This window comes from Triticum aestivum, chromosome 5A, assembly GCF_018294505.1.
Source record: "Triticum aestivum cultivar Chinese Spring chromosome 5A, IWGSC CS RefSeq v2.1, whole genome shotgun sequence".
NCBI lineage: Eukaryota > Viridiplantae > Streptophyta > Magnoliopsida > Poales > Poaceae > Triticum > Triticum aestivum.
The window spans coordinates 657597307-657669395 of record NC_057806.1 but is presented as its reverse complement, the minus strand read 5'-3'; the positions used below and the strand labels follow the sequence as shown (position 1 = coordinate 657669395).

General features: G+C 47.0%; 1 protein-coding gene, 1 non-coding gene and 1 pseudogene across 2 annotated transcripts; 2 read left to right on the top strand and 1 right to left on the bottom strand.

Annotated features, from left to right (window-relative positions):
* The first annotated feature begins 32962 nt into the window (after positions 1-32962).
* On the top strand, positions 32963-33123 carry LOC123109099 (U1 spliceosomal RNA). The gene has a single exon (XR_006452390.1). It is a non-coding gene; the product is annotated as a U1 spliceosomal RNA (small nuclear RNA).
* A 143-nt stretch (positions 33124-33266) lies between these two features.
* On the top strand, positions 33267-37796 carry LOC123105708 (D-xylose-proton symporter-like 3, chloroplastic). The gene is made up of 14 exons (XM_044527828.1): positions 33267-33550; positions 33667-33764; positions 34319-34397; positions 34475-34534; positions 34670-34736; positions 34828-34952; positions 35151-35252; positions 35358-35732; positions 36265-36312; positions 36439-36501; positions 36573-36653; positions 36959-37057; positions 37138-37275; positions 37435-37796. The coding sequence occupies exons 1-14, from the start codon at positions 33320-33322 to the stop codon at positions 37570-37572; spliced, it is 1704 nt and encodes a 567-aa protein (XP_044383763.1). The 5' UTR covers positions 33267-33319; the 3' UTR covers positions 37573-37796.
* Positions 37797-37846: 50 nt separating this feature from the next.
* On the bottom strand, positions 37847-40006 carry LOC123105707 (L-type lectin-domain containing receptor kinase SIT2-like; annotated as a pseudogene).
* Between the last annotated feature and the right edge of the window lie 32083 nt (positions 40007-72089).

The following is a 72089-nucleotide window of genomic DNA, read 5'->3' as shown; positions in this document are numbered from 1 at the left end:
CATCATGAGCTAGGTCTATGCGTAGTTCTCTTTGCACGAGTAGAACACAATTTGTTGTGGGCGTAGATGTTGTCAACTTTCTTGCCGCTACTAGTCTTATTTTGCTTCAGCAGTATTGTGGGATGAAGCGGCCCGGACCGACCTTACACGTACGCTTACGTGAGACTGGTTCCACCGACTGACATGCACTAGTTGCATAAGGTGGCTAGCGGGTGTCTGTCTCTCCCACTTTAGTCGGATCGGATGAGATGAAAAGGGTCCTTATGAAGGGTAAATAGAAATTGGCATATCACGTTGTGGTTAAGGTGTAGGTAAGAAACGTTCTTGCTAGAAACCTATAGCAGCCACGTAAAAACTTGCAACAACAATTAGAGGACGTCTAACTTGTTTTTGCAGCATATGCCTTGTGATGTGATATGGCCAAAAGGATGTGATGAATGATATATGTGATGTATGAGATTGATCATGTTCTTGTAATAGGAATCACGAGTTTCATGTCGATGAGTATGACAACCGGCAGGAGCCATAGGAGTTGTCTTAATTTATTTATGACCTGCGTGTCAACATAAACGTCATGTAATTATTTTACTTTATTGCTAAAGCGTTAGCCATAGTAGCAGAAGTAATAGATGACGAGACAACTTCAAGAAGACACAGTGATGGAGATCATGATGATGGAGATCATGATGATGGAGATCATGGTGTCATGCCGGTGACAACGATGATCATGGAGCCCTGAAGATGGAGATCAAAAGGAGCAAAATGATATTGGCCATATCATGTCATTATTTGATTGCATGTGATGTTTATCATGTTTTACATCTTATTTGCTTAGAACAACGGTAGCTTAAATAAGATGATCCCTCACTAAAATTTCAAGAAAAGTGTTCCCCCTAACTGTGCACCATTGCGAAGGTTCGTTGTTTCGAAGCACCACATGATGATCGGGTGTGATAGATTCTAACGTTCGAATACAACGGGTGTTGACGAGCCTAGCATGTACAGACATGGCCTCAGAACACATGCGAAACACTTAGGTTGACTTGACGACCTAGCATGTACAGACATGTCCTCGGAACACGGAAGACCGAAAGGTCGAACATGAGTCGTATAGAAGATACGATCAACATGAGATGTTCACCGTTGATGACTAGTCCGTCTCATGTGATGATCGGACACGGTCTAGTCGATTCGGATCATGTATCACTTAGATGACTAGAGGGATGTCTATCTAAGTGGGAGTTCATTGAATAATTTGATTAGATGAACCTAATTATCATGAACATAGTCTAAATTGTCTTTGCAAATATGTTGTAGATAAATAGCTCACGTTGTAGCTCCCTGTTTCAATACGTTCCTAGAGAAATATTAAGTTGAAAGATATTGTAAGCAATGATGCGGACTAGGTCCGTAGTCCGAGGAGTGTCCTCACTGCTACACAGAAGGCTTACGTCTTTGATGCACCGCTTGATGTGCAAACCCCTACAACGTCGTCTGTGGATGTTGTGAACACCTGACAGACACATCCTGATGACTACTTGATAGTTTAGTGCACCATACTTTACGGCTTAGAATCGGGATTCCAATGACGTTTTGAACGCCATAAGACATATGAGATGTTCCAAGAGCTGAAATTGGGATTTCAGGCTCATGCCCGTGTTGAGAGGTATGAGACCTCTAACAAGTTCTTTTGCCAACAAGATGGAGGAGAATAGCTCAGCTAGTGAGCATGTGCTCAGAATGTCTGGGTGCTACAATCACTTAAATCAAGTGGGAGTTAAACTTCCAGATAAGATAGTGATTGATAGAGTTCTCTAGCCACTATCACTAAGCTACTAGATCTTCGTGATGAACTATGACATGCAAGGGATGAAGTTGATCCCGGAGCTGTTCGCGGTGCTTAAGACCGCAAAAGATAGAAACCAAGAAGGAGCATCAAGTGTTGATGGTTTAACAAGACCACTGGTTTCAAGAAGGGCAAGGGCTAGAAGGGAGACTTCATGAATGGCAAACCAGTTGCCGCTCCAATGAAGGAACCCAAGGTTGAACCCAAACCCGAGACTAAGTGCTTCTATTGTAAGGGGAACAGTCACTGGTAGCGGAACTACCCCAAATACATGGTAGATAAGAAGGCTGGCAACTTCAACAAAGTATATACGTGTTATTAATGTGTACCTCACTAGTACTCCTGGTAGCACCTGGGTATTGGATACCGGTTCAGTTACTATTATTGGTGACTTGAAGCAAAAGCTACGGACTGAACGGAGACTGGCTAAGGGCGAGGTGACGATGTGTGTTGGAAGTGTTTCCAAAGTTGATGAGATCACCAGCGCATGCTCTGTCGGTGTCAAAACCGGTGGATCTAGGGTAGGGGGTCCCGAACTGTGCGTCTAGGCCGGATGGTAACAGGAGGCAAGGGACACGAAGTTTTACCCAGGTTTGGGCCCTCTCGATGGAGGTAAAACCCTACGTCCTGCTTGATTAATATTGATGATATGGGTAGTACAAGAGTAGATCTACCACGAGATCGAAGAGGCTAAACCCTAGAAGCTAGCCTATGGTATGATTGTTGATGTGTATGTTGTCCTACGGACTAAAACCCTCCGGTTTATAGACACCAGATAGGGTTAGGGTTACATAGAGTCGGTTACAATGGTAGGATATCTACATATCCGTATCGCCAAGCTTGCCTTCCACGCCAAGGAAAGTCCCTCCCGGACACGGGACAAAGTCTTCAATCTTGTATCTTCATAGTCTAGGATTCCGGCTGAAGGTATAGTCCGGCTATCCGAACACCCCCTAATCCAGGACTCCCTCAGTAGCCCCTGAACCAGGCTTCAATGACGACGGGTCCGGTGCGCGGATTGTCTTCGGCATTGCAAGGCGGGTTCCTCCTCCAAGTACTTCGTAGAAGATTTTGAACACAAAGATAGTGTCCGGCTCTGCAAAATAAGTTTCCACATATTTCCATAGAGAGAATAATATTTACACCAATCTAATCTACTGACGTATTCCATAGCGTGACACACCACGGCCAAGCCTTTATCCGAGTCGTTTCATTATCCCACCTCAGCGCGTTATGCGAGGCAGTTTCCTTGGCACGTCTTGTTAAAGCAGAGATCGTGTCCCCTTATCCCGGGATTCTCATCAATATGGGTGTGGGTAACCCAACCGCGCCATTGATTACGGCGCTTGGAGATAAGCGAGTTTTACCAGGCTGGTGGGGACATGAAGTTGCGTCCACCCATATAAGGGGATAAGGATCCACCTTTTCACCTACGCCTTCTTCCTCCTTCGCCTATCCATTCTTGCACACTCAAGCTCCAGCGCCCAAGTCCGCACTCCCCACCTCAACCTTCTCCAGCCATGTCCGGAGCGGGAGGCAAGTGGATGGTCTCCTCCGTCACGGAGGGACATATCAAAAAGCTGAGGAAGGCCGGATACATGTCTAACGACATCGCGTACCGGCTCCCCGAAAAGGGGAAGCTCATCCCCACCCCTAGGCCCCATGAGAGGGTGGTGTTCCTCCCCCATTTCCTCCGCGGACTGGGCTTCCCTCTCCACCCATTTGTCCGGGGGATCATGTTCTACTACGGCCTAGATTTCCACGATCTGGCCCCGAACTTCGTCCTCAACATCTCGGTGTTTATCGTCGTGTGCGAGGCCTTCCTCCGCATCCGCCCCCATTTCGGCCTATGGCTCAAGACTTTCAACGTCAAACCAAAGGTGGTGCGCGGTAACCAGGCGGAGTGCGGAGGCACCATGGTGGGCAAGATGGCCAACGTCCTATGGCTCGAGGGCTCCTTTGTGGAGACCCTGAAGGGGTGGCAATCGGGGTGGTTTTACATCACCGAGCCGCGCGATGCCGAATGGGTCGCACCCCCTGTGTTTCGATCCGGACCCCCTACGCGGCTCACCTCCTGTAAGGAGACGGGCCTATCATGGGGCAAGAAGGGAGAGCTGACCGGACTCCAAACATGCGTCCAAACCCTGGTGGACAAGAAGCTGAAACTTGTCAACGTAGTCCAGGTTATGCTCATCCGCTTGATCCTCTCGTGTCAACAACGGGCTTTCAACCTGTGGGAGTTTGACCCGGCACGGCACCAAACTCTGAGCAGGCTCTTGGACACGACGTACGAAGATGCCTGGAAGGTGCTTTTCAAGGGCGCCGAGGCTCCCGCATCCGCTACCGAGGATCATGGATTCAGTGCGCAGCGTCACGCTCTCACGGTAAGCTGTTTTTTCCTTTTACAGGGTATCGGTTTTTCATAGTTTGACTCCATGTGGGATCTAAACTCCCTTACCTTCGACAGGATTGGCAGGTGACATCCGGACAGATCAACTGTCCGGCTCCTTTGCCCGAAGGCCCAGCGGACGCTCGCTTGGCGAAGCTGCTGGTTCCGGCACCCTATGTGGTGCCGGAGAAGAAGGCCGCAAAAAAGGCCGCGGGGACTCGAAAGAGTTCCCGGCGCCAGGAGGTGTCGGATCCATCATCTGATGGTTCCAAGGCGCATTCCTCCCATGAAGACGAGGAGGAAGAAGAAGAGACCTCTCCCCCTCCAGCGGGAGGAGAGAAGAAAAGGAAGGCCGCCCTCTCTGGGGAGGCCAGAGGGTCCAAGAAGGGGAAAACCCTTCCTCCAGACTACTCCACCGACGCCGATGACGGCGGAGAGGAGTGGCAGCCCAGGGCCAAGCCCCTGGCAAAATCGTAAGTATCCGGATACCAGAGTAATTCATAGTATTCGTTTATTGCACAGCTTTCCCTTACGTCGAATATGTTTATGCAGCCCACCCAAAGACCAGCTCGACGCATCGTCGAGCGGCTCACTGGACTTGTCGGATGTAAACTCGCTTCCGACGGCTTCCTCCCCCCGCCCTACGGACGACACCGAAGTGTTGTCCCAACAAGTTCCAAGCCAAGAGGAGGTGGTCCTGGAGGCGCCGCAAGGCGACCTCCCGGACTCCAGGAGTAAAGGGGATGAAACCCCCCAGGGCTCCAAGTCTGGCTCTAGGCCGAACACCGCTCCGGAACCTTCAAAGGTTCCAGAGTCCGGCGGGGGACCTCCTTCCAAGAGGAGTAAGTCCACCGTGCCGGTGGCCCCCGTCCAACCGGAGGCGCCGGACAATATGTTGGAGGCGCTCCAAGGCGCCTCCATCGACGAGGAGCACCGCACTATTATGAGTGCGGTGGTCCAGAAGGTTCAGTCCGCCAAGAGCAGACTGACTGAAGCTTGTACTAGCCTTTTGACAGGCTTTGAGGTAAGTAAAGAATGTGTAAACAATAGTACCGCATAGACAGTAGCCCCTGATGCTCTGTTTGGCGTTCACGAAGAAAAGCCGAATATAGGATCAAATAGAATTCGCAGGAGTCTAACAAAAATGAGTCAATATGCATATGCAGGCTTCCCTGCTTGCGTCCGCCACACTGACTGCGGAAGTGGACACGCTGAAGCAGAGCCTCGAGCGGTCCAAGCAAGAGCTCGGGCGTGCCAAGAAGCAGCTCGAGGACAATGAAGGTAAGAAATACCTTGTTTTTAATATATAAAAAAAGGTGCAATTGCAAAGAATGACAGGATTATCGTGGCTATTGTAGGGGCCACGTCTGAAGTGGCGACCCTTAAGCAAGCGCTGGTCGAGGCCGAGAGGAGGGCGGCCTCGGAGCGCACCGAGCGGGAGAAGTATGAGGCCGAGGTTGGCAAGGTGCGGCAAGAGCTCCAGGCTCTCATGGAGAAACATGAGAGTTTGGAGCTTGACTCAAAGACGCGAGCGTCCGAGCTCGCGTTGGCTATTGAAAATGCCAAGTCTGCCAAGGCCAAATCCCAGAAGACCCACCAGGAGTTGGATGAGGTGAAGAAGATAACGGCGGGTAAGGCATTCTTTATGCAAAGCAAACACATAAACGTGAGTTACTTGTTACTTACCCGAATCCGGAGCTCTCTAGGAGTGTTAGTAGATCTTCCCCGGAGTGGGTCCGATGCCACCGCATTCTATCGAGCCGAGGAGGGCAGCTCGACAGAGAAGGTGTTCTTGGTCTCAGTATGCTGAGGCCGGACACCCCGTGCCCCTGAGCGACCAGCTTAAGCAACTGGTCGAGCTCCACAAGGCGGCCGAACAGGCCATGAAGGGCCTCATTGTTCGGCTGTGGCCTGGAGGGGCTCTGCCTGGGAGCTATTTTGGGCTGGTGCAGCGGCTGGTGGAGGCCTGTCCAAGGCTCGAAGTCATCAAGCGCTCCGTCTGCATTGAAGGTGCCCGTAGGGCCCTTGCCCATGCTAAGGTGCACTGGGGCAAGCTGGATGCTGAGAAGCTTGTGAAGGACAGGCCACCGCCGGGGAAAGAGCATCGCAAGCCCGAGAATTACTATAAGGATGTTCTAAAGGGTGCCCGCCTTGTGGCGGATGAATGTTCTAGGGATGTAATTTTTGAGTGAAACTTGCTTGTTTTGTCCTGTGCGCTGAAAACTTGTTCATATGCGCTAAGCAATTCTATTGGAATTTAAAATATTACCTTCTGTGCGGCTGTTTATCAATTCTGAGAGATGGCGAGTCGTCGGCTTCTGCCCCCGTGCCGCTAGTGCTGGGGTGTTCGGGGATAAACCTGAGCGCTCTTTTTCCCATGTTTGGGTCCTTCGAGGGAGGCGCTCAGCCCAACGAACAAGGCAATCGGACTATAATGCGTGAACACTCTCACTTAGCCATAGAATTCTATAATTTTAAATTTCGGCGAAGCCCCTGGTATTCGGAAGACCGAGTTCGGGGCGCTATCCACGCCTTGGCCGGACAGAGCCGGCTCCTCGCCCTAAGCGGCATAAGTCTTTAGGGACTCGAAAAACCTCTCGAATAGCGACCAGCTCTCGCTTCATCATGACAGTCAGTTTTAGCTTTCTCCACTGAGGTGCTCGACCCAGCTCAACTGGGGCACAATCGCAGTGGTTCTCCTAGTGCTACCTTAGCCGATATAGCGGAACGTAAGGCACCAAAACATAGGAGCCGGGCAAACCCAACTATTGACCCAAGACATGATTCGGAGCCGATGCATATAATGCTATAAGTTCGGGGTGCCGCACTTGTTAAAGTGTTCGGACTTCTCACACCATATTGAGGGGTACTAAAGCCCCTGGCGTATTTTGGCCGTACCAACGTGTACGGGTGCAACATGTCGTTAAGGAACATATATAAAGAAAAAAAGGTAATGCAAAATAGACGAAAGCTATGCATTGTTTATTAAAAAGGGCTGCGATCAAAGCAGAACGATACAAATAATGTGATAAGTGGAAGGTTGGACTAGTTAACATGTCCGTTCCAGGGGCAAGCTGCGGAATAGTATGCGGAGCAGGTATACTGCTCGTGATAGAGACCACCTGGGAGTTCCGTACTGCGGCGTGGCTTGTCTGCTTCCCTGGTTCTTGCATCGTTTGTGCGGCAATTGAACTGCCGAATAGGCCTTCCAAAGGATGGAGTCCTGAAAGTAAGAGAAAATATAAAAAATTGGCAGCCCCTGGTACGGTTTAAGCCGTATTTTGGGGCGTGCCATGATGGTGCCCCTACCCCTGTACCCATGGTATCTCTAGAGCATAGTTATGTACGTGAAGTACTGGCGTCGCCTTTTTGCGAGGGTTGGGGTTGGGGCCGCATTGCTATGCCTGCTCGGATCGTGCCAGGCGGTCTTGTTGTAGGTTACTCCGGGCGCGCTTGACGGTGTCCGGTCGTTTAGTGGCCGGACTGGAGAACTGCCTGGAGAGGCTGCTTTGTACTTCCACTGCAAGGGCCGCCGTGTGCTCCTCCGTTCGGAGGGAGCGTTCGGTGTTTCCATTGACTGTAATTACTCCTCGAGGGCCTGGCATCTTGAGCTTAAGGTATGCGTAGTGCGGTACCGCATTGAACTTAGCGAATGCGGTTCGCCCGAGCAGTGCGTGATAACCACTGCGAAACGGGACTATGTCAAAGATTAACTCCTCGCTTCGGAAATTATCCGGAGATCCGAAGACCACTTCAAGTGTGACTGAGCCTGTACAGTTGGCCTCTACACCTGGTATTACGCCTTTAAAGGTCGTTTTGGTGGGCTTAATCCTCGAGGGATCTATGCCCATTTTCCGCACTGTATCCTGGTAAAGCAGGTTCAGGCTGCTGCCGCCGTCCATAAGGACTCTAGTGAGATGAAATCCGTCAATAATTGGGTCTAGAACCAATGCGGCGAATCCGCCATGACGGATGCTAGTGGGATGGTCCCTTCGATCAAAGGTGATCGGGCAGGAGGACCATGGGTTGAACTTTGGGGCGACTGGCTCTACCGCGTATACGTCCCTTAACGCGCGCTTCCGCTCCCTTTTGGGGACGTGGGTTGCGTATATCATGTTCACCGTCCGCACTTGTGGGGGAAAACCCTTCTGTCCACTGTTGTTCGGCGGCCGGGGCTCCTCGTCGTCATTGCTATGCAGCCCCTTGTCTTCATTTTCGGTGTTTAACTTGCCTGCCTGCTTGAACACCCAACAATCCCTGTTGGTGTGATTGGCCGGCTTTTCGGGGGTGCCATGTATCTGGCACAAGCGGTCGAGTATTCGGTCCAAACTGGACGGGCCCCTAGGATTCCTTTTGAATGGCTTTTTCCGCTGACCGGATTTAGAGCCTCTGAATCCGGCATTAACTGCCGTATCCTCAGCATTGTCGCCGTTAATGCGGCGCTTCTGCTTGTTGCGACGCGACCTGCCACTACTGTCCCTGGTGTCCGAATTACCAGGGTTCTTGGTCATATTGTTGCTACGAGCAAGCCAGCTGTCTTCTCCCACGCAAAAGCGGGTCATGAGTGTCGTGAGTGCTGCCATAGATTTCGGCTTTTCCTGTCCAAGGTGTCGGGCCAGCCACTCGTCACGGATATTGTGCTTGAAGGCTGCTAGGGCCTCAGCGTCCAGACAGTCGACTATTTGATTTTGCTTTGTTAGGAACCGTGTCCAGAATTGCCTGGCCGATTCCTCTGGCTGCTGAATTACGTGACTTAGGTCGTCGGCGTCTGGGGGTCGCACATAAGTGCCCTAGAAATTGTCGAGGAATGCGGCTTCCAGGTCCTCCCAACAACTGATTGATCCTGTTGGCAAGCTGTTAAGCCAATGCCGAGCTGATCCTTTAAGCTTGAGTGGGAGGTATTTGATGGCGAGGAAATCGTCGTCGCGGGCCATGTGGATATGAAGGAGATAATCCTCGATCATACCGCAGGATCTGTTATGCCATCATATGATTCGATGTTCATGGGTTTGAAACCCTCGGGGATTTGATGATCCATTATTTCGTCTGTAAAGCATAGTGGGTGTGTGGCGCCTCTATACTGGGCGATATCATGACGTAGCTCCAATGAGCTTTGTCTACTATATTTGGCCCTGCCGAATTTGTGGCCGGCGTGACGGTTACCGTCTCGAGCCATGGGGCGCCCACGCGATCCGTAGATCGATCGTGTTTGCCTTGCCTTGTCCTCCAACATGTCTCGTAACTCCGGCGCATATTCCCGTGCCTTGGTACGGGGTGCGGCTTGAGTGGAGGGCCAGGAGGCCTCTTTGTCGCGGCCACAAGGTGGCCGGTCGGCCGCATCAAGTGCTTCCTCCTCTAATCGGGGTAGCAACCTACGCTTTGGGTAGCTCTTGGAGGGGCGTTTGAGTTTATGCTCTTCGGCCGCAAGGACTTCAGTCCATCTGTCGACTAGCAAATCTTGATCAGCTCTAAGATGTTGCTGTTTTTTCTTGAGGCTTCTTGCCGTGGCCATAAGCCTGCGTTGAAAATGCTCTTGCTCAACGGGATCCTCTGGCACGACGAATTCGTCGTCGTTGAGGCTTGCCTCGTCTTCGGAGGGAGGCATATAATTATCGTCCTCGACCTCTTTGTCTGCCGCTCTCTCATGAGGGCTGGTTTCTCCATCCTCCTGTGCTAAGTCTTGCTGGAGGGGGTTTTCTTTGGCACTTTCCAGAGTATTATTATCTCCCGTGCTGGAATCACCGTATTTGTTTTGGCGGGATTTTGAGCGGCGCCGCTGACGCCGGCGCTTAGGTTGTTTCTTGGAGGGGTCATCCTCCGCTGTTCTATCTCCATCTCCCTCTTTTGGTGCGTCCACCATATATATGTCATATGACGAGGTGGCTTTCCAGGGCCTAGTAGGCGCTGGTTCTTTATCATCTCCTTCATCGGCGTCCATACCGTCGATGTCTTCGGAGTTGAAGTCGAGCATGTCGGTTAAGTCATCGACAGTGGCTACAAAGTGGGTGGTGGGTGGTCTTTGAATTTCTTCATCGTCCATACCCCAACCTTGCTGACCGTAGTCCGGCCAGGGCTCTCCTGATAAAGAGAGAGACTTCAGTGACTTCATGATATCGCCGAAAGGCGAGTGCTGAAAGATGTCCGCGGCAGTGAACTCCATGATTGGTGCCCAATCGGATTCGATCGGCAGGGGCGCGGAGGGTTCGGAGTCCGGAGAAGAGTTCGGCTCCTTGGAGTCACGAGTCTCGCCAAGTACAGGGCTGGTGTTCGGCTCAATCGCCATTGGGGTCGCAGCCCCCGAGGTGGCGTCCAACCGCCCATCCTCGATCGGCGCAGTTGGCCCCGAATTGAGGGTCGGAGCCGATGCGGGTGCGGCCTCCAGGGCACTGTTCAGCGGCAGAGCTAGATCATGCTCGTCGTGACAGTGCGGCGCGCTCGGCAGTGGCTCGAATCCGTCGAAGATCAAGTCCCCGCGGATGTCAGCCGTGTAGTTTAAACTTCCAAATCTGACCTGACGGCCAGGGGCGTAGCTTTCGATCTGCTCCAGACGGCCAAGCGAATTGGCCCGCAGTGCGAAGCCGCCGAAGACGAAGATCTGTCCGGGGAGGAAGGTCTCACCCTGGACTGCATCGCTATTGATGATCGTAGGAGCCATCGAGCCTGACGGCGACGACACAGAGGAACTCTCAATGAAAGCACCAATGTCGGTGTCAAAACCGGCGGATCTCGGGTAGGGGGTCCCGAACTGTGCGTCTAGGCCGGATGGTAACAGGAGGCAAGGGACACGAAGTTTTACCCAGGTTCGGGCCCTCTCGATGGAGGTAAAACCCTACGTCCTGCTTGATTAATATTGATGATATGGGTAGTACAAGAGTAGATCTACCATGAGATCGAAGAGGCTAAACCCTAGAAGCTAGCCTATGGTATGATTGTTGATGTGTATGTTGTCCTACGGACTAAAACCCTCCGGTTTATATAGACACCGGATAGGGTTAGGGTTACATAGTGTCGGTTACAATGGTAGGAGATCTACATATCCGTATCGCCAAGCTTGCCTTCCACGCCAAGGAAAGTCCCTCCCGGACACGGGACGAAGTCTTGAATCTTGTATCTTCATAGTCCAGGAGTCCGGCTGAAGGTATAGTCCGGCTATCCGAACACCCCCTAATCCAGGACTCCCTCACGCTCCATCTGCCTTCAGGATTAGTATTGAACCTAGATAAATGTTATCAGGTGTCTACGTTGAGCATGAATATGATTAGATCATGTTATTGCAATACGGTTATTCATTTAAGTTAGAGAATAATGGTTATTCTGTTTACATGAATAATACCTTTCATGGTCATGCACCCTATGTGAATGGTTCATTGAATCTCGGTCGTGGTAATACACATGTTCACGCCAAAAGATGTAGATTTAATAATGATAGTACCACTTTCTTGTGGCACTGCCGCTTAGGTCATATTGGCGTAAGATGCATGAAGAAACTCCATGTCGATGGATGTTTGGAGTCACTTGATTTTGAATCACTTGACACATGCGAGCCATGCCTCATGGGCAGGATGACTAAGACCCCGTTTTCAGGTACAATGGAACGGGCAAGTGACTTGTTGGAAATCATACATGCTGATGCATGTGATCCAATGAGAATTTAAGCGTGTGGTGGATATCGCTATTTTCTCATCTTCACTAACGATTTGAGTAGATATAGGTATATTTACTTAATGAAGCACAAGTCTGAAACGTTTGAAAAGTTCAAGCGATTTCAGAGTGAAGTTAAGAACCATCATAACAAGAAGATCAAATTCCTACGATCCGATCGATGAGAATTTTTGAGTTATGAGTTTGGCAATCACTTAAGACATTGTGGAGTTGTTTCACAGTTGAAGCCACCTGGAACACCACAGGGTAATGGTGTGTCCGGACGTCGTAATCGAACCCTATGAGATATGGTGTGATCTATGATGTCTCTTACCGATCTACCGTTTTCATTTTGAGGTTATGCGTTAGAAACAGTTGCATTCACTTTAGATAGGACACCATCTAAAGTCCGTTGAGATGACGTCATATGAACATTGGTTTGGCAAGAAACCAAAGTTGTCGTTTCTTAATGTTTGGGGCTGCGATGCTTAAGGCTTCAGCCGGAGAAGCTCGAACCCAAAAGCGGACAAACACATCTTCATAGGATACCCAAAGGTGACACTTGGGTATACCTTCTATCTCAGATCCGAGGGCAAATTGTTTGTCGCTAAGAACGGGTCCTTTCTCGAGAAGGAGTTTCTCTTGAAAGAATTGAGTGGGAGGAAGATAGAACTTGATGAGGTTGTTGAACCTTTATTTCAACCAGAGAGTGATGCAACACAGAAAGATGTTTTCTGTGGAGCCTACGTCTGTTGAAGAGGAAGTTAATGATATTGATCATGAAGCTTCGGATCAAGTTGCTATCGAACCTCATAGGTCGACAAGGATATGTACTACTCCTGAGTGGTACGGTAATCCTGTCTTAGATATCATGTTGTTAGACAATAATGAACCTACGAGCTATGGAGAAGTGATGGTGGGCCCGTATTCCGACAAATGGTTAGAAGCCATGAAATCCGAGATAGGATCCATGTATCAGAACAAAGTATGGACTTTGGTGGACTTGCCCAATGATCGGCAAGCCATTGAGATAAATGGATCTTTAAGAAGAAGAAGACGTGGGCGGTGATGTTACCGTTTATGAAGCTCGACTTGTGGGAAAGGGTCTTTTCACAAGTTCAAGGAGTTGACTACGATGAGAATTTCTCACCCGTAGCGATGCTTAAGTCCGTTGGAATCATGTTAGCATTAGTTGTATTTTTCGATTATGAAATCTGACAGATGGATGTCAAAACAAGTTTTCTTACCAGTTTTCGTAAGAAAAAGTTGTATGTGATACAATAAAAGGTTTTGTCGATCCTAAGGATGCTAAAAGGTATGCTGGCTCCAGCAATCCTTCTATGGACTAGAGCAAGCATCTCGGAGTCGGAATATATACTTTGATGGAGTGATCAAAGCTTTTAGGTTTATACAATGTTTGCTAGAAACTTGTATTTACAAGAAAGTGAGTGGGAGCACTACAACATTTCTGATAAGTATATGTGGATGACATATTGTTGATCCGAAATAATGTAGAATTTCTGGAAAGCATAAACGGTTGTTTGAAGAGTGTTTTTCAAAGGAAGACCTGGATAAAGCTGCTTACATATTGGGCATCAAGATCTATAGAGATAGATCAAGACGCCTGATGGTACTTTTGTAAGTGCATCTAGTGCCACCCCTAGTTGGTTTTGGAGTATTGACGACAAACCTAGTTGAGGGACTAATGTGTTTGTGAGAATTGCAGGAAAACACAGATAGAAGTCCCTCATTGATTCGGTTTTACTACCAGAGATGACCCCTAAAAATGTATGAAGACATTGAAGACAAAGGTGGTATATGAAGATATTCACATTGAAGACTATGACAAAAGAAGACACGTTATGAAGCCTATGGAGCTCGAAGACTTAGATCTTTCGTAGTTCTTTTTATTTTTGTTGAGTCATAGGAACCACCGTACTGTTAAGTGGGGTCCAGGAGAACTAGTCAGAATGACTGAAGTGATGCCTAAATCAAAAACCTATGTCTTCGAGTGAAGACAATGAGAGCGAATCTTGTCCAGAGCCGGACAAGTCAGCTTTGCTTGTAGCCCAAGCAAAGTTGCCATGAGAGTTTGAAATCTAACCGTTGAGACACGTGTCAGTTCCTTAGTGACCCAGGGTCATTTCGGACAAATCAGGTCGGGTTGCCAAGTGGCTATAAATAGCCCACCCCCACAACCATAAACGGTTGGCTGCTCAGATTTCAGTGCACGACTTTTGTCGTTTGAGAGCAACTCACCTTGAAGCCTTTGAGAGAAAATTTCTAGTGAGGAGAAAAGCCCTAACCACCCAGAGCCAGAGCAAATTGGGCATCACCTAAGTCTTCTTGTCTATGTGATCTGAAGACTTATTACACTTGAGGATTGTGAATCCTCCAGACGGTTAGGCGTCACGTTCAGAGCATCCAAGAGACATTGTGGATTGCCAGTGAACGAAGTTTGTGAAGGTTTGGGAGTCTACCTTGAAGACATACCAGAGTGATTGGGCGAGGACTAAGTGACCTTAGCTCAAGGAGAATACGGTGAGGACTTGGTGTCCTGAACTGTGTGTTCAGGACTGGTGTCCGGGACTGTGTGTCCTAAGGTTTAAATACCTAGCCGCTCCAACCAGACGTACAGTTGTCACAGCAACTGGAACTGGTCCAACATATCATTGTCTTCAACGAGTCACTGGTTTCATCTTCACTTCCTTTTCATACTGTTACTCATTGTGAAGCCATTGCATGCTTGCTTTATCTTTTGTCTTCACAACGTGAATGTATGATCTGTTTGGCTTCATAACTTCTTCCTACCTGATCCTTATTACACTGAAGTTGGTTGTCATTGTGCTTTCACTCTATTGAATACATGACCATGGCTGGCCTAGTGTAATCTAACTTCTGCTGCATAGTAATAGACATAATCTCCACTGTTTGTCTTCATAACTCTCATGTTTTGAAGACTTTCATAAAAATCGCCTATTCACCCCCCCTCTAGTCGATATAACGCACTTTAAACTTTCAAAGAACACACACCTTGACATGTTTTTGAAGGAGTTCAAAATAGATTAGTCAAAGAAGGGGTTCTTACCTAAGTTGTAAGGTGTGAAGTTGAGTAAGACTCGAAGATTGACCACGGCAGAAGAAAGAGGAAGGATGAAGGTCGTCCCCTATGCTTTTGTCATAGGCTCTATACGGTATGCCATGCTGAAGTACCGCACCTGATGTGTGCCTTGCCACATGTCTGGCAAAAGGGTACAAAGGTGATCTAGGAGTGGATCACCAGATAGCGGTCAAAATTATCCTTAGAGGAATAAGGAAATGTTTCTCGGTTATGAAGATGATAAAGAGTTTGACGTAAAGAGTTACGTCGATGCAAGCTTAACACCTATCCGGATAGCTCTGAGTAGAGATACCGGATACATATAATGGAGCAACAATTTGGAATAGCTCCAAGTGGAACGTGGTAGCAGCATCTACGATATGACATAAAGTTTTGCGAAATACATAGGGATCTGAATATGGCAAGACCCGTTGACTACAACCTCTCTCACAAGCATAACATGATCAAACCCAGAACTCGTTGAGTGTTAATCACATAGTGATGTGAACTAGATTATTGAGTCTAGTAAACTCTTTGGATGTTGGTCACATGGCGATGTGACCTGTGAGTGTTAATCACATGGCGATGTGAACTAGATTATTGACTCTAGTGCAAGTGGGAGACTGTTGGAAATATGCCCTAGAGGCAATAATAAATTAGTTATTATTATATCATATTTCATTGTTCATGATAATCATTTATTATCCATGCTAGAATTGTATTGATAGGAAACTCAGATACATGTGTGGATAAATAGACAACACCATGTCCCTAGTAAGCCTCTAGTTGACTAGCTCATTGATCAATAGATGGTTATGGTTTCCTGACCATGGACATTGGATGTCATTGATAACGGGTTCACATCATTAGGAGAATGATGTGATGGACAAGACCCAATCCTAAGCCTAGCACAAGATCGTAGTTCGTATGCTAAAGCTTTTCTAATGTCAAGTATCATTTCCTTAGACCATGAGATTGTGCAACTCCCGGATACCGTAGGAGTGCTTTGGGTGTGCCAAACGTCACAACGTAACTGGGTGGCTATAAAGGTACACTACGGGTATCTCCGAAAGTGTCTGTTGGGTTGGCACGAATCGAGACTGGGATTTGTCACTCCATGTAAATGGAGAGGTATCTCTGGGCCCACTCGGTAGGACATCATCCTAATGTGCACAATGTGATCAAGGAGTTGATCACGGGATGATGTGTTACAGAACGAGTAAAGAGACTTACCGGTAACGAGATTGAACAAGGTATCGGGATACCAACGATCGAATCTCGGGCAAGTACCGTACCGATAGACAAAGGGAATTGTATACGGGATTGATTGAATCCTTGACATCGTGGTTCATCCAATGAGATCATCGTGGAGCATGTGGGAACCAACATGGGTATCCAGATCCTGCTGTTGGTTATTGACCGGAGAGTTGTCTCGGCCATGTCTGCATGACTCCCGAACCCGTAGGGTCTACACACTTAAGGTTCGATGACGCTAGGGTTATAGGGAAAGTATGTACGCGGTTACCGAATGTTGTTTGGAGTCCCAGATGAGTTCCCGGACGTCATGAGGAGTTCCGTAATGGTCCGGAGGTAAAGATTTATATATAGGAAGTATGGTTTTGGCCACCGGAAGTGTTCCGGGCATCACCGGTAGTGTACCGGGACCACCGGAGGGTCCCGGGGGTCCACCGGGAGGGGCCACCAGCCCCGGAGGCCTACATGGGCCAATAGAGGGAAGGGACCAGCCCCTAGGTCGGTTGGGGCGCCTCCCACCAAGGCCCAAGGCGCCTCCAAGAGGGGAAGGGGGCAAACCCTGGGGCAGATGGGACCTAAGGCCCACCCCAGGTGCGCCTCCCCCTCTCCCCCTTGTGGCCGCCACCCTAGATGGGATCTAGGGCTGCCGCACCCCTTGGGGTGGGAACCCTAGGTGGGGGCGCAGCCCTCCCTCTCCCCCTATATATAGTGGAGGCAAAGGCGCAGCCCAACACACGATTCGATCTCCCTGTTGGCGCAGCCCTACCCCTCTCCCTCCTCGTCTCTCGTAGTGCTTGGCGTAGCCCTGCTGGAGTCCCGCGCTCCTCCACCACCACCACGCCGTCGTGCTGCTGCTGGACGGAGTCTTCCCAACCTCTTCTTCTCCCCTTGCTGGATCAAGGCGTAGGAGACGTCACCGGGCTGCACGTGTGTTGAACGCGGAGACGCCGTTGTTCGGCGCTTAGATCGGAATCAACCGCGATCTGAATCGCTACGAGTACGACTCTTTCATCCGCGTTCTTGTAACGCTTCCTCTTAGCGATCTACAAGGGTATGTAGATGCACTCCCCTTCCCCTCGTTGCTAGATTACTCCATAGATTGATCTTAGTGATGCGTAGAAAATTTTAAATTTCTGCTACGATCCCCAACAATCTCTCCTCATCGTTTTCGTCCAAAATGATGGGTCTTGCATGGTCGCATATTGCCGGTCCCTTGACCACCGTCTGCACTACATCATGGTCATCCTCCTGCGCTACTAACGTCCTAGTCCAGAACGTTATGGCATGCTGGTTTTGAGGAGCAATGTATGTACCCCCTGTATTTGGCCCATCTTGCTATCTGACTAGCATCGCGGGAGTCGTCCTGATTCATGACCCAACGCAAGATGTCGACTGACATGGCACCCTTCGCTGGATCAGGAATCAACGTTTTCAACTCCTCCACTGTCACCTTCTTTACCATAGCGTCAGCCTCCTTGTGCGTGTCCTAGATGCCAGTGAAGTTCGAGCACATTTCCATGGTGTTTTCAAACTTGGTGCGGTCACCCATAGAGCACCCGAGGAAGAAATCCCTCCATCCAATGCCCCGGTGGAATGAGTTGGGGATGTGGTTCATGGCGATGGAGAGGTGTTGAAAAAGAGAGGTGGAAGATGAGTGACAGAGAGAGAGAGAGACAGGGTTTGAGTGTGGTGGTGTGGTAAATAGGTGAAGAAAATATGCCCTAGAGGCAATAATAAAGTTATTATTTATTTCCTTATATCATGATAAATGTTTATTATGCATGCTAGAATTGTATTAACCGGAAACATAATACATGTGTGAATACATAGACAAACGGAGTGTCACTAGTATGCCTCTACTTGACTAGCTCGTTGATCAAAGATGGTTATGTTTCCTAAACCATAGACATGAGTTGTTATTAGATTAACGGGATCACATCATTAGGAGAATGATGTGATTGACTTGACCCATTCCGTTAGCTTAGCACTTGATCGTTTAGTTTGTTGCTATTGCTTTCTTCATGACTTATACATGTTCCTATGACTATGAGATTATGCAACTCCCGTTTACCGGAGGAACACTTTGTGTGCTACCAAACGTCACAACATAATTGGGTGATTATAAAGGTGCTCTACAGGTGTCTCTGAAGGTACTTGTTGGGTTGGCGTATTTTGAGGTATCTCTGGGCCCTCTTAGTAATGCACATCACTTAAGCCTTGCAAGCATTGCAACTAATGAGTTAGTTGCGGGATGATGTATTACGGAACGAGTAAAGAGACTTGCCGGTAACGAGATTGAACTAGGTATTGAGATACCGACGATCGAATCTCGGGCAAGTAACATACCGATGACAAAGGGAGCAACGTATGTTGTTATGCGGTTTGACCAATAAAGATCTTCGTAGAATATGTGGGAGCCAATATGAGCATCCAGGTTCCGCTATTGGTTATTGACCAGAGACGTGTCTCGGTCATGTCTACATAGTTCTCGAACCCATAGGGTCCGCACGCTTAACGTTTCGATGACAGTTATATTATGAGTTTATATGTTCTGATGTACCGAAGGTTGTTCGGAGTCCCGGATGAGATCATGGACATGACGAGGAGTCTCAAAATGTTCGAGACATGAAGATTGATATATTGGAAGCCTATGTTTGGATATCGGAGGTGTTCCGGGTGAAATCGACATTTTACCGGAGTACCGGGAGGTTACCGGAACCCCCCGGGAGCATAATGGGCCATAGTGGGCCTTGTGGAGAAGAGGAGAGGCGGCCAGGGCAGGGCCGCGCACCCCTCCCCCCTAGTCCGAATAGGACAAGGAGAGGGCCCCCGCTTTCCTTCCTCTCTCCCTTCGGTAGGAGTAGGACTCCTCCTGGCGCGCCCCCTCTAGGCCGGCCGCACCTCCCCCCTTGCTCCTTTATATAAAGGGGCAGGGGGCACCCTAGAGACACAACAATTGATCGTTTGATCTTTTAGCCGTGTGCGGTGCCCCCTCCACCATAGTCCACCTCGATAATACTGTAGCGGTGCTTAGGCAAAGCCCTGCATCGGTAGAACATCATCATCGTCACCACACTGTCGTGCTGACGAAACTCTCCCTCAACACTCGGCTGGATCGGAGTTCGAGGGACGTCATCGGGCTGAACGTGTGCTGAACTCGGAAGTGTCGTGCGTTCGGTACTTGATCGGTCGGATCGTGAAGATGTACGACTACATCAACCGCGTTGTGCTAACGCTTCCGTTCTTGGTCTATGAAGGTACGTGGACACACTCTTCCCTCTCGTTGCTATGCATCACCATGATCTTGCGTGTGCGTAGGAAATCTTGAAATTACTACGTTCCCCAACAGTGGCATCCAAGCCAGGTTTTATGCGTAGATGTCATATGCACGAGTAGAACACAATTGAGTTGTGGGCGATATAAGTCATACTGCTTACCAGCATGTCATACTTTGGTTTGGCGGTATTGTTGGATGAAGCGGCGTGCTTTGCACACAGGTGGCTGGCGGGTGTCAGTTTCTCCAACTTTAGTTGAACCGAGTGTGGCTACGCCCGGTCCTTGCGAAGGTTAAAACAACACCAACTTGACAAACTATCATTGTGGTTTTGATGCGTAGGTAAGAACGATTCTTGCTAAAGCCTGTAGCAGCCACGTAAAATTTGCAACAACAAAGTAGAGGACGTCTAACTTGTTTTTGCAGGGTATGTTGTGATTTGATATGGTCAAGACATGATGCTAAATTTTATTGTATGAGATGATCATGTTTTGTAACCGAGTTATCGGCAACTGGCAGGAGCCATATGGTTGTCGCTTTATTGTATGCAATGCAATCGCCCCGTAATGCTTTACTTTATCACTAAGCGGTAGCGATAGTCGTAGAAGCATAAGATTGGCGAGACGACAACAATGCTACGATGGAGATCAAGGTGTCGCGCCGGTGACGATGGTGATCATGATGGTGCTTTGGAGATGGAGATCACAAGCACAAGATGACAATGGCCATATCATATCACTTATATTGATTGCATCTGATGTTTATATTTTATGCATCTTATCTTGCTTTGATTGACGGTAGCATTATAAGATGATCCCTCACTAAATTATCAAAGTATAAGTGTTCTCCCTGAGTATGCACCATTGCGAAAGTTCTTCGTGCTGAGACACCACGTGATGATCGGGTGTGATAGGCTCTACGTTCAAATACAACGGGTGCAAAACAGTTGCACATGCGGAATACTCAGGTTAAACTTGACGAGCCTAGCATATAACAGATATGGCCTCGGAACACGGAGACCGAAAGATCGAGCGTGAATCATATAATAGATATGATCAACATAGTGATGTTCGCCGTTGAAACTACTCCATCTCACGTGATGATCGGGCATGGTTTAGTTGATATGGATCACGTGATCACTTAGAGGATTAGAGGGATGTCTATCTAAGTGGGAGTTCTTAAGTAATATGATTAATTGAACTTAAATTTATCATGAACTTAGTCCTGGTAGTATTAGCATATCTATGTTGTAGATCAATAGCTCACGTTTAGATCCCCTGTTTTATTTTTGATATGTTCCTAGAGAAAACTAAGTTGAAAGATGTTAGTAGCAATGATGCGGATTGGATCCGTGATCTGAGGTTTATCCTCATTGCTGCACAGAAGAATTATGTCCTTGATGCACCGCTAGGTGACAAACCTATTGCAGGAGCAGATGCAGATGTTATGAACGTTTGGCTAGCTCAATATGATGACTACTTGATAGTTTAGTGCACCATGCTTAAACGGCTCAGAATCGGGACTTCAAAGACGTTTTGAACGTCATGGACCATATGAGATGTTCCAGGAGCTGAAGTTAATATTTCAAGCAAATACCCGAGTTGAGAGATATGAAGTCTCCAACAAGTTCTATAGCTAAAAGATGGAGGAGAATAGCTCAAGCAGTGAGCATGTGCTCAGATTGTCTGGGTACTACAATCGCTTGAATCAAGTGGGAGTTAATCTTCCAGATAAAATAGTGATTGACAGAATTCTCTAGTCACCATCACCAAGTTAGTAGAACTTCATGATAAACTATAATATGCAAGGGATAACGGAAATAATTCCCAAGCTCTTCGTGATGCTGAAATCGATGAAGGTAGAAATCAAGAAAAGCATCAAGTGTTGATGGTAAACAAAACCACTAGTTTCAAGTAAAGGGACAAAGGGAAGAAAGGGGAACTTCAAGAAGAACAGCAAGCAAGTTACTGCTCAAGTGAAAAAACCCAAGTCTGGACCTAAGCCTGAAACTGAGTGCTTCTACTGCAAAGCGACCGGTCACTGGAAGCGGAACTACCCCAAGTAATTGGCGGATAAGAAGGATGGCAAAGTGAACATAGGTATATTTGATATACATGTTATTGATGTGTACTTTACTAGTGTTTATAGCAACCCCTCAGTATTTGATACTAGTTCAGTTGCTAAGAATAGTAACTCGAAACAAGAGTTGCAGAATGAACAGAGACTAGTTAAGGGTGAAGTGACGGTATGTATTGGAAATGGTTCCAAGATTGATATGATCATCATTGCACACTCCCTATACTTTCGGGATTAGTGTTAAACCTAAAATAAATGTTATTTAGTGTTTGCGTTGAGCATGAATATGATTGGATCATGTTTATTGCAATACGGTTATTCATGTAAGTTAGAGAATAATTGTTCTTCTTTTTACATGAATAAAACCTTCTATGGTTATACACCCAATGAAAATGGTTTGTTGGATCTCGATCATGGTGATACATATTTTCATTGAAGCCAAAAGATGCAAAGTTTATAATGATAGTGCAACTTATTTGTGGCACTGTTGTTTAGGTCATATTGGTGTAAAGCGCATGAAGAAAATCCATGCTGATGGGCTTTTGGAATCACTTGGTTATGAATCAGTTGATGCTTGCGAACCATGCCTCATGGGAAAGATGACTAAGACTCTGTTCTCCAAAACAATGGAGCGAGCAACATATTTGTTGGAAATCATACATACTGATGTATGTGGTCCGATGAATATTGAGGCTCGTGGCAGGTATCATTATTTTCTGATCTTCACAGATGATTTGAGCAGATATGAGTATATCTACTTGATGAAACACAAGTCTGAAACATTTGAAAAGTTCGAAGAATTTCAGAGTGAAGTGGAGAATCATCGTAACAAAAATAAAAGTTTCTACGATATGATTGCAGAAGTAAAATATTTGAGTTACGAGTTTGGTCTTCAGTTAAAACAATGTGAAATAGTTTCACTACTCATGCCACCCGGAACACCACAGTGTAATGGTGTGTCCGAACGTCATAACCGTACTTTATTAGATATGGTGCGATGTATGATGTCTCTTACTGATTTACCACTATCATTTTGGGGTTATGCATTAGAGACAACTACATTCACGTTAAATAGGGCACCATCTAAATCCGTTGAGAAGACACCATATGAACTATGGTTTGGCAAGAAACCTAAGCTGTCATTTCTTAAAGTTTGAGGTTGCAATGCTTATGTGAAAAAGTTTCAACCTGATAAGCTCAAACCCAAATCGAGAAGTGTGTCTTCATAGGATACCCAAAAAGAAAATGTTGGGTACACCTTCTATCACAGATCCGAAGGCAAGATATTCATTGCTAAGAATGGATCCTTTCTAGAGAAGGAGTTTCTCTCGAGAGAAGTGAGTGGGAGGAAAGTAGAACTTGATGAGGTAACTGTACCTGCTCCCTTATTGGAAAGTAGTTCATCACAGAAATCTGTTCCTGTGACTACTACACCAATTAGTGAGGAAGCTAATGATTATGATCATGTAACTTTAGATCAAGTTACTACCGGACCTCATAGGTAAACCAGAGTGAGGTCCACACCAGAGTGGTACGGTAATCCTGTTCTGGAGGTCATGTTACTTGACCATGATGAACCTACGAACTATGAGGAAGCGATGATGAGCCCAGATTCCGCGAAATGGCTTGAGACCATGAAACCTGAGATGAGATCCATGTATGAGAACAAAGTATGGACTTTGATTGACTTGCCCAATGATCGGCGAGCCATTGAGATTAAATGGATCTTCAAGAGGAAGATGAACGCTGATAGTAGTGTTACATCTACAAAGCTAGAATTGTCGCAAAAGGTTTTTGACAAGTTCAAGGTATTGACTACGATGAGAGTTTCTCACTCGTATCTATGCTTAAGTCTGTCCGAATCATGTTAGCAATTGCCGCATTTTATGAAATCTGGCAAATGGATAAACAAAACTTCATTCCTTAATGGATTTATTAAAGAAGAGTTGTATATGATTGAAAGATCATGGATGTCGCCTAGAGGGGGGGGGGTGAATAGGCGTTTTAAAATAATTACGGTTTAGGCTTGAACAAATGCGGAATAAACCTAGCGGTTAATTTGTCAAGCACAAAACCTAAAACAACTAGGCTCACCTATGTGCACCAACAACTTATGCTAAGCAAGATAAGCAACTATGTGATAGCAAGATATATGACAAGAAACAATATGGCTATCACAAAGTAAAGTGCATAAGTAAAGGGCTCGGGTAAGAGATAATCGAGGCACGCGGATACGATGATGTATCCCGAAGTTCACACCCTTGCGGATGCTAATCTCCGTTTGGAGCGGTGTGGAGGCACAATGCTCCCCAAGAAGCCACTAGGGCCACCGTAATCTCCTCACGCCCTCGCACAATGCAAGATGCCGTGATTCCACTAAGGGACCCTTGAGGGCGGTCACCGAACCCATACAAATGGCAACCCTCGGGGGCGGTCACCGAACCCGTACACTTTGGCAACCCTTGGGGGTGGTCACCGGAACCCGTCAAATTGCTCGGGGCAATCCCCACAACCTAATTGGAGACCCCGACGCTTGCCCGGAGCTTTAGACCACAATGATTGAGCTCCGAACACCACCAACCATCTAGGGCACCCAAGCACCCAAGAGGAACAAGCTCAAGGGTACCAAGCACCCAAGAGTAATAAGCTTCTCAACTTGTAACTTCCACGTATCACCATGGAGAACTCAAACCGATGCACCAAATGCAATGGCAAGGGCACACGGAGTGCCCAAGTCCTTCTCTCTCAAATCCCACCGAAGCAACTAATGCTAGGGAGGAAAATGAGAGGAAGAACAAAAAAGAGAACACAAAGAACTCCAAGATCTAGATCTAAGGGGTTCCCCTCACATAGAGGAGAAAGTGATTGGTGGAAATGTGGATCTAGATCTCCTCTCTCTTTTCCCTCAAAAACTAGCAAGAATCCATGGAGGGATTGAGAGTTAGCAAGCTCAAAGAAGGTCAACAATGGGGGAAGAACACGAGCTCCAAGGATAAGGTTCATTGGGGAAGAAGACCCCCTTTATAGGAGGGGGAAAATCCAACCGTTATGTGCTCAACCCGCACACGAGCGGTACTACCGCTCCACGAGCGGTACTACCGCTTAGGCAGAAGAAACAGAGAAAAGGAGCAACAAAACATGAACCTTGGGGCGGTAGTACCGTAGGAAACAGCGGTGCTACCGCTGGGTTAAGCGGTACTACCGCTCCCTTCGGCGGTACTGCCGTGCAGAACGAAGGGGAAAGGGAAAGAGGGAACCGGGTGGTACTACCGCGGAGGAAGGGCGGCACTGCCGCTAAGGAGCGGTACTGCCGCACTATTGCCGCAGTGAGGTACCGCACAATCCGACACAGAAAAAGACCCCTCGAATCGACGCGGTAGGGACCTGGTAAGCCAGTGGTAGTACTGCTGCGGAGTAACCGCCGGTACTACCGCTGCGGAGCGGTACTGCCGCTTGTGACCCCTCAAAACCACAGTACTACCGCTGGGACCCTGACAAAAACCACACTCAAAAAAACAAGAACTGCCATAACTTCTGCATATGAGCTCCGAATTGAGCAAACTCAAGCTTGTTGGAAACAAGACGACGAGTAGCATCAAAACAGTGATTGGTTATAGTAAGAAGAGGCAGGGGAGGTATGCCTAACAAAAACAGGAGTGAAACCTCCAACCGAGAAGAATCGGCAAAACCTCCAACATCGAAAACATCATAGAAGAAGCATGCAAACTCCGTTTTCGATGAACTCAAGCTTGTCATCAAGATGACCGTAAGCTCTAAGACTCACAAAGAGAACCAAACAAGAACCAAGAAAGATGATGCAAGGATGCAATGGTTTGAGCTCTCAATGAACGATACGATCAAGCTACTCATCGAGAGCCCCCCTTGATAGTATGGCAATCGATCCTATAACCCGGTCTCCCGACTACTAACATGAGACCGGTAAAATAAAAACCTATCAAGCGCAAACCTTTGCCTTGCACATGGTCCACTTGAGCTAGATGAAGATGATCTTGACTTCCTCAAGTTGGACCACCTTTCTTGATTGTGTTGGCTCGATGAAGACTAGTTGATTGCTCCCCCATACTCCACTATGGGTTAGCCTTTCTTCCGCACATCTTCACAAGTCCATAGTCACCACAATGGACGGCAAGCTTCAAGCATTTGATCTCTTCGTGATGCTCCACTTGAACTTGCACACCGCAACCTTTCTTGATTGTGTTGAGTCGATGAAGACTAGTTGATTGCTCCCCCATACTCTACTATGGGTGAGCTACTCTTCCGCACATCTTCACAGGTCCATTGTCACCACAAAGGACAGCAAGCTTCAAGCATTTGATCTCTTCGTGATGCTCCATTGAACTTTGCACACCGCAACCTAACCCCACAAAGAACCCTCACGAAGACCATGGGTTAGTACACAGAGCATAATTGACAATGCTTACCATACCATGGGATCACTTGATCCCTCTCGATACATCTTCTACGCTTTGTGGGTTGATCAACTTGATTCACTCTTTGGCTTAGTCTTGATCAACCTCTCACAAGACCAATCTTTAGGTAATTCCTTGAATAGCACCTTGGTAGACACAAACTCTCCTTGAAACCAACACATGTACTCCAAGAAAAGCCTATGGACAAAACCTTCAAATATAACTCAAGGTAACCATTAGTCCATAGAGATTGTCATCAATTACCAAAACCAAACATGGGGGCACCGCATGTTCTTACAATGATGCAACAAGAAAGTTTTGTCAATCCTAAAGGTGCTAACAAAATATGCAAGCTCCAGCGATCCATCTATGGACTGGTGCAAGCATCTCGGAGTTGGAATATACGCTTTGATAAGTTGATCAAAGCATATAGTTTTATACAGACTTGCGGTGAAGCCTGTATTTACAAGAAAGTGAGTGGGAACACTACAACATTTCTGATAAGTATATGTGAATGACATATTGTTGATCAGAGATAATGTAGAATTATTCTGCAAAGCATAAATGAATGTTTGAAAGGAGTTTTTCAAAGAAATACCTCGGTGAAGCTGCTTACATATTGAGCATCAAGATCTATAGAGATAGATCAAGACACTTGATAAGTTTTTCAATGAGTACATACCTTGACAAGATTTTGAAGTGGTTCAAACTGGAACAGTCAAAGAAGGAGTTCTTGCCTATGTTACAAGGTGTGAAATTGAGTAAGACTCAAAACCCAACCACGGCAGAAGATAGAAGGAGAATGAAAGTCATTCCCTATGCCTTGGCCATAGGTTCTATAAAGTATGCCATGCTGTGTACCAGATCTATTGTATACCCTACACTGTTTTTGGCAAGGGAGTACAATAGTGATCTAGGAGTAGATCACTAGACAGCGGTCAAAATTATCCTTAGTGGAATAAGGATATGTTTCTCGATTATGGAGGTGACAAAAAGGTTCGTCGTAAAGGGTTACATCGATGCAAGTTTTGACACTAATCCAGATGACACTAAGTCTCAATCTGGGTACATATTGAAAGTGGGAGCAATTAGCTAGCGTAGCTCCGTGCAGAGCATTGTTGACATAGAAATTTGCAAAATACTTACGGATCTGAATGTGGCAGACCCGTTGACTAAACTTCTCTCACAAGCAAAACATGATCACACCTTAGTACTCTTTGGGCGTTAATCACATAGCGATGTGAACTAGATTATTGACTCTAGTAAACCCTTTTGGTGTTGGTCACATGTCGATGTGAACTATGGGTGTTAATCACATGGTGATGTGAACTATTGGTATTAAATCACATGGCGATGTGAACTAGATTATTGACTCTAGTGCAAGTGGGAGACTGAAGGAAATATGCCCTAGAGGCAATAATAAAGTTATTATTTATTTCCTTATATCATGATAAATGTTTATTATTCATGCTAGAATTGTATTAACCGGAAACATAATACATGTGTGAATACATAGACAAATGGAGTGTCACTAGTATGCCTCTACTTGACTAGCTCGTTGATCAAAGATGGTTATGTTTCCTAAACCATAGACATGAGTTGTCATTTGATTAACGGGATCACATCATTAGGAGAATGATGTGATTGACTTGACCCATTCCGTTAGCTTAGCACTTGATCTTTTAGTTTGTTGATATTGCTTTCTTCATGACTTATACATGTTCCTATGACTATGAGATTATGCAACTCCCGTTTACCGGAGGAACACTTTGTGTGCTACCAAATGTCACAATGTAACTGGGTGATTATAAAGGTGCTCTACAGGTGTCTCCGAAGGTACTTGTTGGGTTGGCGTATTTCAAGATTAGGATTTGTCACTCCGATTGTCGGAGAGGTATCTCTGGGCCCTCTCAGTAATGCACATCACTTAAGCCTTGCAAGCATTGCAACTAATGAGTTAGTTGCGGGATGATGTATTACGGAACGAGTAAAGAGACTTGCCGGTAACGAGATTGAACTAGGTATTGAGATATCGACGATCGAATCTCGGGCAAGTAACACACCAATCACAAAGGGAACAACGTATGTTGTTATGCGGTCTGACCGATAAAGATCTTCGTAGAATATGTGGGAGCCAATATGAGCATCCAGGTTCCGCTATTGGTTATTGACCAGAGACGTGTCTTGGCCATGTCTACATAGTTCTCGGACCCGTAGGGTCCGCACGCTTAAGGTTTCGATGACAGTTATATTATGAGTTTATATGTTTTGATGTACCGAAGGTTGTTCGGAGTCCCGGATGAGACCACGGACATGACGAGGAGTCCCGAAATGGTCGAGACATGAAGATTGATATATTGGAAGCCTATGTTTGGATATCAGAAGTGTTCCGGGTGAAATCGGGATTTTACCGGAGTACCGGGAGGTTACCGGAACCCCCCGGGAGCTTAATGGGCCATAGTGGGCCTTGTGGAGAAGAGGAGAGGCGGCCAGGGCAGGGCCGCGCCCCCCTCCCCCCTAGTCCGAATAGGACAAGGAGAGGGGGGCGGCGCCCCCCCTTTCCTTCCTCTCTCCCTCCCCTTTCCCCCTCCACTCCTATTCCAACATGGAAAAGGGAGGGTGTCCTACTCACGGTAGGAGTAGGACTCCTCCTGGCGCGCCCCCTCTAGGCCGGCCGCACCTCCCCCCTTGCTCCTTTATATATAGGGGCAGGGGGGCACCCTAGAGACACAACAATTGATCGTTTGATCTTTTAGCCGTGTGCGGTGCCTCCTCCACCATAGTCCACCTCGATAATAATGTAGCGGTGCTTAGGCAAAGCCCTGCGTCGGTAGAACATCATCATCGTCACCATGTCGTTGTGCTGACGAAACTCTCCCTCAACACTCGGCTGGATCGGAGTTCGAGGGACGTCATCGGGCTGAACGTGTGCTGAACTCGGAGGTGCCGTGCGTTCGGTACTTGATCGGTCGGATCATGAAGACGTACGACTACATCAACCGAGTTGTGCTAACGCTTCCGTTTTCGGTCTACGAGGGTACGTGGACACACTCTTCCCTCTCGTTGCTGTGCATCACCATGATCTTGCATGTGCGTAGGAAATTTTGAAATTACTACATTCCCCAATAGTAGGGTGTGTAAATATAGGAGCTCTGGACGATAGGCATGAATGCTGATCTCTAAACTTCATGATGTTCATAATGCAATTCAACATGGAGGTGGTGGCGCCTAGAGAGAAGGGCAAGGAGGTGGTGTCACCCTTGGACAGGGGCAAGGATGTTGTGTCGCCCTTGGACCAGGGGCAAGGAGGTGGTGTCGCCCTTGGAGGACGACATGGTGGTGTAGGAGCACCCTAGCGGCAAGGGGGGGGGGGACTACGACCACTATCCCAAGGAGGCAAGGCCATCCCACTTTGTAAGGTGATCATTGCCCCGAAGTTGGAGTACCTGTCTATACCCCTAGTGTCAGTGGTAAAAATGACAGACCTCGGAGCAGGCGGTCTCGAGCTATGGATCTTGGATCGATAGTAACTGGGATGAAGGAGACAATGTTTACCTATGTTCGGGCCCTCTCGAAGAGGTAATACTCTACGTCTTGCTTTGATTGTACTGATGATGATGATGATGTATTGGGTACAAGCTTGATCTACCTCGAGATCGTGATGAGAGACCTTACTCTAGGGCTAGATGGATGTGATTGCGATAAGGGTCCCCTCTACGGGCTAAACCATCTGGTTTATATACACGCTGGGTAGGACATCTAGGGTTACATGGTCGGTATCCAGGGGTACGCATGGAGGCGGCATGAGATATCTTGGAGTATACGCCAAGTCTTCGGTAGATGCGATCTTGATCACGTCCAGGCGTGTAGCTTCCGGAGTCCACCTGATGGAGAATGAAGGCCTACATGCCCACTCGAGGACTATGGGCCGACTAGGTTGGCACTCCCTAGTCCAGGATACCGTCATTTAGACTTCATGAAGCACGTCCCCGTCCCTCATGAGTTCTAGCTGAAAATGAACACTAGCTGCACGTGAAGGGTCACGTTCCGGGTTATCAATGGGAGGGTCACACTTGATGAGGGTTTGCCCCCCTTCACCGTTGTCCACCAAATTAGGATCGGCTACACGGCCACCTTCAAGCTGCTGACCCCCGACACCCTGAAGGTGATCGTCTTCAATGACGATGGCATGGAGGTGGTCACCAAGTGCAAGAAGCACGATGACGTCTTCGCTGTGAGCGTCTAGAGAGGTCATTTTGCCTGGTTTGGTTTTAAGACTATTATGTGTTGTTGATTTGGTTTAAAATGGCTCGTATTATGTTAAACTTGTTCTTATGCTGGTTATGTGTGTCTCTGGTTTGTTCTACTTGCTCTAGTTTCATCTTATGCTATCTACGTGTGTCTCTGGTAACCTCACCAACTCATCGAGGAGGTTACCAGACAATTGTGTTGCATGTAACCAAACAACCGGACTTGTGTTTCTTCCAAAGCAAGCCCGAGTCCAAACATCTTGCCTTCCATTCTGTCACATGCAGGCTAGAGGGGATGCAGACAATCAATCAATATGTATATGTTGGTTATTTGCCTACATTAGCTCAATCATGCTGACCCGAGACGAATGTGCAAAGGGGCAAAAAATGGTGCAGACAACCAAACACGTCATATATGTACATTATCCCGAAATGAATCACTTTGAGCTAGCTATGAAAAAAATGCACCAACACGCACACCTAGACCGCCAAAAACCACCACTGGCAGCTAAAAAGGTAAACAAATCTTCCTCAAAAAGGAGGGAGGGCAAAATCTTTCAAAGAGGTGGGGGAATAGGGAAATCGTTTTAGGTTGTATGGCGAAGCGGCGGCTCTGGGTCGTGTTATGGAGTGTCGTCTCTGGCTGCTTGGGCGGTGGAGTTGTCTACTCGCCCAGTATGCGCCTCGGGGCCGGTGTGTGTGCCGGAGCAACGACTCCGGATCATGTGGTGGAGTGTCGACTCTGGTTGCTTGTGCGGCAGAGTCACTGTCTCACATGGATTGCAGGCTTGAGGCCAGCGCAATTGGCTATGTATCGGTTTTTGACTAATTTTATAGATAAACTGGTCAATTATCTTCTTCTATATGAAAAGGTAGAGCTCGTGCCGTTTGCTCAATTTTTTTTGACATGAATTCGACAGACCATCATAGGTAGTTTTATTGGCATCAAACCATAATTATATCATCCATGAGAGTTGCAGCATAAGGGCATCTTCAACACGGACTCCTAAAAAGGCCAATGTATCCGTCCGTGGACAGTTATATGGGAGCTGGCCGTCCAACCATGTCTGCATATATTTCAAACAGAATATGAACAAATTGACCGGATGATTTTCATTTAAATTGAAACACACTCATTACATTTTCAACATAATCCATTAAACAAAAGCGTCCAGAAGTTAACCTACTATAAATCTTCGGTGGCGGCTGTCCTTCAAGTCCTCGTTGTTTCCATGTCTGGTGTCCTCGATGACCGTGAGCACCGAGAAGTGAAGTTGTGGGTCGCCGGCGAGGAAGAATAAGACATGGGACACGGACCGACCCACATTGGACACAAGTATTTCATAGCTCAAGATATTCTTTTTTCTAGGAAAATATGGTTAAAATTAGGCCCAAGAAGATACTTTCTGAGTGATATTTCCTAACCTTTTTTAGGGCAACATTTTGTTCATTGTCGACTGAGAAACCAAATATAGCATCGAGTCTTCCCATGGAAGGGCATGCATCATGAAGATCATAGTCTAGCGAGCGCCAAGCAACCTCATTTGGTGTAATATAGCGACATTCTAGATCATTATCTATTTGACTGATTATTTCACTTTATGTATCATATGTTCCATCATTAGACTATATTCAAGATCTAGCACAATCACATCCTTTTTTCATATACTTGAAAATATTTTTCTACAAACCATATGATTGACCTTTGCTCTACTTGAGCTTGGTATTTAACCATCAAGTAGAGGTTGTGATGAACAATAGATCTTTTATCAATGATGCTGCATATTGTATGAAACCATTCTCCAAGGCAATGGTATAAATATTTAAGATTTAAAGATGACAACTTCCGTACCAATGTGAGTATAAAGAGACATATGAAGCAATGAAGCCAATCCGAGTAGCAAGAGACCTATGGAGCAAAATGCCGAGCACCATACGATCCGTAGCACAATCTGATAAATAAAAAACACAAGTTGAAGAATAGGAAAAATCAGAGATGGCTCAACACAAGGAGTGTGCAATATAGTACTCCCTCCGTTCCAAATTACTCCTTTCGTTCCGAATTACTTGTCTTAGATTTGTCTAGATACGAAGGTATCTAGCACTAAAATGAGTCTAGATACATCCGTATCTAGACAAATCCAAGACAAGTAATTCAGAACGGAGGTAGTATAATGAAGAAACATAATGACATATTTTCTACTATGTCTATCTTGAATGAGAAGAATCAGATCAGTTTTGAACAGAGCAAGAGTGATTTGCTAATCTATATTGCAACATCTCGAGGAAAGGTGGCATCCAATTCATGATACTCTTCCAAAATGGGATTATCGATACATGTACATGTATGTTGCTGTGATTCCGTCTCTTCTTTCAGGGAATGAAAATTTTGCCATGGGTTCGAGTAGTACCTTTTCTTTCCTGAGTGCAGTTTGAGTGGTACCCCATTTTTTCTTGAAAAGCAGTGGACTTTTTTTTTCGAGAACAGGGATTTGAGTGAACAACCAGCACAAAGCTGCTGTACGGCTCTCAAAGCCCAAGTCCGTCTATCCTTTGCTGAGGCCCAGATACAGCAAACACCAGCCCACTGAACCACGCCTCCGCTGCCGCTGCGCTCTCAGTTTTTAGTACCACCTCGCCTAGCGAGGAGCGTCGGGCGCGAGAGCTCGTTATATAATGAGCGCGTGGTGCTACCTTGTTCCATACTTACCTGGACGGGGTCGACGAGCGATCAAGAAGGCTCGTGGCCTAGGTTAGTGGCCCACATTGCACGTGGTGGGTGCGCTGGCCTATCATCTCCCCAAGTGGGAGAGTGAACGTCATAATTTGTGGTAGAGGGGGTACGCGTTCGCGCGGCCCCTGCCAATTCTTTAAAATTAAATTTTGGTCCCTCGCCTGCTTACGGTGTCCTGTGTTTAATTTTTCCCTCACCTGTCCATTAAAATTCACAAGGGCTAAGAAAATATCAGCACTATTGTAAAATCTGTCATTTATTTTATATTTTATAATATTATAATATATGCGCTAGGCTGAACGTGCCAAAGCTAAAGCCTGGAAGCATGGCCATGGCGACGAGTGTCTGCCTCCCCCGGCCACTAGCAACCGGCGCGCGCGCCTCCATCTCTCTCCCCGCCCGCCCCCGCCGCCTACCTCGCCCACAGCGCAGACCCCACCGTCTCGGCGGCGCCGCCGTGGGGATGGATGCCCTCCACGTGTCCTCGCGGGACGCGGAGCCGCTCCTCCGCCCCGTGTCGGCCGCCGCCGCCGCCACTGCGCACCGTCGGCTCCGCGTACGGCGCACGACCCCAGTCCTCGCCGCCCCAAATATAGCGAATCCCCGCGCCTTCTATTCTTGGGCGGAATCCGGGCGCGGCGGTCTTTTGACGACATGGGCGGTGATGTGCAGGTGCGGACGCACGCGCAGGGCGCCGACGAGTCGGCGAAGGACGCCGGCGATGGCGCGGCGGCGGGAGCGGACTACTCGCTGGCGGCCGTCATCCTCCCGTGAGCTTATAACCCCTCGCCCCCCCATCCTTTAGTGGCATTTGGGGATAAATGCATTTCTAGCTCGAATCAAGCGTTCCAGATCGCGCAAATCAACCATCTGGGGAAGAATCGAACCTACTGCTTCTGTGCATCATGGATACATTGCTTAGTAGTTCTGCTTTGTCCGCCGTGTTGAATTTGGGCTGCAGCTTAGCGTGGAATTAGCAATGATGTAGTGCACTGTAAGAAATGTGCAACCTGATTTAACATCGTCTTATGCTATGTTATGCTGCCTAGATACTCCGTACTAGACTGTCAGGAATTTTGTTCCAAACCGTGATCCTTGCGCAGTTGCGTTTAAAGCGGTCATACAAATGCGTCATATAGTTAAGGATATGTTAGATTTGCATACCAGATCGACTGCAGACAACTGTTGCATCTGGGTTTGGTCCAGTGTTACTTGTCGTTGCAATTCTGTTTGGTTTATCAATTGGAAGATACAACATATATAGGGTCGGCACGAAAGTATGTCGAGCTTTTTTAGTACTAATGAGCCAATGTTTGGAACCTAGGTTCGTGTTCCCTGCATTGGGTGGCCTCCTTTTCGGTTATGACATCGGCGCAACTTCTGGAGCGACCATATCTGTGCACGTAAGTCCCAATTTGATTGTTCCACTATTTCCTATAGTTGATGTTTGCCCTCACATGGTTTCTTCCTCATTCTTCAGTCTGCTGAGCTCAGTGGCACCACCTGGTTCAACCTCTCTTCTCTGCAGCTAGGGCTTGTGGTAAGCCTTTTGGGAGATCCCTGTGTTTTATAAGCTTACGCCCCACATTCCTAATCATTAATCAAGAACATTGTTTTTACCATGTAGTCAGGAAAAATGTTGTGCTTTAATGAGCTTTATTGTCATGTTATTTAGGCCAGTGGTTCACTTTATGGTGCTCTTGGTGGGTCCATTCTTGCATACCGCATTGCAGATTTTCTAGGTGATTTGAAACGACAGTGTGCTTCAGTATTCCTTATTATGTATTCTTTGAAGATGAAGCGAAATAACTGCTACTACCCATCTTGTTGCAGGAAGAAGAATAGAGTTGATGACAGCAGCTGCATTATATATTTCTGGTGCTTTGACCACTGGATTAGCTCCTAATTTTGTAGTCCTGATCATAGGTCGTCTCCTTTATGGCGTTGGCATTGGTTTGGTGAGTAGCTGCAAGCACAAGTATTTCTATCAAACACCCTTTTTACCACCCCAAAACTCCCAAAAAGGGGAAACTGGGAGGAACACGAGTCAAAGGAACATATTTATGATCAACTAAAAGCTTGAATGGATAGAAGTGTCTGTTTGTGTTCTCTACCTTTCAGTCATGCCACTGAACTACCATGATGCTCTGTTCCAGGCAATGCATGGTGCTCCCCTTTATATTGCAGAGACTTGTCCTTCACAAATACGTGGGACATTGATATCTTTTAAGGAGCTGTTTATTGTAGGAGGAATACTGGTAACTATCTTGTCATATAGTATTTGCCTAAACACACTATATTCTCGTACAATAAAATGCATGATCTGATGCCGGCTGACCATTTATTATTTTAACAATTTACAGTTTGGATACCTCGTAGGGAGCTATGAAATCGATGTTGTAGGAGGATGGCGGTACATGTTTGGTTTTAGTGCTCCACTGGCTGCTATAATGGCTGTTGGTATGTGGAGTCTACCACCTTCACCTAGATGGCTACTTCTCAGGGCAGTGCAGGGAAAAGGCCCTGTGGAAGACAACAAAAAGAAGGCAATGAATGCCCTGAGAAGACTGAAGGGTCCTTCAGCAAGCGACAAGGTTTTGACAGATGAGATTGAAAATAATCTTTCCTCAATTAAGGCTGCTTACGCAGATCAAGCTGAAGGAAGCATTTTTCAAGTATTCGAGGGAGCAAGCTTGAAAGCCTTCACTATTGGAGGAGGACTGGTTCTCTTCCAGCAGGTTTTTATCCTCTTCAGTCCCACTAATACGCAGCTTAACTGAATTTAAAATCTTACCACCCTTTCCACCATCCTTTTAGATTTGAAATTCTCTGCCCGGTTAAGTTAAAATTCAAATGTCGTTTGCATGTACTCCCTCCGTAAAGAAATATAAGAGCGTTTAGATCTCCCTCTGTAAAGAAATATAAGAGCGTTTAGATCACTACTCTAAACGCTCTTATATTTCTTTACGGAGGGAGTACTTTCTATTCTAAACTATTTATATTATGTAGTACTCCCTCTGTCCGGAAATACTTGTCATCAAAATGAATAAAAGAGAATGTATCTAGATGTATTTTAGTTCTAGATACATCCATTTTTGTCCATTTTGATGACAAGTATTTTCGGACGGAGGGAGTATTATTTTTGGCTTGGGAAGTTGAATCCATATTGAAAAATTTCCAGCACTATTTAGTAATTCATTTCATCCTAATTTGGACATTTTTTTAGTAGTTATCAAGTCAGCTAAAGTGCTAAACTTTTTTATTTGTCAGATAACAGGCCAGCCAAGTGTTCTATACTATGCAACCTCCATTCTGCAGGTACCTCAGTTTTGCTTTGAGCTGTTCAATTGGTTCGTTTGATTTAGAAATTAGAACAGATGGAAGTCAATACATCTTTTCATATTGCTGCTTACAATATAATTTGTTTATGTCCGTCTTCTGTAGACTGCTGGGTTTACAACTGCATCTGATGCTGCAAAAGTGTCAATTCTGATCGGGCTGTTCAAGGTAATACCGCGGAGCTAGATCACTACTGTACTCTGCTGGGCATACAGTGTAATAGTTCAATCTTTTTGCAGTTTGTGATGACAGGTGTCGCGGTGCTTAAAGTCGACGATCTTGGAAGACGGCCGTTAATGATAGGAGGTGTTAGTGGAATTGTGAGTAACTTTACCCTTTCCTACAACTTATTTAAGTTATATGTTTGCTGCCGAAAGTGTGACCCTCATTCCTCGCCACCTATTTGAATTGATAGTTGTACCAGGCAACTAGGCATATATGCTAATGATGTAAGCGATAGTATTATAAAGGGAAATCTCTAATTATGATTAGAGGCTTAAAAAACCTTTGCATCTTTAGTAATTTTCATCAGGCATCTAAACAGCTGTACATGTTGTATTATATTGATATAATTAGGTTCTGAAAGAGTAATCCTTTTGTTTTCTTCTTCAACCTGGAAATGCAGACCGTTGCACTCTTCCTGCTAGCAGCTTACTACAAGGTTCTCAGTGGCTTCCCTTATGTTGCTGTCGGTGCTTTACTTCTTTATGTTGGATGTTACCAGGTTGGTGCTTTACTTGTGTATATGGGGTATTTATAATGAGTACTGAGTGGTACGAGAAATTAACATGCCTTGTGTTTCAGCTTTCATTTGGTCCGATAAGCTGGCTAATGGTCTCTGAGATCTTCCCACTCCGAACAAGGGGACGGGGAATCAGCCTCGCAGTACTCACAAATTTTGGATCAAATGCGCTAGTGACATTCGCATTCTCGCCCTTGCAGGTAATGGTACTAGAATTGTTATCTCCTTGTTTATGTATCCCTTGAAGTTCCAGCCTATTCGCCTGGACAACACGTCAGAACAACCGTTTGACAGATGTATGAACAAACTGAACAGTGGCGCCAACCAATTTAACCATATTGCTTTCTTCATGTCTACAGGGGTACCTCGGACCGGCCAACGTCTTCCTTCTTTTCGCAGCCATATCGCTGCTTGCCCTCTTGTTTGTCATCCTCAACGTCCCAGAGACCAAAGGGCTGAGCCTGGAGGAAATCGAATCCAAGATCCTGAAGAAGTGAATGGAAATGCCTGCTGATATTCATCCTCTAGCCTCTTCCCTGTCCGCTCCACGGATCGGATCGGAGCGTGCCACGACACCGTTAGCGCGTCTCCCTGTAAAGCTCCTCCTGCCGATTTTGCCTGTGTAGTTGATATAGCTGTACATGCATCGATCTGTAGTTGTACCGACACTCGTGACCACGCTTTCACTGCCTCTTTTCTGAATCAGCTGTCATTTTCTGTCGATGCCTGCAATTCTGATGTTACTGTTAACAGTGTATGTGTGTGTATCTATGGGAAAGCCCGGTTGCAAACTAGCTGCCACATTGGAAAGAACTTTCAGCTGAAGAGGAGCTGCCGTTTCTCGTCAGGGGAGTTTGACGCCGACGTCCGCATCGTGGCGGTGGTGAACCCTGACGTCGACGGGAAAGACACTCTGACGAACCCGTCGAACGCCTCGCTGTGCTCGAACAGCGTCATGCTGTTTCCAAGATCCTCCGGCGAAGTCTCCGGCGCCGGTGCAGCGCCTTCCAGCATCTGCACCACCTGCCTCATGCTCGGCCTGCGCGGCGGGTCGGGGTGCGAGCAGAGCAGCCCGAGCTTGAGGACCAGCTCGAGATCGTCCTCGTCGCACTTGCCCATCCTCGGGTCCCTCGCCTCCGTGATCTTCCCGGCCTTCCAGTGCCCCAGGACGAGCTCCACGAGCCCCGGCGACGGCGGCGAGTCTTCGGAATCGTTGTTGCTGAATACCACGGGCCTCCGGCCGCACGCCACCTCGAGCAGGAAGGCTCCGAAGGCGAAGACGTCGGAGCTCGTGGTGGCCTTGCCGGTCTTGCTCATCTCCGGCGCGATGTACCCGAGCGTGCCCACGACGCGCGTCGTCTGCGGGTCGCCGCCGTGGTCGTAGAGCCGCGCGAGCCCGAAGTCGCTGAGCTTGCCGTTCATGTCGGCGTCGAGGAGCACGTTGCCGGACTTGATGTCCCGGTGCACCACCTCCTGCTCCCACCCCTCGTGCAGGTACAGCAGCCCGGCCGCGACCCCCCGGACGATCTTGGCGCGCTGCTCCCAGCTCAGCTCCGACGATGGATGGCCGAACAGGTGTTGGTCCAGGCTGCCGTTGGGCATGTAGTCGTAGACGAGCAACAGCTCCCCGCGCCGCCGGCAGTAGTGAAGGAGCTGCACCAGGTTGCGGTGGCGCAGCCGGCTCATGCTCACGATCTCCGACACGAACTCCTGCAGCCCCTGGCGCGACCCGTGCGACACCACCTTGACGGCGACCTCGGCGCCGGACCTCGGGAGCACACCATGGTACACGCGGCCGAAGCCTCCGGCGCCGATGAGGTCGCGGAAACCATTCGTGGCGTCGTGCAGGTCTTTATAGCTGATCCTGTGAGGGCCGTATTCTACCTCCCAGTCTTCTTCCTCCTCGGCGAACTGCCGGCGCCGCCGCACCACGAGCGCCGCGACGGCCGCGGATGCCAGGAGCAGGATCACGAGTTCACGACGACCAGGACGAGCAGCGTCATCGGGAGTAGCAGCGGCGGCATCGTTCTCTTGGATGATGGCGATGATCCTGACGACGGGAGCCTCGGGAGTTTGGAGAGATCGAGGTCCTGCGCGCGGCCGCCACCCAGGCGAAAGCTCCAGCCGAGGACGTAGTGCGAGCTCGCAGCCGCGCCGTTGGCCGCCGAGAAGCCGACATAGGTGTCATCAGCCACGGCCCTCGAGAGGTTGACGTTGCATGACACGAGCGGAACGGCCGGTCTGGGCGCGCCGGCCGGGGACACCGTCACCTCGAGGCGCGAGCTTTCGCCGTCGTACTCGATCCACACCTGCAGAGGAGCGTCGCCACCGCCAGTCAGGCTGATGTTGTCGAACTTCGTTCCACCGAATCCGTCGTCGTGCCAGTACCCGGCCGGGGTCGAGCTAACAGAGCGGAGGCCGTTGACGTCGATGCCGACGTGGTTTTCGTCGGCGTCGTCGAACTCAGCGTCCATGGCAGTATCCAGCTCGACGGCGACGATCAGGCTCGTGCCGTTGCCCAGGCTGTCCGACGTGTTGAACAGGCCGAGGTACTTGCCGGCGACGGCGCCAGGGACAACAATCGACGGTGCGAGCGCGAAGGCGATGCCGTGGCCGTGCGCGTCCGGGTACCGCGGCGCGATGGCGACCACGAAGGTGGTGGAGAAGGAGATGGGCGCGCCGGTGGCGGCGTCACGGAAGCGGAGGGGCGCCGGGTGGAAGCCGTGGCCGAACGCCTCCTTGGTGTCGTTGGTGAGCCGCAGGAGGCCGGAGGAGGCGAGCACGGCGGCCGCTCCGGTGGTCGCCACGCTGCCTACGGCGAAGCCGGCGTACACAAACTCGTTGGCGCCGGCGGCGTCCTGAGCCTGGAGGAGGAGGAGGAGGAGCGAGGTTAACGCGGCCAGCGCAATCATCCCGGCGACGACCGGCGCGAGCAACGGGAGCAATTGAGCGTGCGCGCTCCGTCGCGGTGGGGTATGGTGGGGAAGTAGTCGTCGGGGAAGTGGACGGCATTGGAGGGGAGCGCGAGGTCAAGGTTGCCTCCGCCGAGCTGACAAGGACGGGGAAGATGGAGATGGAGGCCCGCCGGAGGTGTTTTGGCAACGAAAGAACCAACGATCGAATTTTTTAAATGAATGAAGTGTAGAGTAGAGAAACGTTGAAATCAATCCAAGAGGTTGTGTCAAAATACCTTGTAACTAACAAAAGTTACTCCTATATACTCCCTCCGTTCCATATAGATTAAAAAAAAGTTTGCAAACTTTGGCCAAGTTTGTATAGAAAATTGTTTATATCTAAAATACCAAATATAATAAATATAAAACTATATCTTATGATGAAACAAGTGATATATGTTTGACATTCTAGATGTAAATATTTTTCTGTACAAACTTGGTTAGAATTTGTGATGTTGGATTTTCGAAAAAATTATATACACTACATTATTAAGCGGAGAGAGTATTTTTTCTCATTCGGTTCAAATTGGATTGGGTTCCTCCATAAAATTAAATCTCCCGCAAAATAGCCGCAATAGCTGCACTATAGTGCTTGTGAGCCTCGCCGCTACGCTATGGCTGCCACCACGAAATCCTTCACAAGTCTCTCTAAACAGCTCCAAAATCAGTAAAAATCTCTAGAAATCATCTCTACCACGTGAAAAGTTGCCGCTATTTGCTGCGATTGCCCGCTACGACAGCCGCTATAGATGTTGGGAGAGGCCGCCACCAATTGTTCCTCCCATGATTTTAAACTTTGCATCCACTATCAGAAAATAACATGCAAAATGAAAAAAGAACCCTAAAAAGAAAAGGTTCAAAAATGTTGAAAGACAACGCCCAACAAGTTGCCGCATGTCGATCATGTGGGTCGAACAACCAACTTACAAAAATTAGTTAGTATTACTATCCTCAAATTTCCTATGATAATGCTTTGAATTGGTGTCACTCACACAGAGTTGGATCTAAAAGACAATAATGACCAAAGAGAGCTGTTAGAAGCGGATTCCAAATCTATAAAAATGGGAAGTATTAGAAAGCCAGGGGAAAGGCAGAAGATTGCTTGAAATGACCTATGCCCTATCCCATAAAAGCAAAGACACAAATCGCGTGTTATCCCCGAGAAGTATCCATCAGACACACCTTTTTCGCTTTCAAATTGGGTTGTATTTCCAAGAGCAGCGAACTCTTGGAAGCACACTCTCTTTCTCTCCCGGGATGAACATTAAATTCAGAAACTATGTCAAAATGTTTCTCTATAAAAAAAGTAAACATAAAAATGTGACGAGTCATCTGGCTGCTATTACATCTCCAAACATAAAAAGTTCGGAAGTATTCGCCAAGGGAAGTGGACAACATTCGAGGTGAGGTTGCTCCGCAAGCTGACAAAGACGAGGGAGATGGAGATCAAGGTTGGAGGCGCTGCCAACGAACGAATCAACAATCTATTTTCTTTTGTGGAAGAATCTAATTATGTTTTGACCGAGAAGAAAAGCATTTCAAGAGATCAATTCAAGAGGTTTCAGTCGATGGGATTTTTCTTCGAGATAGCGAAAACCCTTGTAACTAGGGCCTGTTCTGAACCTCTCCCAACTCTCCCAACTCCGAAGATTCAGCTTCTCAGCCTAGCTTCTCACTCCATCTAGCGATCCCGGTTCGTTCGGCTGCTGAATCAGCTTCTCTCTCGCAACTTTGGGCTGGCAGTGGCTGTTGGGCTGTCTTGCACCATATTGGGCCGGCTTGGAGGCAAGCTGGCACTCAGGCTCAGCGTTAGACCCAACTGCAACCAACACATGCGCTGGGAAATTACAGACCCTGGGGCAATACAAAATCTTACACTGACTAAAACCAAACTGCAGGAGAAATTTGACTTCGCGGAAAAGAACGCCAAGGGGGCCTCGGTCCTGAATGGAGGAAGAGGATGCTTGCTGCAGATTTAAGGAATCGGTCTCAAAGTGCACCTTGCCCATACCTTGAGCTTCAGTGAACTGGATTGCTTTGAGAAGAGCTTCAGTTTCTGCTTGGAGTGCACTAGCCTGGTCCCCTAGTTTGCCGGCGGCCGCCATAATTACCTCGCCTGTACTATCACGTGCGATTATACCCCAACCTCCAGAGCCCGTGCTGGGCAAGAAAGCTGCGTCAACATTAATTTTAACAATATCAGGTGGGGGTGCCGACCATGAATGTTCTTCTCCTTCTTTCCTAGGAACTCAGACCATTCAGTGGTCAGATACCCAACACGCGCCTGGAAAGCTTCAGGAGAGGCCGTTTTCTGTTGTAGGAACAAGCACGAGGCTGTTCTGACGAGGAAAGAAGGGTGGAGAGGTTAAACGAAACGTTTTTCTTCACTTGGCGGTGGCACACCTTGTAATTTCAGTTCACTCCGCGTTTTAGAGGATTCCGTGAAGCATCGTTTTCTCAGCTTCTCAAACTCCACCAAAATAACACTACGGGTCGTCACAACTTCTTGAAGCTAGCTTCTCACATAAAAAAACGTTCGGCTCAGCTTCACATCTGGAGTTTACGGAGCGCGGAGCCGGAGGACTTCAGAACAGGCTCTAAGAAAGGCCATGCTGAATTTATGTAATGACCTATGCACCAAACGACCAACATATGGACATTCTTTAAGATTACAATTCTCAAATTAAATTCTCATAAGTTACACATTCAATACTACATATAGGAGCACTAAAACTAAGTGGCCAGTCTACTTGAATTTTTCCCTACATTTATTACCATGTATTTCATGACACTATTCGACGTATTAAGTGATTGGGGGGGGGGGGGGGGGGGGATTTTTATGGTGTGACTATTTTTATTGGAGGAACATATTTGCATCAAAATTACGTAGTTACTAACGATTTATTGTCCAAACTATTTTTGTACGGTCTCTAGATCATGGGAACAGAGCGGAGAGTCAGCAACTAACTATACGTGGTGGACACCCTACACAAACTACTATCTCTCCTCTGTCATCAATTTGGCCAACAAAATTTGAGTTATATGCTAATAAATTTATACCATTGAATTTTTATTCAATTCTAGTTCTAATGCAGTAGTAGTATACCCATTGAATTTTTCGAAAACTTATGATATACAATTGGCATTTCGTTGGTCAAATCGATGACCTAGAGATATACCCATGCATTGCCTTTTTTTTTGAAATGTTCAAACTAGTGTACTGGTTAGTGCACACCACTGTGTGGCCAAAAAAGTCTTTTTTTCTTCTCTGGCAGTTAGCATTGTGGAGTTACCTGCAAAAAAAAGCATTGTGGAATCGTCGTGGATCTCCCAGGCCAGGTGCAATGAGCCCTGATACACCACACGTACGCGGACGAAATACGGGCTAGGTACATCGGATGGATCGTCTCGACGGGAACAGGTACAAGCGCCAAATACTGCAACGACACACCTGCTTATTTTAAACGTTGATTGACGGCAATAATTGTGGCGCCTATGTATATGCATGTCTCGTTTTCACTTAGACGACTTCATTGACTTGTAATAGTATTATACAATATATAGTGTATGTATGGAGTCATTTCCGTATATGTGTTATTGTCTAGGTCAAGTTAATCAAGTCTAGGGCCAAACGCGTCCTGCTCCAGTTAGATCTTTGTCCATGGCTTCATTTTGACTGACAGATAGCAGCAAAACGGTTTTCTAAACGGATGATGCTAGGATTTTTCTAGACCTTTAGATCTTTATCCAAGGGCCTGGATTTATATCTCTTCAATACAGATATGAATCGATCCCTCCCTGCTGTGCTGCCGCCGCTACCTCCTTCTTCTCGGGTAGTGGCAAGGTAGAGTTTAAGTCTTGTTCTTTTTTCCTTTCGGTTTGAGCTGGTACACCTCTCTTTTGTGGTCCACTTCATGTTTAGCTCCTCTTCATGTTCAGCTCTGATCAAACGCGCACTCTTTACTTTACTGATTTTCAGGTGTTCCTCTGCTTTGGTAGCTCGGTTGCTTTGACCAGATTCCTGCTGCAGGACGACCTCAACATGGCGCCCGGTTCAAGCAAAACACTAGTATGAGAGAGTCGTGATTTTTTTTTGAAGTGCCGGTGAGGATGATGTGAACTTAAAATATTGTGTTGGATGCTACCATTATTTTTCTACTGCATGTTCATCCCTGAATCCCCACAACAACAAGCAAATATTGAGGATCATGGATTTCACAATCATATGCAAAAGAGATTCTATAAGATTTACGTTTTTTCCCATGATGTATTAAAACATTATTTATAATATAAATTACATTTTTTGGTATTTGTCTTTACAGTTACTTTGATATGCATTATATACCGGTATAAGTACTTCTCTGAGACTTTGACTCTAATTAGCTCCATGTACCTAGTTCACACTAGGGCCTACACCTACGAAATGCCAAGGTCGGCCTTGGGCTCGGCACCTTTGTGAATGAAGAAGTCCTCGCCAATATCGGCAAACGTGTCACCCATGCCCTGCAACACAAGCTATGAAACTAGAAAGCACATAATTGACTTGAAGTCGGCATCCTCATTCATGTGACACTTCTTCTCTATGAGCGCGGCGACATCCATTGAGAGGATGTTGAGAGCGAGTCCAATGCCCCTGCGTTGAGCGAGGAAAGGCCACACGAGTTCTTCTTGATAAGCCCGACCAGCGACACAACAATGTACTTGTACATGAAACTGACGTGAACTATCGAGACGTGGCAAAACTGGGTATGTAAAAAGAGTGCATCTCAAAGATGGAGTTGACATCCAAGTTCGAGTAGCCTATCGGCAGGATGACAAAAGTGGTTTTTTGGCCATACGTCCAAAAAGCAGCCAGAAGGGCAAGAGCCTCACCAGAAGTTTTGCTCCTTCCACCTCCATGACAATCGATGCAAATGCAGGGGTGTCAACCACAATGGTGGCTTTGTCGAGCCATCGGCACACATTAGTAAGGCTTGTAAGAACATGACAACTCTGCGCGGGTTGGGGGGGGGGGGGGGGGCACTGGCCCCCTCCCCCCCCCACGTCCCACCACACTATATTTATTAATTATTATTTTTGTGTTGGAGAGCATCCATGTTATAATCATCATTTGTATCATGTAATCACATATAAATGATGTATTATGACATAATTTCATAATTAAAATTACATTTGGGATGTTTATGCCTTTATAATGACTTTTGTGATATGTAATATATACCAGTGTACGTACTTCCTTGACTATAGTTAGGTCCACCCAATTAGTACTAGGGCCTCCAAATGGCGGGTCCAGTCTTGCGTTCGACAGATTGTGAATGAAGAACTCCAACTTGCCTGTGTAGGAAAATGTGTCGTCTGCACTCTGCAATGCACCACAAGCTGTGGAACTAGCAAAACACAGTTGGCTTGAGTTCGGTATCCTCGTTCACGCGGGAGTCCCACGATTACGGTGACAACTATTGAGAGAATGTTGAGGATGAGTCCAATTCCCATGCGTTGGAGCGAGAAGAGGCCATATTCTCATGCCCACGTTAAAGGTCTGTGAATTCTCACGCACATCCATACAATTCAGTTTTGACCCATACCATCACACTGTTGGGGAACGTAGTAATTTTAAAAATTTTCCTACGCACACGCAAGATCATGGTGATGCATAGCAACGAGAGGGGAGAGTGTGATCTACGTACCCTTATAGATCGACTGCGGAAGCGTTAGCACAACGCGGTTGATGTAGTCGTACGTCTTCACGATCCGACCGACCCAAGCACCGTTACTCCGGCACCTCCGAGTTCTTGGCACACGTTCAACTCGATGACGTTCCCCGGGCTCCGATCCAGCAAAGCTTCGGGGAGGAGTTCCGTCAGCACGACGGCGTGGTGACGATCTTGATGTTCTACCGTCGCAGGGCTTCGCCTAAGCACCGCAACGATATGACCGAGGTGGAATATGGTGGAGGGGGGCACCGCACACGGCTAAGGAACGATCACGAAGATCAACTTGTGTGTCTTGGGGTGCCCCCCTGCCCCCATATATAAAGGATCCAAGGGGGGGGGGTGCAGCCGGCCCTAGAGGAGGCGCGCAGGAGGAGTCCTACTCCTACCGGGAGTAGGACTCCCCTCCCTTTCCTTGTCCAAGTAGGAGAGGTGGAAGGAGAGAAGGAAAGGGGGGGCACCGCCCCTTCCTCCTTGTCCAATTCGGACTAGGGGGAGAGGGGGCGCGCGGCCTGCCCTGGCAGCCCCTTCCTCTTCTCCACTTTAGGCCCATGAGGCCCATTAACCCCCCGGGGGGTTCCGGTAACCCCCCGGTGCTCCGGTTTTATCCGAAACTTCCCCGGAACACTTTCGGTGTCCGAATATAGTCGTCCAATATATCAATCTTTATGTCTCGACCATTTTGAGACTCCTCGTCATGTCCGTGATCACGTCCGGGACTCCGAACAACCTTTGGTACATCAAAATACATAAACTCATAATGAAACTGTCATCATAACTTTAAGCGTGCGGACCCTACGGTTCGATAACAATGTAGACATGACCGAGACACGTCTCAGGTCAATAACCAATAGCGGGACCTGGATGCCCATATTGGCTCCTACATATTCTACGAAGATCTTTATCGGTCAGACCGCATAACAACATACGTTGTTCCCTTTGTCATCGGTATGTTACTTTCCCGAGATTCGATCGTCGGTATCCAATACCTAGTTCAATCTCGTTACTGGCAAGTCTCTTTACTCGTTCTGTAATGCATCATCCCGCAACTTAACTCATTAGTTGCAATGCTTGCAAGGCTTAAGTGATGTGTATTACCGAGAGGGCCCAGAGATACCTCTCCGACGATCGGAGTGACAAATCCTAATCTCGAAATACGTCAACCCAACATGTACCTTTGGAGACACCTGTAGAGCACCTTTATAATCACCCATTTACGTTGTGACGTTTGGTAGCACACAAAGTGTTCCTCCGGCACACGGGAGTTACATAATCTCATAGTCATAGGAACATGTATAAGTCATGAAGAAAGCAATAGCAACATACTAAACGATCGGGTGCTAAGCTAATGTAATGGGTCATGTCAATCAGATCATTCAACTAATGATGTGATCTCGTTAATCAAATAACAACTCTTTTGTTCATGGTCAGGAAACATAACCATCTTTGATTAACGAGCTAGTCAAGTAGAGGCATACTAGTGACACTCTGTTTGTCTATGTATTCACACATGTATTATGTTTCCGGTTAATACAATTCTAGCATGAATAATAAACATTTATCATGATATAAGGAAATAAATAATAACTTTATTATTGCCTCTAGGGCATATTTCCTTCACACGCATGGCCCTTTAGTATGTAAATTGTTAAAGGTTAAATAAGTTGGTGTACCCGACACAATGTACGACACACCTAGATCCGGAACACTATCGTCCAAATACCCCTTACCACATTGTCCCGCGCCTAGGATAACCTTTGAACCTTCCACCTTCTTCTTCTTCTTTTTTTGAACCCACATATTTTATTAAGGAAAAACTAACGCTCACATGCGTGGCATCTTGCACATCGCCCACACGCTTCCTTTACCACTCATTTTGCCACATGTGAATAGATGACATCAGCAGGAATCTTTTTGGTTTTCGGCTTAAAAATGTTTTATCTCCTAATTAAAAAATCGAATTAAAATTCCGTTTTCACCATTAAATCCGTCTCGACGAGATCTTCAAAACTAGACCCTATGTTGACATGTTTCGACGAAATTCTTTTTTGCCCAAAAGTTGCCATGATGTTTACACTATAGTTACCATAGTGCTTAAACTAAAGTTGCCATGTGGCAATTTCAGTTTGTAGAGCATGACAATTTTAGTATTTTGATGATGGCAATTCGAGTACTTCGACCATGAAAATTATTTTTTGTATGAACCATGGCAATTTTAAGTGCATGTATCATGGAAATTTTAGTTTATGGTTCATGGCAAGTCTAATTTCTTAATTCCCCGTTTTATAAATGTAAAAATTTACTTTTAAATATAGAAGAAAATAGCTGAAACATACCATGGCAACTTCAGTGTTAACATCATGGCAATTCATGTGCAATAGACATGGCAACTTTTAACCCAAAAAAATTCGTCAAAATATATTGAGATGCGATCTAGTTTCGAAGATTTCATCGTGAGGGATTCAATGGTGAAAACGGATCTTCAATCGGATTTTTTATTTAAAAGATAAAACATTTTAAGAACTGAAAGTCCAAAAAAATTTCCACATGCATGCATGTGGTGACATGACGCAATTTGTGTGTTATAAGGCGCGTGGCCAGATTTCACTCCCATCCCACGTGTGGGGTTAGCGTTGTCCTTTTATTAAGGACGCCGATAACGCCCACACGTGTGGGTGTTAAGGGGTCTGCCCACACATTTTGTGTGGTCTCTAAGGGGATCAGCCCACACGCCTACGTGTGGACAAAACAAGTAATGCCCACATGCCACTTTTTTTCTCCCGGTCTCTCTCACACGCCTACGTGTGAGCAAAATAGATAATGCCCACACGCTCGTACGTCAAGCGTCCTACCCTATGGTCCCGTACGCCCCGCGTGACAGTCACCATGCGTCCCGCAGTTGCCATGGGTTGGACCCTCTTCCATGTTTGTTTAACTGCAGTTGCCATGTCACTGAACTACAGTTGCCACGTCGGACAACTACAGTTCCATGGTTGCTCAACTGCAGTTGCCATCTCAGGTCAAGTGTCAGATGCCATTTTTGGACAACTACAGCTGTTGCCATGTATGATCTGGTTTACTATAGTTGCCATGATTTGAAAACTTTAGGGGTTGTCACCTACTAACACTAGGCAATTGCTGTTGGGGAACGTAGTAATTTCAAAAAAATTCCTACACACACGCAAGATCATGGTGATGCATAGCAACGAGAGGGGAGAGTATCATCTGCGTACCCTCGTAGACCGTAAGTGGAAGCTTTATGACAACGCGGTTGATGTAGTCGTACGTCTTCACGATCGACCGATCTAGTACCGAAGATACGGCACCTCCGCGATCTGCACATATTCGGCTCGGTGACGTCTCACGAACTCACGATCCAGTAGAGCTTCAAGGGAGAGCTTTGTCAGCACGACGGCGTGATGACGGTGATGATGTTGCTACCAGAATAGGGCTTCTCCTAAGCACCGCTACGATATCACCGAGATGGATTATAGTGGAGGGGGGGCACCGCACATGGCTAAAGATCAATGATTAACTTGTGTGTCTATGGGGTGCCTGTCGGTGTCAAAACCGGTGGATCTCGGGTAAGGGGTCCCGAACTGTGCGTCTAGGATCGATGGTAACAGGAGACAGGGGACAAGATGTTTACCCAGGTTCAGGCCCTCTCTATGGAGGTAATACCCTACTTCCTGCTTGATTGATCTTGATGAATATGAGTATTACAAGAGTTGATCTACCATGAGATCGTAATGGCTAAACCCTAGAAGTCTAGCCTATGAATATGGTAATGAGTATATGTGGTGTCCTTTCCGGACTATCCCCTTCGGTTTATATAGACCCCGAGGGGATCTAGAGTTTACATGGAGTCGGTTACATAAGAAGGAATATTTGGTCGCCAAGCTTGCCTTCCATGCCAAGTAGAGTCCAATCCAGACACGGTGCAGTCTTCGGCCTTCATGTCTTCACAGCCCATTAGTCCGGCCCAAAGGATAACAGGCCGGGCGCCCGAGGACCCCTTAGTACAGGACTCCCTCACTAGCCCCTGAACCTGGCTTCAATGACGAGGAGTCTGGCGCACAGATTTGTCTTCGGCATTGCAAGGCGGGTTCCCTCCTTCCGAACTCCAGAATAGTCTTCGGACGAAGTAAGTATATCCAGACCTATGTATATAATGGCAGAGAATATAATACCCCACGAGCCCAACTTGTTGATAACTGTTCATGATATCATATCATGCCTGCCTGGTTACTATTTCCAACCGTCGGCTAGCGAGCCGCCCCACGTCTCGGGGTGTGGTTTTACTGGCACGTCTCGTCAAGGCAGAGATCATGTCCCTTTATTTATGGTTTTTTCATTAATGCAGGCGTGGGTAACCCAACCGTCCCCTGGGTACAACTCCATGGTGATAGGTAAGTTTAGAGACCCCGGGGGAGACGCCCAATATTCGGGGCCTTTATATAGAGACACAGTCTCGTTTTCTTCCCTTGCGCTTGCTTCTTCCTCAACCCCAGCCACCCCAAGTTCCAACCCTCGGGTTCCAATCGCCACCAGCCCTAGTCATGTCCGGATCCAACCATCAGGGCCGGTGGGTGGCTTCTTCTGTCATAGAGGAGGATATTGCGAAGCTCCGCATAGCGAGGTATTTGACCTCGGAAATCTTTCATCGGCTTCCGGCATAAGGGCAAGTCATACCGACCCCTAGATCTGGCGGGAGGGTAGTATTTGTATCCCACTTTCTTCATGGGCTAGGGTTCGCGCTTAACCCCTTCGTCCTGGGGCTCATGTTCTACTATGGACTAGATTTTCATGATCTGCCCCCGGACTCTATTCTCCTCATCTCGACATTTATTGTCAGGTGTGAGGCCTTACTCTGGACTCCTCCGCACTTTGGTTTGTGGCTCAAGACCTTTGATGTGAGGCCGCAGGTGGCAGAGGAGGAGCAGGCAGAGTGCGGCAGCGTCATAATAGGCAAGCTGGCCGGCGCGGTTTGGCCCGAAGGATCTTTCGCCAAATCTTCTGACCTATGGCAGCAGGGGTGGTTTTATATCAACGAGCCGTGGGGCCCCAAGTGGGCGGCCACACCTGTGTTCTGACCCGGCCCTCCAATTCAGCTCGCTTCATGTGTCAACAAGGGATTGGACCGGGGATCCGTCAATGAAGTGCAGACTCTGCAAAGTCGCATCCGAAGCCTTACCGAGAAGGGCATCGATCTTGTGAACGTCGTTCAAGTAATGCTAGTCCGTCGGATCCTGCCATGTCAGCGGCGGCCTCTTCATATGTGGGAGTTTAACCCAGAAGGGTGGCGGACTCTACATCACTTCTTCGGCACTACACATGAAGGAATGTGGAAATTATATTTCGGGGAACGAGAGCAATGGCCGGACACCACCGAAGACGTTGGCCTTGACTGCAATCACCCGGACACTTCGGCAAGTACTCGATATCTGAGCACCTTCCATTCAGGCATCTCTTAACAAGATACTGAACAATCCGTCCCTGTACAGGACTGGATAAAGAAAGCAGTGTTAATCTGGTTTCCGGCGCCTCTTTCCGAAGGCCCTACGACCGACCTATTGACGAGAATGCTAATTCCGACACCGTACCAGGTGGCTGCGTTCGGGGAAACTGAAACCCTTTTACCCAAGGGCAAGAGTGCAGAGGGAGCTCTCCAGGGGAAGAAGAGGGTCGCCTCCGAAGATCAGGAGGGGAAGCCTTCCAAGAGAGGTAAAACGCCGTCGTCGAGCGGCCTGGACCGGGCGAGCGAGGCTACCGTAGAGTTTGATGATGAGGACAAACCTCGAGGCAGACCGTAAGCGAGGCTGGGGTACTTTAAACGCACCTCATTCTTTTCTTATTAGTGAAGTAATCATCTGATATATGTTCATCCACGCAGGTTAATGCCTGGTGCTTCTCAATCGTCCTCCTCCTCGGGAGATCTTCTTCTGGAGATGATGGAGAGTGACACGCCTTCTCCGGCCACATCACCCAATAGGGGAGATGATACCGAGGTATCGTCCCGAAGGGCTCCTCCTGAACACCAACTAGTACAGGAAGCAAAGAAGGTGTTACCCGAAGGCAGTGCCTTTGTCACTCGGGGTTCCGAGATCAAGACTGGCATCCCCGAACCGTCCGGTTTACAGCCAGAGACGATTCTGGAGGCAAGTAAGCGGGTTCCTTCACAGGAATGCCATACTCCGACGGCGGTTTCCGAAGACCCAGGAGCGCCGGACATGCTAACAGGCTTGCTACGACGAGCATCCATTTCAGAAGAGCACCGTACCTTGATGGCTACGTGGTCAAAAGGGTTCTATCCGCGAAGAGTGGATTGAACGAGGCCTTCATGAGCCTTCTAAGAGGTTTTGAGGTTTGTGATGTAGTTTTTGTCAATTGAATTTTATTGACAGAATGCACCTATTGTATATGCAGTAGCCCCTGAGACTCGGATTGTCTTCCGACAGAAGCGATCGGAGGATCAAAGAGATATGCTCAGGTATTAACCTTGGTTTGATTTGAAATACAAGCTGCTTGCCCTCCTATGGCTGCCTGGAATACGGAAGTGGCCGAACTGTAGCGAGAGCTGGATATTGCGGAGGATGACATGGCATTGATCAACAGGCGTCTTGACAACTCGCAAGGTATGTATTTCGAGCATTCTTTACACCAGTGTGCTTGACACGGGAAAGTGCTTTATATGAAATGCAGATGGTGCTACCGCCGTGGAGGCTCTCCGGGCGGAGCTAGTCCGGGCCAAGGAGCGGGCCTGGCTTAGTGATGCTGCTGCTGAAGGGGCATCAGTTGAACTGAAGGCCGAACAAGCTGCGCGATGCCAGGGCGAGGGGAAGGTATCTATGATGACACTCGCTTTGGAGAATGCTACTGTCCGTTGTGAATTTCTTGAGAAGGAGAATAAAGCCTTAGCGGCTGAACTGGACAAGGCCCGACAGGAGGCAAGAGAAGCGCGATCAGAGTCCAGAGCACTCTGTGAGGAGGTTCGGCTGGTGAAAGAGATAGTGGCTGGAAAGCCTTTTCTGCTGCAGACTAAGTTCGACGACCCGGACTATGCTCAGCTGAACCAAGCGTGGAGTTCTTCGGACGAGTATTTGGACTTGTCGAAGAGTTCTTCCGATGCAGCACGGTATTACCAAGCGCGAGCTGGATATGCAAGGGAGAAGCTTTTTTGGTCATAGTTCAGTGCGTCGAAGCACCCGCTGCTGCTCAATGAACAGATGTCCCAATGGGCCGAACTTCATAGGGTATCTGGCGCTGCCATGAAGGATGTTATAATCCGGCTGTGGCCAACCGAGCCTGCGCCGAGTAGCTATTCCGGTTTGGTGTAGAAGCTTGTTGACGTGGTGCTGCGAATCGATGCTGCGAAGCGATCAACGTGCATTGAAGGTGCACGGATGTCCCTTGCCCGAGTCAAGACATTCTGGGGAAAGATGAAGGCCATCACAAAGGGTCCGCCTGAAGGCAGGGACCATCCGGAACCGGAGAGTTATTTTGAATACGTCCTGGAGGCCGCCCACTTGATAGAGGGTCAATGCTCAAAAAACATAATGTTCGAGTGAGGTGTATGATGATTGTAAAAGACAACATTATAGTTAGTCTATTTATGTTTTGCTCGAAAATCTTGAATTCCTCCTGTGCGGTCATTTTAATATAATCTGAAAGTTTTCCAGTCGTCGGCTTCAGCCCCCTCGTAGGAAGTACGGGGGTGTTCGGAAAAGCATTTAATCACTCTTTATCCAACGTCTTGGTCCATGAAGGAGGTGATAAATGCGGCGAACCAGGCAATCAGACTATAAGGCGTTAACACTTTCACTTAACCATAGGAGTTTTATGGTGGGGCTACGACATAGCCCCTGGTGTGTATGCGGCGTGTGGTGCCTTACATATCTGATCTGAAAAAGATCCCTCGTGTTACACGGAGAATCACTAAAGATTCCAATAAGTCCACAAGTGGTTGACCAGCTCTCGCCGCATCATGACAGTCAGTTTTCGGCTTTCTCTACTGAGGTGCTCATCCGGTCTAGGCCAGGGCACAATCACAGTAGTTCTCCCTTTACTACCCTAGCCGATAGAGCGGAACATAGGGTAGCAAACACAGGAGCCGGGCAACCCAACTATTGACCCGAGACAATGATTCGGAGCTGATGCATATAAGGCCAAACTTGCGACGCCAAAGTACGCTATAGAGCTGTTCGAACTTTTACTGGCAGCTCATTCGTTCCCATGGCGAGCCCCTGGCAGGTATGCCGAGGTGTATCTGTAGAGCAGCCGTTAAGGGCGTACTTATTGTTTGAAAGAGTACGAAAGATCGGTTCGGATGAGACTTACTGAGAACGGAGCGATGTGCCATTGATAAATTTATGTATATATATAAAGAAAGAAACTGTGAACCCGGCTATTTGACATGCTCGGGGTCGGGATCAGGGGAAAGAGGGAATAGTACAGGCTTGGAATAGAGAGTGTGGTCCACAAAAAGTTATTTTGGACCTCCTGTCGGACGTCTGCGTCGCCCGTCCTCGGGGAGGGGAATCCTTAACGGAAGTAGCCCCTTAGGTGAGCATACAGATCCGAACTCCGATAGAGTCCGTTGTAGATGCTGTCCCGCTGGTCACCTGTTCTTTATGGATGATATAGAAAAATAAGGTGAACGGATAAAAAACGTTACATGAATGCTTGTAGGGTTGTCCGTATTGTGCTTCCGCCGATGCCCATGGTATCTTGAGTGCGTAGTGATGCGCGCGTGGTGCAAATTTTGCTAGTGCAGTATGTGGGTAGCGGAAGACGAACTGCTATTCGCGTTCCCGGAGTGATCGAACGTCGGAGGGAAACTGTTTGTGGCCCCCGGCGTTCTGCCGGCGAGCCGATCCGTCGTCTTTATCGCCTAGTGGCCTCCTCCCCTTGTGATCAGCGTTGAGCTTGCCTGCATGCTTGAAGACCCAACCGTTTCGGTTGGTATGATTAGCTGGCATATCAGGGTGACCGTGAATCTGACAAGGTCAGTCCAATATCCTGTCAAGGGTGGATGGTCCATCCTGGTTTGCCTTTAGTGGCTTCTTCAGTTGACCGGGCTTCGGATTGTGAAATCCGGCATTCACCGCTGTGTCGCGTATATTACTGCGACTGTTGTGTTCGGTTCGTTGTGGCTTGCCGTTGCCATCTCGGATTTCGGAAGTGCCCGGGCCGCTGGCGTCGTTGCTTTTACGAGCAAGCCAATTGTCTTCCCCCGTGCAGAAGTGGGTCATTAGAGCGGTAAGGGCTGCCATTGATTTGGGTCCTTCCTGGCCGAGGTGACGCGCTAGCCATTCATCCTGGACGCTATGTTTGAAGGCCGCAAGGGCTTCTGCGTCCAGATAGTCGACAATTTGGTTCTTTTTGTTACTAAGAACCTAGTCCAGAGCTCCCTAGCTGACTCGCCGGGCTCCTGGACAATGTGACTTAAGTCATCGGCGTATAATGGCCGGACATATGTTCCCTGGAAGTTGTCTCGAAAGGCGTCTTCCAAATCTTCCCAGTTGCCAATGGAATTTTCTGGCAAACTGTTTAGCCAGTACCAAGCTGTCCCTTTAAGTTTGAGAGGTAGGTATTTAATGGCGTGGAGGTCGTCTCCGCAGGCCATGTGGATATGGAGGAGGTAATCCTCGATCCATACCGCGGGATCTGTTGTTCCATCGTATGTTTCGATGTTAATGGGTTTAAACCCATCTGGAAATTTGTGCTTCATTACTTTGTTAGTGAAGCGGAGAGGGTGTGCGGCTCCTCTATGTTGGGCCACACTATGAAGCACCTCCGGCGGGCTCCGTTTACGGTGTTCGGACCGGGCATGGTTGGATTTATAGCGTCCGAATAGGCGACCATCATCGTCGGTCGGGGTATATCTTCATGATCTGTACATCGATCTTGTGCGTCCTGTTCTACCCTCCGTGTCTTGGTTGATATCACGGGTATTCCCCCGAGCTGTTTTTTTGACGGCCGGATGGGTTGGTATGGTGCTCTGCTTGGGCTGCTGCTTTGTCTGGACCGAATTGTGGTTGGCCCACCGCATTGTTTGATGGTGGTATGGGTTCCATCGCCCTGCCATCATATTGACGGAGCCACCTATTCTTGGGGTGACTTTTTAGTGGGCTGCTGAGGCCGTATTCCTCGGTGGCCAAGGCCTTGGTCCATCTATCATTGAGCAAATCTTGGCTTGCTTGAAGCTGCAACTGCTTCTTTCTTAGGCTCCTTGCAGTGGCTATAAGCCGGCGTTTAAAGCGCTCTTGCTCGAGAGGTTCCTTGGGCATGATAAAATCCTCGTTGCCGAGGATCTCCTCTTCCTCGGAGAGTGGGAGATAATTGCTGTCCTCCGAGTCCCCATATGTGGTCTGCTCATCAGAGGTGTCTTGCCCGCCTTCCTGTTCCCCCTGCTCGGATTCTACCTCAACAGGGTTTTTGTTGTCCGGAGTATCGTCTTCTTTGGTGCTGGCAGTGTTTTCTCTTGGGCGATGTGACCTAGGGCGCCGGTGTCCAGGCTGTGTACCAGGCGGTTTATTCTCGACCAGATCCTCCTTGTCATCGTCGCTTGCGCCGTAAGGTGTGTCTATCATACACATGTCATACCAGGAAGTGGTCATCCCGGGTCGAGCGGGTAGTAAGCTCTGGCCTTGCTCCTCATCGTCGTCCATACCGTCGATGTCTTCGGAGCAGGGGGTCGGGCATGTTGGTTAGGTCTATAACAGTGGCTACAAAGTGGGTGGCGGGTGGGTAACAAAATTCTCCATCGTCCGCCGAAAGTTCGAACCGAACATAGTTCGGCGATGGGTCGTCTGGCAGGGATAGGTTTTTTAGCGACTTTAGTATGTCACCCATGGGCGAGTGTTGGAAGACATCCGCCGCGCCGAACTTGAAGATCGATAACCGATCGAGTTCGGTATATGCAGCCTCGCAGGGTTCGGAGTTTGACATCGGAGGCGAGTCCGAGGTACAGTTGATGCAAATACCGTATGAAGTGGAATCTGCGTGCGGCTCCAGCGCCACGGAATCGGTAGCCTCTGTGATGGAGTCGAGCTTCCCATCTTCGGGCGACTTGATCTGCTTCGGGTTTAAGGCCAGAGCTGCTACAGGAGCTATCTCCTGGATGCGACCCGATGACAGGTTTAAGCCATGTTCATCGAGGCGATGGGAAGCGGTTGCCGCGGTCTCGAATCCGTCAAAGATCAAATCTCCACGGATGTCCGCAACGTAATTCAAGCTTCCAAATCTGACCCGATGGCCAGGGGCGTAGCTGTCGATCTGCTCCAGATGGCCAAGCGAGTTGGCCCATAGTACGAAGCCGCTGAATACGAAGATCTGTCTGGGAAGGAAGGTTCCTCTTTGGACAACGTCATTATTGACGATTGAAGGGGCCATCAAACATTTTGTCGACGGCACAGTGGAACTCTCAATGAAAGCACCAATGTCGGTGTCAAAACCGGCGGATCTCGGGTAGGGGGTCCCGAACTATGCGTCTAGGATCGATGGTAACAGGAGACGGGGGACACGATGTTTACCCAGGTTCGGGCCCTGTCTATGGAGGTAATACCCTACTTCATGCTTGATTGATCTTGATGAATATGAGTATTACAAGAGTTGATCTACCACGAGATCGTCATGGCTAAAACCTAGAAGTCTAGCCTATGAATATGGTAATGAGTATATGTGGTGTCCTTTCCGGACTATCCCCTTCGGTTTATATAGTGTAACACCCCGGATACAACTTTCCATATTCGTAACTCCGACTCTTGCCTTTTCCGGAGATGCGATATGAGTTTCCCTTCGTGGTTGGGTTTTGTTTTCGTTTTGCATTTTGTTTGTGTCTTGCATTTCATATCATGTCACCATGTGCATCTCATTTGCATACGTGTTCGTCTCATGCATCCGAGCATTTCCCCATTGTCCGTTTTGCAATCCGACACTCCTACGTCCTCCGGCGTCCCCTTTTGCCTCTTTTCGTGAGCGGGTGTTAAACTTTCTCGTAATGGGCCGAGATTCGCCAAGCGGCCTTGGTACACCACCGATAGACCGCTTGGCAAGTTTCGTGTCATTTGGAGTCCGTTTGATACTCCAACGGTTAACCGGGGAACCGCAAAGGCCTCGTGTGTGTTGCAGCCCAACACCCCTCCGAAACGGCCCAGTAACCCTTCCAAACCACTCCCATGTCCTCCGCCGTCGGATCACGATCACGTGGGCGAAAACTACACCTCATTTGGACATCCCTAACTCCCTCTACCTATAAATATGTGATCCCCTCCGAATTTTCGCGCAGTCCAAACCCTAGATCTCCCCTCCACTGCGCCATCGGACATGTCCGTCCGCCGTCGGACGCGTCCACCGCCGCCGGCCACCTCACTCCGTCCAATCCGAGGCTGGCACATCACCTCCGCCGCCTCCCGCGCCCACTCAGGGACCGCCACCTGTCCATTGCCGCGCCTCCCCGCTGCCAGGCCCACCGGGGCCCGAGGCCGGCCCGCCCCGGGTCGCGACCGGGCCCGTCCGTGCCGCCCTCGCACGCCCGCAGCTGCGTGGCCGCTCTGCCCTAGCACCGCCGCCCGCGTTCGCCTGACCCGCCACCGCATGTCGCAGCTCCGGCCACCGGAGGCTCGCCGGAGCCCGTCCTCGCCTTCCCCGCCGCCGCGCGCCACGCGCACCGCCGCCACCCGGCTTCCCGCGCCGCCCTGTTGCGCCTGCGCCGCAGCCTCCTCTCTGCCCCGCGCGCCGCTGCCTCCCTCCGTGCCGCCCCGCTTTGCCGTCGCCGGTCACCGGCGCCTCACCGGTGTCCTCCTCCGTCGCCGGATCTACAGGTGGACCAGATCCACCAGGCCACCGAACCAAACGCCCGCGCCCGTCCCGGATCCACTCCATCCCGCACCTCCTCGTCCAGTTTTCACGGGGTAAAAATCCACTAAGTCCTCATCTCTGCACATATTTTAATCCCCTGTTCATCATGCCATAACTTCTTATCCGTAGATCTGTTTTGCATGCATGATATATCGAGATGTTCGTCGTGATGTGCTCTTCATTTTGTTCCATTGTGTCATGCTTGTTTGTGTCCATCTTGATGCCCTAATCATTGATGCAAGAGTGCTATGAAATGTTAGGTGATGATTCTTAGCAGAGTATGTGCATTTGTCATTTTTTCTACATTTGTTGTGTGCTTCATATGAACATGATCTCTACAGGTGTTTTGGGCTATGCCATGCCATCTTTACAGGGGTGTATGCCATGTATTTTTGTGATCAATGTGGTGACTAGCAAAAGCATGCAAAGTAGCTCTCATGATATTGCTGATTTCAGAGACTTAGAATTTCACTAAGTCATTGCTCTGCCGTTATTTTTATGCCATGTATTCATGTTGCTACAGTGAGATCCATGCTTCTTTTGAGTATGTTCAGTAAGGATGATTTGGACATATGGTTGTGCTCTATCCATCCATGCCCCTGTTTGCATTTATGGAGTGCCCTAGCATGTCTTAATCTTGCTCTACTTTTGCTATAAAATGTTCATGGCAGATTGTTTACATGTTAATTAATTTTGCCATTGATGTTGTAGTTGATCCAAGCATGCTATAAACTTGTTCTTGCTTTGGTTAGCTTCATTATCATGTCTTCTTGCTGGTAGTATGCTTAGTTTGTCATGCAATGCCTTGTGGTGAGTGAATCGAGCTCGCAAAGAGGCCTTCATAACTCTGTTTATGCCATGCTCTGTTTTCTGCTAAGTCTGATTCTGTTAACGAAACTTGCTATGTTTACATGGGTGCCATCATATCTTCTGATCCTTTTGGCTTATAGTCAGTAAGGGACTTTTGTTCTATGCTTTGCGTAGATTCACGCCATGCCTTGTATTGCTATGCTCTGTTCCTGTAGCATGTTGTTTGCTTGCTCTAAAGATTGCTTCCTGATGTTAATTCCTGGCATGTTAGTATTTTTACTAAGTCTGTGAAGGTGATATCTTTTGCACTTTTGCCATGCTTGTTTGAACTTGTTCTAGTGTGATTTAGACGTAGCTCAGTGTTCATGTTTTGTCAAGCATCTTGAGTAGATCACTGCCATGTGCTTTGTTGCTATGTTGGGGGTGCAATAGCTTAGTTTCTTGTTGCATTCTAGATGGCATCGTGCTGTTAATCACAGAATTGTGCCATTCTTGTTTTGCTTGCCATTTGCAAACTGTGCATCCGATTTCGGTGATCTTTGTATCGATTTCGACCGAAATCAACTCATCTTTCCAGCGACACACTTGGTTTGCAAAGTTAAGGCCTGGTTCAATCTTTTCCTTCTGAAGCATGCATATGCACTGCATATCACATCCCGCATGTCATGTCATGTTTTGCATCATGTTGCTTGCGCATTGCACCGTGGTTGATTGTGGTTTCCTTTGCTTGTGTTCTTGCCTTGGGTAGTGCCGGAAGACGAGTTCGTGATCGAGGAACCCGTTGAGTACGCTTACGAGGATCAAGTTTTCGTCAACTCGGAGAACTTTGCACGCAAGATGACCATACCCTCGAAATCACTTCTATATCCAACACATTAGTAAAGCTTGTAAGAACATGATAACTCCGCGCGGATTGGGGGGGCACTGGCCCCCCCGTCTCACCACACTATATTTATTAATTATTATTTTTGTGTTGGAGAGCATCCATGTTATAATCATCATTTGTATCATATAATCACATATAAATGATGTATTATGACATAATTTTATAATTAAAATTACATTTGGGATATTTATGCCTTTATAATGACTTTTGTGATATGTAATATATACCAGTGTACGTACTTCCTTGATTATAGTTAGGTCCACCCAATTAGTACTAGGGCCTCCAAATGGCGGGTCCAGTCTTGCGTTCAACAGCTTGTGAATGAAGAACTCCAACTTGCCTGTGTAGGCAAATGTGTCGTCTGCACTCTGCAATGCGCCACAAGTTGTGGAACTAGCAAAAACATAGCTGGCTTGAGTTCGGTATCCTCATTCACGCGGGAGTCCCACGATTACGGTGACAACCATTGAGAGAATGTTGATGATGAGTCCAATTCCCATGCGTTGGAGCGAGAAGAGGCCATATTCTCATGCTCACGTTAAAGGTCTGTGAATTCTCATGCACATCCACACAATTCAGTTTTGACCCATACCATCACACATGTCCCTTTCGTATGTAAATTGTTAAAGGTTAAAATAAGTTGGTGTACCCAACACAATGTACGACACTCCTGGATCCGGAACACTATCGTCCAAATCCCCCTTACCACATTGTCCCGCGCCTAGGATAACCTTTGAACTTGCCACCTTCTTCTTTTTTTTGAACCCGCACATTTTGTTAAGGAAAAACTAACGCCCACACGTGTGGCATCTTGCACATCGCCCACACGCTTCCTTTACCAATCATCTTGCCACATGTGAATAGATGACATCAGCAGGAATCTTTTTGGTTTTCGGCTTAAAAATGTTTTATCTCCTAATTAAAAAATCGAATTAAAAATCCGTTTTCACCATTAAATCCGTCTCGACGAGATCTTCACAACTAGACCCTATCTTGACATGTTTCGATGAAATTCTTTTTTGCCCAAAAGTTGCCATGATGTTTACACTGTAGTTACCATAGTGCTTAAACTAAAGTTGCCATGTGGCAATTTCAGTTTGTAGAGCATGGCAATTTTAGTATTTTGATGATGGCAATTCGAGTACTTTGACCATGAAAATTATTTTTTGTATGAACCATGGCAATTTTAAGTGCATGTATCATGGAAATTTTAGTTTATGGTTCATGGCAAGTCTAATTTTTTAATTCCCCGTTTTATAAATGTAAAAATTTACTTTTAAATATAGAAGAAAATAGCTGAAACATACCATGGCAACTTCAGTGTTAACATCATGGCAATTCATGTGCAATAGACATGGCAACTTTTAACCCAAAAAAATTCGTCAAAATATATTGAGATGCGATCTAGTTTCGAAGATTTCATCATGAGGGATTTAATGGTGAAAACGGATCTTCAATCGGATTTTTTATTTAAAAGATAAAACATTTTAAGAACTGAAAGTCCAAAAATATTTCCACATGCATGCATGTGGTGACATGACGCAATCTGTGTGTTATAAGGCGCGTGGCCAGATTTCGCTCCCATCCCACGTGTGGGCGTTAGCGTTGTCCTTTTATTAAGGACGCCGATAACGCCCACACGTGTGGGCGTTAAGGGGTCTGCCCACACATTTTGTGTGGTCTCTAAGGGGATCAGCCCACATGCCTACGTGTGGACAAAACAAGTAATGCCCACATGCCACTTTTTTTTCTCCCGGTCTCTCTCACACGCCTACATGTGAGCAAAATAGATAACGCCCACACGCTCGTACGTCAAGCGTCCTACCCCATGGTCCCGTACGCCCCGCGTGACAGTCACCATGCGTCCCGCAGTTGCCATGGTTCGGACCCTCTTCCATGTTTGTTTAACTGCAGTTGCCATGTCACTGAACTACAGTTGCCACGTCGGACAACTACAGTTCCATGGTTGCTCAACTGCAGTTGCCATCTCAGGTCAAGTGTCAGATGCCATTTTTGGACAACTGCAGCTGTTGCCATGTATGATCTGGTTTACTATAGTTGCCATGATTTGAAAACTTTAGGGGTTGTCACCTACTAACACTAGGCAATTGCTGTTGGGGAATGTAGTAATTTCAAAAAAATTCCTACGCACAGGCACGATCATGGTGTTGCATAGCAATGAGAGGGGAGAGTATCGTCTACGTACCCTCGTAGACCGTAAGCTGAAGCTTTATGACAACGCGGTTGATGTAGTCGTACATCTTCACGATCGACCGATCTAGTACCGAAGATACGGCACCTCCGTGATCTGCACACATTTGGCTCGGTGACGTCCCACGAACTCACGATCCAGTAGAGCTTCGAGGGAGAGCTTCGTCAGCACGATGGTGTGATGACGTTGCTACCGGAACAGGGCTTCTCCTAAGCACCGCTACGATATTACCGAGGTGGATTATAGTGGAGGGGGGCACCGCACACGGCTAAAGATCAACAATTAACTTGTGTGTCTATGGGGTGCCTGTCGGTGTCAAAACCGATGGATCTCGGGTAAGGAGTCCCGGACTGTGCATCTAGGATCAATGGTAACAGGAGACGGGGGACACGATGTTTACCCAGGTTCGGGCCCTCTCTATGGAGGTAATACCCTACTTCCTTCTTGATTGATCTTGATGAATATGAGTATTACAAGAGTTGATCTACCACGAGATCATAATGGCTAAACCCTAGAAGTCTAGCCTATGAATATGGTAATGAGTATATGTGGTGTCCTTTCCGGACTATCCCCTTCGGCTTATATATTGTAACACCCCGGATACAACTTTCCATATTCGTAACTCCGACTCTTGCCTTTTCCGGAGATGCGATATGAGTTTCCCTTCGTGGTTGGGTTTTGTTTTTGTTTTGCATTTTGTTCGTGTCTTGCATTTCATATCATATCATCATGTGCATCTCATTTGCATACGTGTTCGTCTCATGCATCCGAGCATTTTCCCCATTGTCCATTTTGCAATCCGACACTCCTACGTCCTCCGGTGTCCCCTTTTGCCTCTTTTCGTGAGCGGGTGTTAAACTTTCTCAGAATGGACCAAGATTTGCTGAGCGGCCTTGGTACACCACCGGTAGACCGCCTGTCAAGTTTCGTGTCATTTGGAGTCCGTTTGATACTCCAACGGTTAACCGGGGAACCGCAAAGGCCTCGTGTGTGTTGTAGCCCAATGATATCTACTACACAACCTTCTTCATGTAGACGTTGTTGGGCCTCCAAGTACAGAGGTTTGTAGGACAGTAGCAAATTTCCCTCAAGTGGATGACCTAAGGTTTATCAATCCATAGGAGGCGTAGGATGAATATGGTCTCTCTCAAGCAAACCCGCAACCAAATAACAAAGAGTCTCTTGTGTCCCCAACACACCCAATACAATGGTAAATTGTTTAGGTGCACTAGTTCGGTGAAGAGATGGTGATACAAGTGGTATATGGATGGTAGATAATAGTTTTTGTAATCTGAAAATATAAAACTAGCAAGGTAACGAATGATAAAAGTGAGCGTAAACGGTATTGCAATGCGTTGAAACAAGGCCTAGGGTTCATACTTTCACTAGTACAAGTTCTCTCAACAATAATAACATAATTGGATCACATAACTATCCCTCAACATGCAAAAAAGAGTCACTCCAAAGTCACTAATAGCGGAGAACAAACAAAGAGATGTCACAAACAACCCTAGAGTTCGTACTAGAATAACACCTTAAGACACACATCAACCAAAACCCTAATGTCACCTAGATACTCCAATGTCACCTCAAGTATCAGTGGGTATGATTATACGATATGCATCACACAATCTCAGATTCATCTATTCAACCAACACATAGAACCTCAAAGAGTGCCCCAAAGTTTCTACCGGAGAATCACGATGAAAATGTGTGGCAACCCCTATGCATAGGTTCATGGGCGGAACCCGCAAGTTGATCACCAAAACATAAATCAAGTGAATCACGTGGTATCCCATTGTCACCACAGATACGCACGTCAAGACATACATCAAGTGTTCTCAAATCTTTAAAGACTCAATCCGATAAGATAACTTCAAAGGGGAAACTCAATTCATTACAAGAGAGTAGAGGGGGAGAAACACCATAGGATCCAACTATAATAGCAAAGCTCGCGATACATCAAGATCGTATCACCTAACGAACACGAGAGAGAGAGAGATCAAACACATAGCTACTGGTACATACCCTCAGCCCCGAGGGAGGACTACTCCCTCCTCGTCATGGAGAGCACCGGGATGATGAAGATGGCCACCGGAGAGGGATTCCCCCCTCCGGAAGGGTGCCGGAAGGTGTCTAGATTGGCTTTCGGTGGCTACGAAGGCTTTTGGCGGCGGAACTCCCGATCTATTGTGCTCCCTGATAGTTTTAGGGTATATGGAGATATATAGGCGGAATAAGTACGTCAAGGGAGCCACGAGGGGCCCACGAGGGTGGAGGGCGCGCCCAGGGGGGTGGGCACGCCCCCTACCTCGTGGCCTCCACGAAGCTTCCCTTACGTGGACTCCAAGTCTTCTAAGCTTCTTCTGATCCAAAAATAAGTTCCGTGAAGTTTCAGGTCAATTGGACTCCGTTTGATTTTACTTTTTTTGCGATATTCTAAAACAAGGAAAAAACAGAAACTGGCACTGGGCTCTGGGTTAATAGGTTAGTCCCAAAAATCATATAAAATAGCATATAAATGCATATAAAACATCGAAGGTTGATAATATAATAGCATGGAACAATAAAAAATTATAGATATGTTGGAGACGTATCAGCATCCCCAAGCTTAATTCCTGCTCGTCCTCGAGTAGGTAAATGATAAAAACATAATTTTTGATGTGGAATGCTACCTAACATATTTCTCTAAGTAATTCTTCTTTATTTTGGCATAAATGTTGAGATCCATAAGATTCAAGACAAAATTTTAATATTGACATGAAAATAATAATACTTCAAGCATACTAACTAAGCAATCATGTCTTCTCAAAATAACATGGCCAAAGAAAGCCATCCCTACAAAATCATATAGTCTGGCTATGCTCCATCTTCACCACACAAAATATTTAAATCATGCACAACCCCGATGACAAGCCAAGCAATTGTTTCATACTTTTGATGTTCTCAAACTTTTTCAATCTTCACGCAATACATGAGCGTGAGCCATGGACATAGCACTATAGGTGGAATAGAATGGTGGTTGTGGAGAAGACACAAAGGAGAAGATAGTCTCACATCAACTTGGCGTATCAACGGGATATGGAGATGCCCATCAATAGATATCAATGTGAGTGAGTAGGGATTGCCATGCAACGGATGCACTAGAGCTATAAATGAATGAAAGCTCAACAAAAGAAACTAGTGGGTGTGCATCCAACTCGCTTGCTCACGAAGACCTAGGGCATTTTGAGGAAGCCCATCATTAGAATATACAAGCCAGATTCTATAATGAAAGATTCCCACTAGTATATGAAAGTGACAACATAGGAGACTCTCTATCATGAAGATCATGGTGCTACTTTGAAGCACAAGTGTGGTAAAAGGATAGTAGCATTGTCCCTTCTCTCTTTTTCTCTCATTTTTTATTTTATTTTTTTATTTGGGCCTTTTTTATGGCTTCTTTTTTTTTCTCTTTTTTTATTTGGGCTTCTTTGGCCTCTTTTATTTATTTATTTTCGTCCGCAGTCTCATCCCGACTTGTGGGGGAATCATGGTCTCCATCTTCCTTTCCTCACTGGGACAATGCTCTAATAATGATGATCATCACACTTTTATTTACTTACAACTCAAGAATTACAACTTGATACTTAGAACAAGATATGACTCTATATGAATTCCTCCGGCGGTGTACCGGGATGTGCAATGACTCAAGAGTGACATGCATGGAAGAATTATGAACGGTGGCTTTGCCACAAATACGATGTCAACTATATGATCATGCAAAGCAATATGACAATGATGGATCGTGTCATAGTAAACGGAACAGTGGAAAGTTGCATGGCAATATATCTCGGAATGGCTATGGAAATGCCATAATAGGTAGGTATGGTGGCTGTTTTGAGGAAGATATATGGTGGGTTTATGGCACCGGCGAAAGTTGTGCAGTATTTAGAGAGGCTAGCAATGGTGGAAGGGTGAGAGTGCGTATAATCCATGGACTCAACATTAGTCATAAACAACTCACATACTTATCACAAAAATTTATTAGTTATCGAAACAAAGTACTACGCGCATGCTCCTAGGGGGATATATTGGCAGGAAAAGACCATTGCTCGTCCCCGACCGCCACTCATAAGGAGGACAATCAATAAATAAGTCATGCTCCGACTTCATCACATAACGGTTCACCATACGTGCATGCTATGGGAATCACAAACTTTAGAACATGTATTTATCAAATTCACAAGTACTCAACTAGCATACTCTAATATTACCACCTTCATATCTCAAAACAATCATCAAGTATCAAACTTCTCTTAGTATTCAATGCACTCTATATGAAAGTTTTTATTATACCCATCTTGGATGCCTATCATATTAGGACTAGATTCATAACCAAAGCAAACTACCATGCTCTTATAAAGACTCTCAAAATAATATAAGTGAAGCACGAGAGTTCATCTATTTCTATAGAATAAAAACACCACCGTGCTCTAAAAGATATAAGTGAAGTACTAGAGCAAACAACAAACTACTCCGAAAGATATAAATGAAGATCAATGAGTAGTCGAACAATTATGCAAATGTGTGAAGACTCTCTAACACTTCATAATTTCAGATCTTGGTATTTTATTCAAACAGCAAGCAAAACAAAATAAAATACAATGACGCTCCAAGCAAAACACATATAATGTGGTAAATAAAAATATAGCTCCAAGTAAAGTTACCGATGAATGAAGACGAAAGAGGGTATGCCTTCCGGGGCATCCCCAAGCTTGGGCTCTTGTTTGTCCTTGAATATTACCTTGGGGTGCCTTGGGCATCCCCAAGCTTAGGCTCTTGCCACTCCTTATTCCATAGTCCATCGAATCTTTACCCAAAACTTGAAAACTTCAGAACACAAAACTTAACAGAAAACTCGTAAGCTCCGTTAGTATAAGAAAATAAATCACCACTTAGGTACTGTTGTGAACTCATTATAAATTCATATTGGTATAATATCTAGTGTATTCCAACTTATCTATGGTTCATACCCTCCGATACTACTCATAGATTCATCAAAATAAGCAAACAACACATCGAAAACAGAATCTGTCAAAAACAGAACAGTCTGTAGTAGTATGGATCAAACGTATAGTTATGGAACTCATAAAATTCTAAAATAAATTTCTGGACGTGAGGAATTTATCTATTAAACATCTGCAAAAAGAATTAGCTAAATATCACTCTCCAAATAAAAATGGCAGTAGTTCTCGTGAGCGCTAAAATTTCTGTTTTTTACAGCAAGCTTAACAAGACTTTCCCCAAGTCTTCCCAACGGTTCTACTTGGCACAAACACTAATTAAAATAATAAAACCACATCTAAACAGAGGATAGATGAATTATTTATTACTAAACAGGAACAAAAGGCAAGGAACAAAAATAAAGTTGGGTTGCCTCCCAACAAGCGCTATCGTTTAATGCCTCTAGCTAGGCATGATGATTTCAATGATGCTCACATAAAGGATAAGAATTGAAACATAAAGAGAGCATCATGAATAATATGACTAGCACATTTAAGTCTAACCCACTTCCTATGCATAGGGATTTTGTGAGCAAACAACTTATGGGAATAAGAATCAACTTGCATAGGAAGGTAAAACAACTTCAAAACTTTAAGCACATAGAGAGGAAACTTGAAATTATTGCAATTCCTACAAGCATATATTCCTCCCTCATAATAATTTTCAGTAGCATCATGAATGAATTCAACAATATAAGCAGAACCTAAAGCATTATTTTCATGATGCATAAGCATAGAATTTTTGTTACTCTCCACATAAGCAAAATTCTTCTCATTCGGAATAGTGAGATTATCATAAGAGACTCGAATACTATAAATTGTTTCCACATTAAAAGACTAATGTTCAGAAAAGGGGTCATCATAATCATGACAAGTTTTATAAATATAATCACTACTTTTTATAGCATAAGTATCATCACAATAATCATCATAGGTAGGAGGCATGCTATCATCATTATAAATTTGCATATCAAAACTTGGGAGACTAAAAATATCATCTTCATTAAACGTAGCATCCCCAAGCTTGGGAAAAACATTAATTGCAGCAAATATATTCTCAAAAACATCAACTTCATCAAACATAGCATCCCCATGCTTGGGCCTTTTCATATCATAAGCATAATCACTCTCATCGTTAATAGTATGGATAGCACCAATAGTATATCAATTATCATATTCTTCCAAGCAAGTGCCAAAAAGATTTTCAAGATCATAAGAAGTATCGTTATCTTCCACAATTATATTTTCTAGAGGCACAATAGTAATAGGAGCAGCATTATTTGGGAGAGATATCTTTTTACCTCTCTTCCTTTTTCTTTTCTTCTTCTTCACCACATCATGTGTGGGTTCAATCCTCTTTTTGGAGCTCCTTATTAATGAGATTGGTTGAATAGGAGGCTCTTCCTCGTTACCTGATGTCAGGACCCCGACTCGATGTCACATCGATCTAGCTGGTAACACCTCATATCACTTTGCGGCCTCACGCACGGTATTCCCACGGGTGTCGTCTTACCTTTTCCCGGGACCGTTTGCGCCTTTTGGCTCACGTATATGATAGTGTCGCTAGCATCCATATGATAAAGAGCCCGGGCTGACATGACTAGTCGTAAACCCAAAGTGGCACAGACTTACAGGGACAGGCATCCATGACCCAGCTTCGAACGTGTCGGTCATCAGCAAGTGGGTCCGGGCTGTAGCACTGGGCTAGCAGGACTCCGGTAAACCGGGCTGTAGCGGGCTAACAGGACTCCGGTACTCAAAGCGTGACATTTCCCCGAAGGGACAGACACAGGAACGAAGAAGGACACATGCCGGCCAGCCTAAGTGTTCCAGAGCAGTAGCAAGCTACCATGGCTCAGCGGTAACACTAGGAGACATTTCCCGGTAAGAGAGGCTACTAAAGATAAACAACTAGATAGTCAGATCCCACACATACCAAGCATTTCAATCATACACACAATATGCTCGATATGTGCAAATACAACGAAGCATCACAACATGACTCTATGACACAAGTACTTTATTTAAGGCTCAGTGAGCCATACATAACATACACAAAGGTACGGGTCTCACGACCCCACATACAAGTCATACAGTCATACAAACCAGCAGCGGAAGTAACTTGTCTGAGTACAGACAACTAGTAAAATAAAAGAGGCTTGGAAAGCCTAGCTATACTACGTGGTCCATCACAAGCTCAGGGTCACCACCTGGGTCTTTAGCCTACTCGTTGATGTCAACGTCTACATAGAACCCATCAGAAGGGGTTGCAGCGTCTTCTGTAAAAATGTAGATTATAGCAACATGAGTACAAAGGTACTCAGCAAGACTTACATCAGATCCTACATACATGCATAGTATCAAGAAGGGTTGGTGGAGTTATTGCAGCAAGCCAGCTTTGACTCTTGGCTAGACTATCCTACGATACTCCAACTTGAAATGGTTTTGCGCACACGAGTCCACTATTCACCACTTCAATACACTACCGAGGATTCACCTCCGTCTTCCTACGGAAGAGCCATCCTCGGCACTCACACTTATCTTGAGGCTTTTAACAGTTTCCATTTACTTGTCTATGAACTGTATAGGCAACCAAGTAGTCCTTTACCGCGGACGCGGCTATTCGAATAGATCATGTTAACCCTGCAGGGGTGTACTTCTTCATACACGCTCTCACCACTTACCGTCGTTTACACGACATGTACTCGACAACCTTCAAGCGGAAGCCCAACGTGGGTGTCGGCCACGACCTACCTAATCACCTAAGCCTCCAGTCCAGGTTTATCGCCTATTCAGGTTCCATCCGCAGGGAGTCCGGCCGAGGCTTCCCATACGGCCCCGAACGATGTGAACAGGGTTCCCGAGATACCTAACGGGTATTCGGTACACCCGGCCACGTACCTACCGCATCACAGCCCACCCCTACGGTCAGCGCTGTCCACGGCCTCCAGTAGGCTACAAACACCAGAAACTACTTGCAACTCCTGGACGGAGAACTAGGGTGAATAAGAAGTCGAGAGGGTCCATTGGTTTCGGGCCCAATGCATGGTAGTAGCTGATTCTTAAATCACACATACAGATCTCAGTGCTTAAGGTCGGCTTCAATGAAACAACCCACCATGTACTCCTACATGGCCTCTCATCGATACCTTTACCAAATCGTGTTCACCACACCACTCTCATTACCGACATAATCATTTCACTCCAGCCCATCACCCAGATGAACCAGACCTGACACGACTCTAAGCATAGCAGGCATAGCAAGGTAGGAACAACACATACATAGGGCTCAATCAACTCCTACACATGCTAGTGGGTTTCATCTAGTTACTGTGGCAATGACAGGTCATGCAGAGGAAATGGGTTCAACTACCGTAGCACACAGCAGTTTGAATCGCGTTGTCTTAATGCAGTAAAAGAGAGCAGGAGCGAGAACATGGGATTGTATCGATATGATCAAATGGTTGGTTGCTTGCCTGATGGTTCGATGCACGGATACGGTTCTTCGTTAGGGTAATCACGGTACTCCTCGGGGACAGATCCTGTCGCAAAGGACATCGATACACAAGCATCACCAAACAATGTGCAACAATATGATGCATGCATGAAACATGGCAATATGAGTGTGTTGGGCTAATGCAACTAAAACCAGAAGTGTTTGAACAAATTTGAATCAAGGATTCAAATTTCAAATTCAAATATGGCCTTTTAAAGTGCTTTTCCTTGTTCTGATTAAAACATCAATTTAACTTGTTTGATCATGCATGAAAATAGTACAGATGGATAGATTGGATTTTTCTGATCATTTTTCATATATAATTTGTCCAATTTGGAGTTACAGAATAAAAGTTATGAATTTTTGAAGTTTAAATAATATTCTGGAATTTCCTGATTTAATTTAAATCCAGAAATTCAATATTGCGTCAGCATGACGTCAGCATGACGTCAGTGGTCAACTGTGGCTGGCTGAGGTCAAACCTGACGTGTGGGGGCCACACGTCAGTGACAGGGGGGTTAAACAGGATTAAATTAATCCTAATTACTAATTAGTGGCGCTGGGGCCCACTGTCAGTGTCAGGGGGGGTTGACTAACAGTAGTTAGCGCTAACCTAACCACCTGGCCGACAGGGCCCACGCGTCAGTGACCCTGGGGGGTCAAACCCCAGGTCGGGCAAGTCAAACCCCACCGGCGACATGACGCCGGCGAGGTCCGAGACGGCGGCGAAAGTGCTTTTGGCCATTCCGGCAACCAAATGGACGGCGGAAGGCATCTACGTGTTGCTGAGGTTGAGCCGCGTCTATTGGTGGTGGTGGTTGGGCTCGGGGTGGCCGGAGTTGACGGCGGCGAGCTCGGCTGCGGCGGCCGGAGTTCGGGTGCGGTCGGGATCAGTGTTGCAGGGGGTTTGGGGAGGCGTTGGTGCGTGCTGCGTGCTCCTGGTGAGGTGGGGAGCACGATGGTGTGCTCGGTTGGGTGCTACGGCGACCGTGGCCACGACGGCGACATCGCCGGCGGCGTGGAGGTCTCGGCCGAGGTG

Excerpts from the sequence above, each read along its gene's own strand:
- LOC123105708 (XM_044527828.1), top strand. The coding sequence starts at position 33,320 with ATGGCCATGGCGACGAGTGTCTGCCTCCCCCGGCCACTAGCAACCGGC. Across the intron at positions 36,313-36,438 it reads ATGCAACCTCCATTCTGCAG|ACTGCTGGGTTTACAACTGC; the intron begins GTACCTCAGTTT and ends CGTCTTCTGTAG. Across the intron at positions 36,654-36,958 it reads TAGGAGGTGTTAGTGGAATT|ACCGTTGCACTCTTCCTGCT; the intron begins GTGAGTAACTTT and ends CTGGAAATGCAG.